Source organism: Mytilus edulis, chromosome 7 (assembly GCF_963676685.1).
Source record: "Mytilus edulis chromosome 7, xbMytEdul2.2, whole genome shotgun sequence".
NCBI lineage: Eukaryota > Metazoa > Mollusca > Bivalvia > Mytilida > Mytilidae > Mytilus > Mytilus edulis.
In genome coordinates this window covers 59,796,557-59,866,225 of record NC_092350.1, presented here as the reverse complement: position 1 = coordinate 59,866,225, position 69,669 = coordinate 59,796,557, and the positions used below count along the sequence as shown (strand labels likewise).

Below are 69,669 nucleotides of genomic sequence, written 5' to 3'. Positions count from 1 at the left end.
AAACGAGAAAACTAACGGCCTTATTTATGTAAAAAAATGAACGAAATACAAATATGTAACACATAAACAAACGACAACCACTGAATTACAGGCTCCTGACTTGGGACAGGCACATACATAAATAATGTGGCGGGGTTCAACATGTTAGCGGAATCCCAACCCTCCCCTAACCTGGGACAGTGGTATAACAGTACAACATAAGAACGAACTATAAAAATCAGTTGAAAAAGGCTTAACTCGTCAGATGGACAAAAATACAAGTGGACAAATCCATTTGATTTACTGAACTTTTATATTTTTCTAAATGAAAAGGTTATAAACTAATACCGGTTAATATAGATAAGAAGATGTGGTATGTGTTTCAATGAAACAACTCTCCATCAAGTCACATGGTATAACACATTTAATTATAGGTCAAAAGTACGGCCTCAACACGGAGCTTTGGCCCTTATCGAACAGCAAGTTATAACAGTCCCTAAAATGACTAGTGTAAAGCAATTAAAAATGGAAAACAAAAGTCTAAACTATAAGTACGGTCATTTCGCTACGTTGTTTTATAGCTTTTTGGTCAATTCCGAAATAGCAAGTAAGCGTCTCACTGTTTTTAAAAATGAGTAGTAACACTGGTGCTTAAAAACATCTGATACGAAAATGAAATATAAACGGTACATTAGTTTTTATCAATCGTGTCTTAACTAACCTTGTTTGATATTTTTCTATGATATGATTTACTCCTGTATTTAGTGCGTGCTAAAATAATGACGATAAAAAAAAAAAAAAAAATTCAAGAGAGTTACCGACAACAGTCTTTATATGTATATAATGGTCAATATAAACTGTCAATTAAATTTTTAAAATATGCTTATATTGTTGTTGCATTTATTTAAAAAAAATAATGTTTTATTTGTAAATGTTATAATTTAATCCGGTTTAACCTTATATATTTTATATAAAAGATAAAACATGGAACTTCATTCATTTTACGTCCACGAATGGATAGTTAGTTAGTTAGTTTATGACCATTCATTTCGATTGAATGCTTACTAGATGATTGTAAATAGTTTTTACCAATCATCTGTCATTTGTATGATAAAATTTTAGAATACAAAGAAAATGATATACTTACAAATACGTTTCTTGACCAAATATAGATAAGAACTATTATTTAACATTAGAAACAAAAAATGTTTAAGAACATCTTTTAGATATATTACTGATCATTATATCTTTAGAGGCGGAATGCATACATACAGGACTACCTCATGTCAGAATGCACGACTGCAAATTGTTTAGGACACATTTTCCGGTTACAACAATTAATCTTTTCTTATACATGTTATATAACCAATTACATGTTAAAAATTCTATCGGAAAAAAAATGAAATGTTTATAAAGTTAACAACCTTTTATCGAATGAAAAAGATATACAGTCATATCACCAGACCACAAAAGAATACCAACCAAGCTATAGAGATTTTATTCAGAAAGGAGGAGTGGCCCCTGATAAAAAAAATAGATAAAGTGTTGCCCAAAATTCTAAAATATCTAAAATCTAAACACGACTGAACACGATCTTACAGCAACTAAACAGTTTTTTTTTTACCTTTGGTCTTATTTGATTTGAACATGATCTAATCAAGTCTTATTTGAATGCTAAAAGAATATGTTTTGTTTATCATGACACGACTGATCTGACTAAACACGATGTATCTAAACAGAGTCTAAGTGTCTAAACAGGTCTTAACGTTTTTTTCCTAGCCGTAAATTAAGTGAATTAGAACTTGATCAGACCAAAATAACCGTTTCAGACATAAATCTGGCTACTAGTGTGTTTATGTAATTGTGAAAACTTATACTTTAAGCACAGCAGAACAAAACATGTCAAAATAATAATTACCTACAATGGCCATGTAATTTCCAGATAACCTGAGTGTTGCACTGAGTATGATATGTCCTCAATCTTGTAATACAAATGATATACAATACGCATTTATAATATGACTTGCCATGTTAGTTTTATATTACCACGCTAAGGCATATAATCAGTAAAACTCAGGTAAATTAAACTAGAGGCTCTTAAGAGCCTGTGTCGCTCGTCTTAGTCTGTGTGCATATTAACAATGGACACAGATAAATTCATGACAAAATAGTGTTTTGGTGATGGTAATGTGTTTGTAGATCTTTCTTTACTGAACATTCTTGTTGCTCAAATTATCTTTATCTATAATGAACTTGGCCCAGTAATTAAAGTGGAAAATATTTCCTGAAAATTTACAAAAATTAACAAATTGATGAAAATTGTTAACAATTGACTATAAAGGGCAATAACTCCTTAAGGGATCAATTGACAATTTTGGTCATGTTGACTTATTTGTAGATCTTATTTTGTTGAACATTATTGCTGTTTACAGTTAATCTCTATCTATAATAATATTCAAGATAATAAACAAAATCTGCAAAATTTCCTTCAAATTACCCATTCAGGAGCAGCAACCCAACAACACGTTGTCCAATTTATCTGCAAATTTTAGGGCAGATAGATCTTGACCTGATAACCAATTTAACCCCATGGCAGAAGTGCTCTTATTGCTTTAGTTTCAGAGATATAAGCCAAAATCTACATTTCACCCTTATGTTCTATGTTTAGCCATGGTGGCCTTCTTGGTTGGTTGGCCAGGTCACGCCACACATTTTATTAAACTGGATACCCCAATATTTATTGTGGGCAAGTTTTGTTAAATGTGGCCCAGTAGTTTCAGAGGAGAATATTTTTTTGTAATAGATTACTAAGATTTACGAAAAATGGCTAAAAATTGACTATAAAGGGCAATAACGCCTAAGGGGTAAACTGACCATTTCGGTCATGTTGACTTATTTGTAAATCTTACTTTGCTGTACATTATTGCTGTTTACAGTTTATCTCTATCTATAATAATATTCAAGATAATAGCCCAAAAACAGTATAATTTCCTTAAAATTGCCAATTACAGGGCAGCAACCCAACAACGGGTTGTCCGATTCATTTGAAAATTTCAGGGCAAATAGATCTTAACCTAATAAACAATTTTACCCAGAATTTTTGTCAGATTTTCTCTAAATGCTTTGGTTTGTTGGCCTGGTCGCGCCACACATTTTTTAATCTAGATACACCAATGATGATTGTGGCCAAGTTTGGTTGAATTTGGCGTTTCAGAGGAGAAGATTTTTGTAAAAGCTAATGACGACGGACGACGACGCCGGACGCCGGACGCAAAGTGATCAGAAAAGCTCACTTGGCCCTTCGGGCCAGGTGAGCTAAAAAGGAGATAACATCAAGTTTTATCAACGAAAGCAACTGTCTGATTTCTGAGTTGACACGTGCATTGTTCGAAGAAATTGGTAATTTGAACCTGGTTGTATGGCTAACCCTCACGTGTACACATGTTGCATACCATCAGATATTCCACTGGCCTTATACACATGACAATGATGCAGTAATTTACATTCTAAAACTATGTATCATTTCTATCAGCATAACACATCAGATCTATTGGTTCGTTGTCTCATTGTTACATTTCATATACACTTCGTATTCGTCCAACTGGTGAATGTAAAGCAACAATTAAAAAAAACAACTTTATTTAATAAAGCCGATTGTCAAGTTTCAATTTTAGTATTATAATAGTGATTTTTTTATATGACCTATAAGGACCATCTTTGTAGGCAACTTTAATACCCTGCATTGATATTGTATATGTAGCTTGCGTTGTAATATACATATGGTTTCATATGCATTCTACCAATTATAATAAATCACACAGACAAGAAGGGACTTTGAAAGATATGTGTATGTTGTCGTCTAAACATCTTTATGAAAGCAAATGTGTATCAATGACCGATTAGAAATCATCTGTACTAGAACACACTCGCGTAATCACGGGCATTCATAGCGTGGTTGAAAGTATGTAAAGTGTTGTAGTATGAATTTTGTAAAAGTTTAATGACTGGAGAATTTCAAGAAGAGTATCAAAAGTCCTTGACAGGAAAATGTTTTTTTTTTATTCCTCTTCCTTTATTTCCAAAATTCTCAATATTTTGTTTTCTTTCAATTTCAATATAAACATATATTCCGTATGCTATGAACATTCAAGTCAGGAGCCTGTAATTCAGTGGTTGTCGTTTGTTTATGTGTTACATGTTTGCTTTTCTTTCATTTTTTTGTACTTAAATTAGGCCGCTAGTATTCCCGTTTGAATTGTTTTACATTGTCATTTCTGTGCCTTTTATTGCCGACTATGCGGTATGGGCTTTGTTCGTTGTTGAATGCCATACTGTGACTTATAGTTGTTAATTTCTGTGTCATTTTGGTCTCTTGTGGAGAGTTGTGTCAATGGCAATCATACCACATCTTTTTTTGTAATCAATGAATGTTTTTAAAAGATTTAATAATGACTGGAGAATTTCAAAAACTTAAAGGTTTCAAATGTCATAGGTACATTGGGGGGAGGGGTCTCATTCGGGGGTTCCGATCCCAAAATTATTTAACTTTCACGTGTCATGCTTACAAAAATTCGGCAATCCCGCGTCACGCTTATACCCCAATGAGACCCACTTTGTGACTTTCTGATAGGACAATTGTTTTTCTAGCCCGGCTCCTCCTCCTTTTTATCCAAATTCCCATATTTACTATTATTTTTACACATGCATAATTTAGCGCTTATCTGTATATTGTAAACATTCATTACTTTAAAGAGGGTGATAGGAGGGGTCCTGATTCCGAAATCCCGTGCTGAAAAACACGAAATCCCGAGGTCTCATTTAAAAAAAAATTTAAATCCCGACTTCCCGATATTCGAAAAAAAAAAAAATTTCGGATCCCGAAATTCCGAGCTTACAAACACCCGATCCCGAAGTCCCGATAAAGGTCATATTCCCCTCTTTAAATAAATTGTTTTTGCTTTTTCTTTCAATTCTCACTTTATATTACTAATCGTTCTACAGCGGTCATTGATATATTATACCGATCCATTCTATTTAATAAACTCTGACCGCCGTGGAAAGTTAACTTGAAAATGATAGCAGATAGAAAATGCACTTTATTCGTAGTATATGCATGTTCAAAGTATACAGAAAAACGCACACCGGAAGTCTAATCTGACTTAAAATTTCGTCCAATGACGGAAACAGTATCCGGATGCCTTTTTTGTCGTTTTTCTCATTAAATAACTCAATCTGAATAATCATATATGAATGGATAACAAATGCGACTATGCACTGTACCTTTAGGACACAGAGGCATGATGATTAATTTATTGTGGAAATGCAGAGAAGCGACACACAGATTGAGGTCTTCTCGTTTAATAGTATAGAGAAATATATTTTAACTTATTTTTAACACTTTTAGAATTGGAATGTACTTCAATTATATTAATAATATAATGATCTTTTGGATAGTTGATGAAGTTAGTTTTATTAAGTTACGTTGACACTTAATGCTTCGCTTTATAAAACTCCAAAACAATATTTTAAAGTTGTGAGTTGTATCATACATATATGTAAAAAGTCTATGATTATTAAACATATTAAAAACAAAACAAACTCGATATTATTTTGCAGCTAATTGCTCAAAGATAGAGGAAAAAGCATTACTTTTACAACATTGCATGCATACTTTATAGTCCATATGAGTTTATCATGTGTATTCTAATTCAATGGATTTTATTCTTGGAACTCGCAAATATAAGACTTCAGCCAGTTACATGGCAAATCAATCCATTGATATTTGAACGGCCCGTAGGATCCAAGACACAGTTCAGTGGTAGGATTGTTTGGTTCACCTGCTGCCCAGTCTGTGAACGTCATTGCTTGACTTGGAGTAGTTATCCATCTGATACCGTCGTTAGCATTGAACATATATCCTCCAAGATAATATGTGGCATCTAAAAACATATAAGTATGTGTTTCAGTAGATTGCGGACATTTTATTATGATGTTTTGTCTTGAATAGCTCCGTTATCGTCTGTTTTATATATAGATTATATAGCAAGTAAGACAGTATGTCAGCAATAAATGTAACCAATATGTTAATTTCTACATGATATATCAGTTGCAAAAACGAGAACTTAAGCAACCACATTGGATAAGCACATATTTTCAAAAAAAAATTGCATTGCTATTACATTTTTTGATTATTGAATATGTATGTATATGTGTCCTACCTGTATTTTGTTTTTCTTAAAGTAAATATAATCAGAAATCCGAATATGGAACCCCTTGTTTCGACGCATTTCACACACTACGTTACCAGTTCTGACCAGGCCGTGAGTTGTCTATCTTTTATTGATTTGCATATTCTGATTTATGGGTCTTTTTGTCAGTTTACAAAACTTATAAGTGATATGTGCTTTATGTCAAATGGGGACCTGTATGTCTATGGTCGTCTGACTGTTCTGACTAGTTGTGTAGTTGATAGTCATATTTCATTTCATTTTAATATAAAATATGTTTATATAATACCTTTATTCTGCAATTGGGTGTCCTACTATACAGATACAGCGCTATAGATATCGCTATGCTTTTTCTGTATACTATACAGATATCGCTTTAAAGCTCCGCCCACTGCCGGACTGAGTATTGTTTGAACATGTGTGACCTAAGAATGTGTATTCCAGTTGCATTCCAATGACGATGACAATTGTGGATTTCAAACTTGAATGTGTATGATTGTGTTACAAAATCAACCATGTTAATTTCAGCATGCATGTTAAGTGAATGTCAAGTCTGAAGCGTAGGACAACTCGTACACTACTGTTTCAAATTTGACAATGTTTTGTTATTTGTTTTTACTATTGAAATTAGTTGTTATGTTAAAATAGATAATTATTCACCTTGCGCGATGTATTAATGTTGACCATTCGAGATTCTCTTTTGCGAACACGTCTTCAGCGAAATGTGGGATTTTGGTATCATTACGCGGGCCACAAGGGATTATAAAATGAATGCTAAATATGTTATTTTTTGTGTCTTTCAAAACACAAACAATATACAGAACTAATTGCAGGATAAAGACAATAACTATTTAGTGTCTTTAAATATCAGCTGTATTTGTACTCGGCTCGAAACAGGTGTAGTAGCTCGCTAAAAGCTCGCATACATCTTGAGTCCTAGCCTCGTACAAATACAGCTGATATTAAAAGACACTAAACAGTCATTGTCTATGTCTTCAGACATGTGAAAATGGACAAAAAGTACATTAAAAAATCTTTGTACCAAGTCAGAACCACGACAGTTGTTATCCATTCGTTTGGTTAGTTTTGGGCTATTGGTTTTGCCTTTTTATATTAGGGTCTTTCCGTTTCGAATTTTCATCGGCGTTCGTGTTTTATTGTTGTGATTTTACTTTTACTACCTACCAGCATTTCTATTAGTTAATGTATCCTTGATGAACTCATTCTCTTCTTTTGTTTCTAGTTCAACCAATTTCCCTCCAAAATTGTAACAACTATTCTGTGAATATAATCAGTGATTATAAATATTCATATTATGATAGATATTTTTCTTAATTGATATCAATCTCGATAATGAAAGTATCTCTCTGATGATTTTTGTTTCTTTGTGAAATGTAAATTTCAGAGATTCAAATGGAAAGGCAATAATATATTTTAAGATATAATGGAATATGTGGATTAACGTAGCAATTGTTCATGCGAATGTGGATAAAAAATTCTGAATGCATTTATTTATTAACAGAACTTTACTCAGTTGGGAACAAAACCAATCTAATATGCAGTAAAGGGAAGCACATCACTACAATATATAGTCGTGCTCGTAATGTTTTGAATGACACAATTGAAATGAAGTATCATTTTATCTGTATACACACAATTATATAAATACATTTACTCGTGGATCCAAATTATAAATTCTTATAAAAATGTTAATTAAATTGAGCGTGTTTGAGTAAATGTTTGTATTTAAATTCGGCTGTATGTTATATTATAATGAGTTTATATGAAGGAGCCAACAAATGCATGTACAATTTGTCATGTACCTCTGGTTTTGGTTTTGGTTTTTGTTCATAAATGTGATATTAGCCCAATATTATATTCGACTTAGAAGGTAAAGGCATCACTAAAACTAAAACTCACCATGAGTCTGCTCTGTATGTAGATGAAAGTTGCAAGTCAATATATTTGAATGTGGTTGGTTTGTCTTATATCATTGTGCTTCCTCTTCACTGACAAATTGTATGCAGATGGCGTATTTTTTTTTTTTTTTTTTTTATATAGCTTGCACTTTGTTAATACAATTGTTTATCAAATCACGCCTCTTTTTGGGAGATATAACGTTTAACAATTAACTTGTGGTTAAGATAGTTAACCAAAATGGTTAACCAAACATGAGATGCTAAAAACCCTATATCCGGATTTCGACAATTAATGTCTCCTCAGTGATGTTATGTATTAGAACAGTATTTTGAAGGCCATTCAATTTAATTCAATTCAGGATCGATAGACTCTTGAATTTTAAAGGGTCAAAATAGAATAAAAGGATTATATAAACTCATGATAGTCATAGATAATTTCAGTTGTTGACATACCTACACATACCTAAGGAATGTTACCAGTAAACAAAAACATACAATTGCGGTGACAATAAATTAAATTTGATCTAGGCAAAAAAATAGGGTAGGGACAGTTCCAACCTTCGAATCTATTATATAATTTTTCACGGATCCTCAAAAGTGTCATAGTTGTAGCCCTTAATGGAAAACCTATGGGAAATTACATCGACTCTATTTATAGAAATGCAACCTGTAATGTCATTCTCATCTATAAACCAATGACATATAACATTTATGATGTTTCACAAATGGCTGTTGTTAAGGACTCTATGTTTTTTTCCAAAGCCATGCCACTTTATTTTATTTTTTATATCTTCATGTTTTCTCTTTTTCGTGAGCACGTTATTTTTTTAATAAAACTCTTCCTAAAGCGTCTATCGATAAAATCCAACAACTATTAATAAAAACTTACCCGAGCCGTTTTCCAATCAACGGTGTCTTCAATAATTCTATACGTTGACGTTGCATAACTATAACAATCAGCACATGACGGAGGAACTGCAATACAAAACACAATACCACATAATGAGAAATGATGGCAGAACATTACAAATAATGCTAAAACATAACAATTGATGCTAAAACATCACAAATCTTCCTTACTATGTTCTTATTATTTTTCAAATCCTTACAAAATCATGATATTAAATTTACCGCGCTATACGAACAATCTGAAGTGGTTTTGTTTTCTATTAATAATCGATAAACTATTTACCAATAGTAAAAAAAAAAAGACTTAATAACCATAGGAGACATTCTAATATAAAGAAAGGACAAATAAGTCCAAATAGCACTACATAGAAACTCAAACCTCAGCAAAACAAACTGGACATCACACTTCTGGTCTTATTGTTTTTATTAGACGAGTCATATTAACCATGCAATTTCATGTTTAATGCACCCACCTAACATACGGCTAAATCATATCAACATATGTACTTTCTTTTTTGCCCGGTCGTCAAAAATTCGTATGGTGCAGTTTCCGTCAAATCACAACGAAAGGTAAAAGACAGACAACGTTTTTGCATAATCTGTCTTCTGAATAATGATGCATTGAAATATAGAAATCTGTAAGAACAGATGTTAATAGTAATAGTTCAAAAGCTCATTTAATAGGCCGTTTTCCAGAAATTTCTTTGAAAATGACAAAAATGCATGGACACCAAAATTTATTTCGGAGATTCAACTGTTATTCACCATAAAACCAAGAAAAACATACTTTATTTAATATTAAGGATGTTTTTAACATACTTAGAATACTGCAATTACACTTCTTTTTAATAAAACAGCCAATTATAACAACCATGCAGTTGCCCAAAATATATACATCTGAAAAAGTTAGCCTTATTTGTGGTCCTTTGTTAAAACAATGTGTATGTTGTGCGATATTAAGTTTGAAAAAAAAAAAAAACAAATCTTAAAATTTTTTAAGACAGAATACACAGGTCATTAAAGTTTTGGAACGGATCTTTGATAATTCAATATATCAGTATGTATATGTTTTCTTGGTTGCTTATACTGTATCTCTCATTGACTGTTTGGTATATGTTTTGCGTAGTACTGAATACTGTATGATGAACACGATTTGATCACATTCGCGTTATCAACTCATTTCTGGACGATAGGTGTTTCATTGAAAATGTTTATTTGCTGATAAAATGAGTGGATGAGTCTTATGTAGATTAAACGCTCACCCTGCGTATTAAATTATAATCCCGACACCTGTTTTGGTTTTGAAATCTGACATGTTTTCTAGGTTATTGATATTATAGATATTGGATTTCCGTTTTAATTTTCATTGAGTTTTTGTGACTGCTTTGATTTGCTTTATTGTACTTTTCTCCTTTGTTTAACGTATATTTAATGTCCAGTAGAAGTTTTGGAGAGATGTTTTATCAGATCAGCAAATTAAACAAAAAAACGCAGTTTGGTTTTAAAATAAAACATTATAGACTTATTTTCTTACTAAATAAAGGCAACAGTAGTATACCGCTAAACGGGGTAACAAACTAAAACTAAAGGAAACGCATTAACTATAAAAGGAGAACAACAACACAACATTAAAATGTAACACACACACACATACACACAGAAACGGACTAAGCATTAGACAAAATCCTATGAGAATAACAAATATAACATCAAAACCAAATACATGAATTTGGGATAGATAAGTACCGTGACACGTCTTATAGTAATGTGAATTCACACTAAAAAATAAGAGAAAACAAACGACACAACGGAAACACAACGTTAAGATGTAGCACATACAGAAACGAACTATAATATAACAATGGCCATATTCCTGGCTTGGAACAGGACATTCTTAAAGGAAAAAATAGTGGATTGAACCTGGTTTTGTGGCATGCCAAACCTCCCTCTTTTATGGCCATGTGAAATATAACATTAAAATGACAACACAACATTACAGGACTACAATATAAATAAATAGGAGAACACAATTGGCAAAGAAACACACGAATAATAGCTAACAAAAGGCAACAGGTTTAAATTTTTTAATACGCTAGAATTTCATTTTGTTCACACAACACTTACTAGTGACGCCCAGATACAAAAGTTTGAAAGCCGAAACAAGTACAAAGTTGAACAGCATCGAGGACGTTATGTTAAAAAAACACTTCCGTTATTTTGGCAAAATAACTGATACATTTCAAAAATGCATTCCTTTTTTTAAACAGACAAGAAGTCAGAAATTACTTGCTTTACAAGAATTTACTGAAAACTTCTCATATAAATTAATATTGTAACTCGTATAGTTATAATATAGTGACACTCCGTGATAATTATTAGTAAACGAACACCAACTATCATTTAATGTGGTTGACATGACATTGTAACCTTACACACACATAAATATACTGTTTAACCGAACAAACGCAACACTCGATAGATGTTTTCATTTTTCTAATTTCAAAATACTCATTGTACATGAAATACGTAATTGAATATATACAATTGATTTATTTTCATTATCGTCTACAGTAAGTCTGAAATTCAAAAGTTGAATTGCTTTCGCAACGCTTAACGCATGTTGTTTGCACTGAAATCTGGTGTTTTCCCTAATTATTGGTCATGTCATTTAACAAAACGATAAAAATTAAAAATTCAAATGACCAACAATAAATACAGATTGATCGGGTCCACATGTATGGATTTGTTTACCCAAAAAAGGAGAACAGGAAGCACGAAAAGCAATGAAATGACCATAAATTATGATTTCATTAAACCAAAACAGTGTTGCGTTTTTTTAAAGTACGTCAGGAAAAATACACTGACATACTTTAAAAACGCAACACTCATTTTGTAGATGTTTGATCCTCCTAAAACTACTTTGCATGCTATTCATACTTTTTTCTTTTTTAAAAAAGTCAAAATCTGATCTACCTGTCGTTAATGAACATACCGGATTTTTGAGATCGCACGAATTTCAAGCAGCGAAATTATGAACCAATAAATATTTTTTTTTTTATCTTTGTGAAACAGTTCTTTCAATCCTTAGCCACACTTAAATCAGTTAAAAAATGTTGCATCTCCATATTGCCAAGACTTGGAAATAAATAACTGAACCAACGCATTAGAATACTGAAAACAGGAAAACGTGAACGTGCTGCAACTACATAATTTGACGTCAGAAACTAGTCTCACTGTTCTTCCAAGAATGATACCGGAAGACGGGATTTGTTGGAGACCACCAATGACCAGATCAGCATGTAGTGACAATGCAATGTCAATATAATTAGAATACGCAACGTCATTTTGCGAGATAGGTCTACCGCCGCAACGTCAACTGCTAATAAAATTGCTGAATGTCAATTTGTACAGATTTATGTCATAAATGTTTCCTATTCGCTGAAATGCCTAAGAGTAGACTGCAGAAAAAAAAACCCCAGAAAAACAAAAAAACAAAAAACAAAAAATAAACATTTAAAGCCTTAAAGTTTCAACCGAATAATTGCCAAAACCTTTTGTTCTGGGTGGAACAACGACAAACTCAGAAGGTGCAAAACAGAACCCACAACGTGCCGAACAGAATTGATTGGCTATTCTAACAATCATTCTGGTGTTTGTTACATGTGACGGTGAAATGTTCGTTGGTAAGAGTAAAACCAGGGTTTCAGTGTATACAACATGTACAACACTATTTGAACAGTGAAAAGTAAAATCACAAAAATACTGAACTCCGAGGAAAATCAATTCGAAAAGTCTATAATCACATGGCAAAATCAAATAACAAAACGCATCAAAAACGAATGGACAAGAACTGTCATATTCCTGACTTGATTCCTGAAAGAGAATACGGGCTTTAAACAATTTGTTGTTAGTTACGCAAGTTATCTACCTTACTCAAAGAAGGAAAATGGACAAACGAAAGAGGAACTATTTCGTGGAGTCTATCATGAATCCAACAATCACACCTGTACTCTCTTAAATCCTTATAGAAATTATCTGAATTACTCCAGTTAGAAATCAAAGCATTCTATTGTTATAGGCATCCTGACTTTATAACACTGTTTTTGTTTTAGACGCGTAAGAGAAGGCATTTCGGGTTTAGGATACCAACAGAAAGTAAAAACGGCTCATTGAATTGAATTGAATTAAAAAGACGTTGGTTTGTCTGTTGTTTTTTTTTTTGTTTGTTTTTTTTTGTGCATTTGTAATACAAAGGAAGATAGGTAACACACACGCATGTATAATGGTGTTAAGGCGTATAAGTTGTTGAGACGTTACTGTCATCAATGACGTCGCCTGATATTTTTAGTGTTCCGACCAAATAACCAAACTTCGATAGAGAATAGTTTAAAAAGAAAAACAATTGTTTAGGACTTTTTTTGTACTGATTGATTCGAATTTCATTTTAAAAAAATATGTGGACCAACAAAATAGAAAATCTTGATTATGTTAAAATTTCAGCTAATTTTAATGATTTTTCCTACATATTTACATTTTGTATTCTTGGCGTATCTTGCTATTAATTTCAACGGCTGGTATCTCCAAAACGAAAACGGTTACCACCTTTTTTATCTTATTTTCGGGTGTAATTTTACAAACAGAATACATATGTAAAATGTAAAATTATGTTGAGTTGTTTAATTACGTACACTTCACCTTAAATAAGGTTAGTTAACAGAATTTAGTAATACGTTAATCAACTTACCATAAAGTTGTCTGTGCATGACATCCCAACCAGTGTCTGCATAAGTCGAAATAGAACAATTTTCAGAAGTTTCTATCCTACAACTTGAAATGAGTTTTTCAAAACTCGCTACACAACATGTATCTTGATTGGAGCATATCTTAGCACAAGACACTATACTTTCTGCATGAACGTCGATCGTGTTCGTGCTTTGATATATTTGCACGTTGTACTTTATAGTGAATAGCACGGCATTTATAGTCGCTAGTAATTGTATTAGGAAAACAATACAGCTTATTAATGTATCCTCGAAAACCATAATGTTCTGTTCTAATCTAATTTTGTTAACAAACAAACTAAAATCACTGAATTGGTTATCCCTGATAGTAATCACAGCAGAATTTCGAAATGCACATAAGAAGTATGATATTACGCGATATGCAACGTTTAATATATTTTCCTTTTGCATGAACTTATAATGTATCTGTTTACTATAGTTCTAACCCGACTGCCTCGATACCTATTATATTCACGTTGACTTTAACAGTTTGTCGATCTTTACGCACTTTTATCTATGTTAATTGACCACAATAAAACTTTATAAAAACAGAATTATGCTTATAAGTCTGTAATTGAAATCTTTGATCATTCGAGCTGCCGCAAAACTTAATTTCAATAATATCAACTGATGTTAAACAAATGTAAATCAATTAATTATTTACAAAATTTACAAAACCCCGAATTGAATAATGATTTTTGTAAGTGATTATTCATTGACAATGCTAACATTGGTATTGACATGTGTTTAACAAGATATTGCAAGATGATAAAAAAACAACTATTGGTTTTAAAACATAAATTGTCGTCAGAGTGTAGATTTGCTTGATGATAGCAATTGAAATATTCCTGCAGGTGTCGTATTTAAAGAATATATAAATGTCCTTATCAGTACTTAATTTGACAAACACTAAATTAAGTTAGAGCGTTATACTTCGCAGATGCTTGGACATGTGACATCTATGTAGTTTTAATTACGGTGGAAAGCTGTTGCATTGCGAAACATACTGTAAAATTTAGAATGGAACCAAATAAAAGAAAACAGCAGAATGATCTTAGACACAGTTAGAAAATCCTGACCCCGGAGGTGGTCTTCAGCTGGTTCTTAAACAAAAATGATTTATACTAGTTCAATGAAAATGGTCGTCATACTAAACTTAAAACATATAAATGAATTAAAAACAAACATACAAGACTAAAAATGGTCAGATCCTCCAAAATGCGGCAGGATCAAACATGTTAAGTGCGATCTCACTCCTCCTATACCTCTAGCTAATTTAGAAAAACAAACACAGTTATACGCACTGTAAAACTCAATGTAAAAATTCAAGTCAGATGTCAGAGTAAATAACAAAAGAAACTATGCAAAATGACAATGATACATAAAGTGAAAAGAGAACTACTAGCAATCACTTTTACTCGTTGAAACTAATTTATTGGTTTGATAAAAGTTATATATATTCTCGGGTTCTTATATTCTTGGATTTTAGTTTTATGAAGAAAAGAAAAATAATAAAGTGAGGAATTGAAGCAATCAGAGTCTAAAATTCTTGAAAAAAAAAAAAAAAGTTTGTCGTTTTATAATGACGTGTGTGACATTGCAAAATGGTGTTAGTTTTAAATCACTAGTTTGTACTTTATTTCTGACAACATTCTTTAAATCGTTTTTCGATATAATAGTTGCTGATTCATCTATGCTTAAAAAATGTCACTTGGTCCACATCAATTTAATTGTTTTGTTCTACGGATTTTCCACTCTTGAAATTTGGGCAAGCGAGAGATTACTACATTTTTATAACAACAATTTGATTTTCGATTTTTTTTTATGCAAAAGTAATATAACTCAAAGTGACCAATTATATTTCTGTTTGATAAAATGCAATTACAGGATCTCGCGATCATGATCAAAGCAAGTTGGTATTAAACTTGATTTATCTCTTGTACTTTAATTTCTTCAATTATCAACTGATGTAGTGATTTATGTGTGTTCATCAAGACATGTAGTGCCTTTTTTTAATTACAGCATAGGCATGACTTCGTGCATTACTGTTACTTACTCAGGACATAAGATCTTGAACTCCAAATAATAGAATAATTATGCCTACCATGATTTCCATTGTATTGTTATTTATGTAATTCCTCCTTCATCAGACATAACTTGAAACTAGAAACACGAGAGGCATCTTTCAGGAAACAGGAACTTCTTATCCCTCCAGAACACCTGAGTTCACTTCCGGTTTTATGGGTACGTGTTGTTTGCTTATGTGCGTAGTATTGTGTTATATGTTAGTTGTATGTGTCCTCGAAGTTTTGGTGACATGCATTCTCATTTGTGTTCCTATGTTTTTTAGATTGTTAATTTATACATAAGATGTTATTTGAGTGCAAAAGAGACAACTCTAAATCCGAGTCACAATGTATTCAAAGTTTACCAAACAAACGGCCTTTAACACAGAGAATTGCTCAAACCAAATATTAACCTATAAAGAGCGACACCATTACTAATATAAAACAGGAAAACCAACGGTCTCATATATATACAAAACAAGGGGCACATATAAACCACATAAAAATACACATCTACTGAACAAAATGCTTCTGAGTTCAGACAAGTGCATACAAATACAAGGATTATGGATATTTTATTCCGCGGGGAAACACTTTTGCAGTTGAAGGCAACACTTCTCTTTCTGCGTCAATCATTTTAACAACTTAAATCGGCATGGGTTTGTGGATAATCGATTTCGACTTAAGTGAGTCATTGTATTCATGTTCAAAACAGTGTAAAAGGTAGCAATTTGAGGTTGACTAAAAGCTCTGGTGATTGCTTTTTAACATTTTTTTCTAATGTCTACTTTACTTTGCTTATGCACCCTTTTTTCAACAACTTTTCGATTTCTTGCGTAACAAAAATCGTATTGTTGCACGCCGACTTATTATTTTCTAATACCACACTCTCTGGAATTGTTAAAAACGGAATCACAAACCCCTTCTTTATAACACTATTAACGTGTTCGTTATCGCCTATCTTTTTCCAGTTATTGACATTTTCAAATAGACTACCTACAGGTGATATATCTGAGTGAACAAGATTACTACTAATCGTAGTATGTGTATTGCTAAGGAATGTTGTGTTACGTAACGTTTGTTTTGTATACAAAGGTGTACTCGAACTTCTACTAACGTTACATAAAAACATATTAGTACTTATCTTGTTTGTATACTGCACTGTAGCATAATGACACCCTCTCTTCTAATGATCAGTTTTACTACAAATGAAACATCTCCCAGGGCGAAACATCTTGTGCTGACTGGAATCGGATTCACTGGAGCCATTGATTTAGTCTTATAAGGTACTGGCCTAGTATCGTTCTTGCGTTTTGCCTTCTACTTCGTTATCTTGGATTCGGCTCTACTTTGTGCCTTGTATATTCTTTTTTTCATCTTTGGAATCTTCTGCCAAAGGATTTGTGGTATATTCGTCGACAACTCGCCATCCCGCGTCTGAAGAATCTGCTAACTTTATGAGCTTTTGTCTTGACTTTATCATTTCCATACCTTCGTAAATCTTTCTTTTTGCGGTTTGAGTGTTGTCATTGTTCAAATTTTCTGATTATAACTGGCTGCTAGCTATCAGAACCTTCACGAAAACCTTCTTGTTGTGCTTATACTGTTCTTCATTTTCCCTTTTACTGAACTCGAAGGTCTCTGTCATGGTCTCGTCGATTTTGGCCAACTGTGACTCGGACAGTGACTTCTGACTATCCTGGATGTTTTGCTGGAAACCTTTAAAGCGTGCGTCGAGCAGTGACGTAAAACTGTTTAACAGTTTATTTTGAGTTCCTAGTATGGCACTTTGTACTTGGGATTGGATTATTTCTCTGATGTCAGCGTCCATTTTAAGTCATGCACGTACGAACGGCGGTTAGAAAGTGACAAACAAATCAAACATACCTACATACCAAGATCTAAATCAACCCCTCTGATTAGACCATACGTATATTACCCATAACATCAAACAATATTTTCCCGCTTTACTTCGAACCGCTAGAAAATATTATTATTCATTTTATGGGAACAATTCTCGACAACAAATTCGTTTTACACAGTGAAGATCTTTTTTTTTTATTAACGCAGGTAAAACTTTGGTTAGTTGTTTTTTTTTCTAATATTCACGTCAACTAGGAAATATGTTGAATTGTTTTTTTCAAGATATTTATCGGGGGTTTTGTTTGTTTTTGATTCATTGGATAATCCGATATATCACCAGTAACGTATTTGTAATGAGTTAAGTAATCAATACTACTGCTCCAGCTTCTGTACTTGTCCGTCTAAAACTTCACATTGATCTGCAGTTTTAAGTACTTGTAGTTAACGTCTTTGAAATAGTTTAACACACTTTGTTTGTGTTGTGCTGCATTGACTTATCTCTTTTTCACAAATGCATTCGTCTTTCGTCGACTTTTGTATTCGTCTGATTGTGTGTTTTTATGCCCCACCTACGATAGTAGAGGGGCATTATGTGTTCTGCTCTGTGGCTCCGTTTGTCCGTCCGTCTGTGATTCCGTTCGTCCGTCCGTCTGTGGTTCCGTTCGTCCGTGCAGGTTAAAGTTTTTGGTCAAGGTAGTTTTTGATGAAGCTGAAGTCCAATCAACTTGAAACTTAGTACACTTGTTGCTTATGAGATGATCTTTATAATTTTTAAGCCAAATTAGACTTTTGACCCCAATTTCACGGTCCACTGAACATAGTTTTTTAATGTATTAAAGTTATTATATTTGAAATACATTATTCATGTTCGATGTTAATATACTCGTGACCATATTTTGTCGTATATTTTTTTTCAACGTTTTTCAAATGACGATGTATTGTCAGTAATTGTTACTCTTTCATTGTTGTATTAACACGTGAACAAATATTAGTCATACACTGTCATTTTAATCTTCAAATTTTCTTAAAAGAGTGAACAATAAATTATTCTGTCATATTCAGTTTTTAGGTCAATATTCAGACTGATCTAGTGCAATTAGGTACTGGTCAAAGCATTTGCTTGCTTTAAACTTAGTACGGTTTAATAGCATATAGCGTAATTGTGTTCAATCTTTATGAATACAAGTAAAAAAATACTGAACATCGTTTGAACAGATCTCAATAGATTGTAAACAAATAGTCTGAACAGTTAACCGCAGTGTATAAGTCTGAAATTTGATTAAAAGACTGAACATGATTTAATGATTTATTGTTCAGTCAAGTATGATCTGCTCAGATCAAACCGACTATTAAGTGTGATTTTATAGTCGGGACTATGTGGTATGGGCTTTGCTCATTGTTGAAGGCTGTATGGTGAACTATATTTGTTAATGTCTGTGTCATTTTGGTCTCTTGTGGACAGTTATCTCATTGGCAATCATACCACATCTTCTTTTTTATATGTCAGTTAAAATTTAGTTGTTTAGTGTTATTTAATAATTTACATCCTTAAGAGTACTTTTCTACTTCGTCAAAGCGTTTATAAGCAGAGGGTTTTAAAGCGATATAGTTTCGCATAGCATTTCATATTTTTTTATCTACCTTTGTACTTGATTTTTTTCGAGATTAAGCTGTTTTGAAGATTCTAATTTTTGTGCTGGGTCATAAGATTGTAATTACAGTGTATTATATTTTTTGATTTATATAACTAGCTTGTAATCAAAGTCACACAAAGACAAACTGATTATTAGACCCATGACAGAAGAACACCCCTAATAAAGTAACACGTTGGTCGTTTTGGTCGTTCGTGAATTAATGTATTGTTTAATCATTTATTGAAAACTTGTCTATATATAAATAATTCGATTAGTTGATTTATCAATATCACACAATTAATTTTTACAGAATTGGTTATACTTTTTATGAACAAACAGGCTTAGTACATATAAAGGATACCATTATTCTAAGCAAAAACGATATAACAACCAAGAACAGAGGACACTATCAGGCGGTGTTATATAGGACAAACATGTATATGTATTATTCAAGAGCAATTGAACTCGTCTAAATGTAGACTTGTCCAGTAGTTTCAGTAAAGAAATGAGTCGATTTGATTGTGTTCTTGTTTTCGTCATGTTGTTGATAGGACACTGATTCGCAGTTTAACCAGTTCTTGATATAATGAATATCCGATGCATTCAAATATCAAAACTTGACCTTGTCAATCTAAAATGAATCTGAACCCTACTGTATACTAGACTTGAAACTCTGCACCGTGTAACATTATTTGTCTACGAATGTTTCTGAAAAGATTTCATGTCTTTAAGCTATTATATAATTAATAATATTCCATTAAAACTAATATATACGACCTTAAAATAATCTTGAAAAGACAGGTCTATATTTACACCTTTTTAATAAGTGAAGTGTTTCCATTTCACTTGTTTGTAGTGCGAGGAGATTGTTTTTGTTTTGATTTTAAAACAAATACAATCCCATTACAAGTTTGCTACAACAGGAAAAATTGATTATAGTGTAGTCGATGGTAAACTGATAACAATGCAAACGTAAACTAACGTATAAAAGAGTGTCCTGATATGTTATATATTTTTCAAATGTAATGATTGATCAACCGTTTCGTCATCGACTTTAGTAGTTCAGGATTTATTAAATATTGCGAGCTGTTGTAATTTTTTGTATCCTTGTGTTTCCATTTTGTGTATCTCATTTGTTTATTTACATTTTTACAACAAATGTGTTTGTTTTTTTTATCGTGATTGAGATGATTACACACGAAGTTAAGTGATCTACCACTATTTTTGATTTTTGTACCAATTATGTCAGTTTGTTTCGTTGACAAATTGCTGTCAATATATTGGAATGTTTATGCAACTGTTATATTATTGAGAGATTTAGCTTGTTTTGAAACCAGTTTTAATCCCACATTTCGTATACAGGAACATGCCTGTACCAAGTTTTTCCATTCGTTTGATGTGTTAGAGTTTTAAATAATCGTTGGAATTCTTTCTTTTCATTCTTTTATTTTCTATATTTTCAAGATCTCTATTAGCAGTTAACAAAAAAAGCAAAATAAACAAGTAATCCTGTGTTAGGATGCTAACACAAAAGTCACCAAAACGGACCCCAAATCATTTGTTATGCGGTATCCATGATGCCAGATAACATGTGTGTAGAGATTCATTAAATTTGAAGAATTTTGATTGTTTTTACATTTTTGCCGTTTCCCTGGTTACGGCGGCCATTTTGAAATTTTTAAAATCAAAAGTTATGTCTCCATATGCTAGGCAAAATTTGTTTTAAGTTTCATCAATTTTGAAGCTTTTGAAAATTTTCACATTTTTTCAGTTTCCATGGCAACGGCGGCCATTTTGGAAATTCCAAACTCAAAAGTCAAGTCTACATAAGCTAGGCAACATTTGTTATAAGTTTCATTAAATTTGAAGCATTTTGGAGTTTTTCATATTTTTGCTGTTTCCATGGTAACGGCGGCCATTTTGATAATTCCAAGGTTTAACTTCTGCTGCAAATTGTTCTCTCCATAATTATATACCATCATATACCATTTAATGCCTCTAGAATAAATTTATCATTGATGTTCTGGAATGTTCCATGAAAATTGACCCCCCCCCCCCTAAAATTATGCCAAGGAGACCACCTACTGAAATAAAATAAGTTCCATATTGGAGCAGACAGGTGTCTCTAAATATTCATAATAGTAATCATAATTCCATCTACTCTACATACAGAAAAATATTTAGGAAATGTAAAACAAAAATGACCCCACCCATCTTTGAGCCCCCCTAATTATGCCACGATGACACCCTGGTATCATGGACATTGGGTTCAAACAGTTCACCAAAACAAAAAACAGAAATTTTTCACATTTGTTTCGTTTCCATGGCAACGGAAGCCATCTTGATAATGCCATACCTCACTGCACTATTTAATGTGGTGGTCAACATTATGGTATAGTTCCATCAATATTGTTTAAGCCAATTCTGAGAAATAGTATGGACAAAAAAGTGTGGAAGAATAAATATAAAAATTAAAAACCAATTGTTCAGAGAACAATTGAAGGTCTTTCCATCAAAACAATGTATTTTGATATGAAAAGTTGTGAAACTAAGTTTAAAATGTCATTTCAATCGTCAAATGATAGCTCCTAGTAAGTTGATTCCAAAAATATATTGTTTCCATACATTTTTTTTTAAATAAGGGAGATAATTTGTTACTTCCGGTTTGAAAAATGTTACTTCCGATTATATTTGAATATTTACTTGACACTGATTCCAAAAATATCTGGTTCTATATACTTTTATATTAATAAAGTACAAAAAAATAGCTATTTCCGGTTTACAAAAGGTCACTTCCGGTTGTTTTTTACAAGGTTAAATGGTTTGATACCTTTTTCTAAAAGTTGTATATCTTTATCATGTATACATACAGAATAAAAGCAAAGGTCAAAATCTAGAACGTCAAATTAAGCTATGACCTTGAGATCAATTTCAAGGTCATAAACCAAGGACCTCAAATCAAAAGACCATAGGTCTTTATTATATTTAGTTAATGAGTTATATCACCAAACGCGTATTTTTAAATACAAGAGGGGAGAAAACTCCCTTTTACATTCAACGTACGCTTGCAATCAAAATTTACATCTTACGACATGTCGCAACTAACAATTTAGTAAAAATAATTTGTTGATATCTTATACAGTCTTTGGATATAAGTGAAAATAAGCCAAATTCAAATATTAGAATATGACCTTGACCTTTGACCTTGACCTAATTTTCATTTTTTGGGACCAAGGACCTCAAATCAAAAGATCCTAGGTCTCTATCACTTATGATTTATAAGATAGAAATTCATATCACTTATATCAGATGCATAAGGGGAAATAACTCTCATATGGAGCGGTCATATCGCTTCGGTCAAAATAGGACAAATCATGCGAAGGATATAACGAGCAATTTTGTAAAATAAATTTGTCATAATCTTTTACGGTTGCGAAGGAGATGCGCTAACAAGGAAAACAGTGTTTGGGGAGATAACTCCTACAAAGAAAAGTATTCGTTTACGCAGGGTAAATTTCAAAAGCGCATAAACTGTTCGATATCATATACCAAATATCTAAGCGACATATTGCGAAACAAATGTTTATCGCAAGAACAAAATTAGGCGGAAGAAAAAAAAAATCAGAAGAAAAACAATAGGTCTTTCCACAGAAAAGTGGAAAGACCTAATAATATGACAAAAAGAAACGAACAATAACAATATGTCACCCCAACTCCGTTGAGGGTGCCATAATAATAACTAGATTTGCCATTGCAAGCAATGGCGGATGGCACCCTTTCCCCATTGCCTGGCCAGCGGCAGCCATTTAGAAAATTTTTGCTGTTTCCATGGCAACGGCGGCCATTTTGAAAATTCGAAACTCAAAAGTTAAGTCTACATTAGCTAGGCAAAATTTGTTATAAGTTTCATTAAATTTAAAGCATTTTAAAGTTTTTCATAATGTTGCTGTTCCCATGGTAACGGCGGCCATTTTGAATATTCCAAAGTCAAACCTCCGCTGCAATTTTTGCCCTCCATAATCATATACCATTTAATGTCTCTAGAATAAATTTCACATTGATGTTCTGGAATGTTCTGTGAAAATTCAAAGTTTTGACCTTTTTGCATTGTTTCCATGGTAACAACAGATATTTTGGAAATTCCAACGCCAAATTCCACATCTTCCAATGTTGCTCATCGTTACTGTGAAGTTTCATGAAGTTTGGAGCATTTTGATATTTTTGAAATTTTTGGTGTAGTTTCCATGGCAACATAGTAGTTCCAATGAGTGCCAAAATCATCCAACACCTGTATATGGCCGGCACCTACATTGTATCAAAATATAATGTTTCTGAGTTTAAGATTTGCCATTGCAAGCAATAGCGGATGGCACCCTTTCCCTATTGCCAGGCCAGCGTCAGCCATTTAGAAAAATTTTGCTGTTTCCATGGCAACGGTGGCCATTTTGAAAATTCGAAACTCAAAAGTTAAGTCTACATAAGCTAGGCAACATTTGTTATAACTTTCATTAAATTTAAAGCATTTTGAAGTTTTTCATAATGTTGTTGTTCCCATGGTAACGGCGGCCATTTTGAATATTCCAAGGTCAAACCCCCGCTGCAATTTTTTCCCTCCATAATCATATATACCATCATATACCATTTAATGTCTCTAGAATAAATTTAACATTGATGTTCTGGAATGTTCTGTGAAAATTAAAAGTTTTGACCTGTTTGCATTGTTTCCATGGTAACAACAGATATTTTTGGAAATTCCAACGCCAAATTCCACATCTTCCAATGTTGCTCATCGTTACTGTGAAGTTTCATTAAGTTTTGAGCATTTTGATATTTTTGAAATTTTTGGTGTAGTTTCCATGGCAACATAGTAGTTCCAATGAGTGTCAAAATCATCCAATACCTGTATATAGTGGGCATCTACATTGTATTAAAATATAATGTTTCTGAGTTCAAGTCTATCCAAACAGTTCGAGAAAACAAAAAACTAGATTTTTTCACATTTCTTTCGTTTCTATGGCAACGGCAGCCATCTTGATGTTGCCATACCCCACTGCACTATTTAATGTACATTATGGTATAGTTCCATCAATATTGTTCAAGCCATTTCTGAGAAATAGTATGGACAAAAAAGTGTGGAAGAATAAATATAACAATAAGACAAAAAGAAACGAACAATAACAATATGTCACCCCAACTCCGTTGAGGGTGCCATAAAAAAAGAATTGAACAATAACAATATGTCACCCCAACTCCGTTGAGGGTGCCATAAAAAAAGAATTGAACAATAACAATATGTCACCCCAACTCCGTTGAGGGTGCCATAATAAGACAAAAAGAAACGAACAATAACAATATGTCACCCCAACTCCGTTGAGGGTGCCATAATAATAGGGAAAAAGAAACAGAGGAAAAGCAATATGTCACCTGACTTTGTCGATCGGGTGACATAATAAGAAACGGGACAAAAACAATAAGTCGCCAAAAACTCCGTTTTGGTGACTTAAAAAGAAACGTAGAATAACAATACGTCACCCCAACTCCGTTGAGGGTGCCATAATAAGAAACGGGACAAAAACAATAAGTCGCCAAAAACTCCGTTTTGGTGACTTAATTAAAACGACATAACGATTGTATTTGTATTTTTATTTCATTCGATACTAACAAAAGTGAAACAACGAATATGATAAATATATACAACGCTTCAATCTTAAAATTTATCAATTTGGTTGAGAATGCATGGTATTCAAAATTCTGCTGTTTGTCTAACTCTTCAAAATTATGCATATCAATCTGGCTAATAAATAAAATCCATTATAGTACTTTATTTAAGCAGCATGAGAAAATGTATCCCAGTGCAGGGATGATTTACACAGGTAAGTTGAAATATCCTTATCGTGTGATGTTGTTATACCTGATTATTTCAAGTAAATGTTTACATCGACATTAATTTTGATAATTTTACTGGAGTCGCGATGAAGATTGTAAACATGTGTATGATATTCAAGTCTGAATACCAAATGGTTATTGACAAACACAATTAATATGGATAAATGTTCGACGACATGTTATGTTACTCACTTTCCAATCAATTGTGAACTTATCAAAACATGCATGTGCATGACACGAACATAGTTCATTATCGCAATATATTATCACCGATAAATATACTTAAAGTACTTTGTTTATTTTGTTCAATTGTAGTAAGAAGCATGGAAACACATATTCAGAATCGAAAATATGTTTTTGTATGTTTTTGTCTCTTTAGAATTCACATATATATGAGATTGTAGTTCCACAGCCATAATCACCCCATTTATAATCATAAACCTTCCATGTACCCATGCATAAACTGGCTGAAGGATTATTTGGCTCTCCTGGATACATGTCATCAAATGGCATAACTTGACTAGGATTACTTATCCATTCCATTTCACTATCTTGGTTAAAATTGTATCCTCCTAGCCAGTAACCAAACACTGAAAAAGGGAAACTGTTTGTAAATATTTTGTTACTGCTGATAACCATCTAAATATTGAAGTGTCATTGTATGAAATACTGACATGAACCTTGTATTGCAAACAATTGTTATTATTTTAAACAAACAAATGAAATTCAATCTAAACTGCACTATCTCTTTTAAACATACTAATGACACTTATCTTGTGCTCCTAAGCTAATGCCAACTTATCAATCAGTTTATGTGACATAATATTTGTTTTTGAATTTCAATTCATTTAAATAAAGATCATTCAAACATGTTCAAGGACAACATTTAAAATAGTTAAATGTACCTCCGGTGTCTCTTGTTTTTACTTCATTCTTGATGAACTCATTCTCTTCGTGCGTTTCTATTTCAGCAAGTTTTCCACCAAGACCTTCACAGTTTTGCTAAAATGGAGAAACAAATAATCAGGGTTTTGCGTTGTTTTTCATTTTTATGTCTGCCTAATTTGTTAAATTATGACACACAGAGGGTTATGTGTACCAACTTGCACTGTATTTGAAGCAATTGTCTGAATCGTTTTTTTTTTTTTTTTTTTTTTTCTTAAACATATTAATTAAATTTCGGTTAGATAACATTATTATTAAACATAACAATTCAACACAATGTTTTTTATTCATAATAACTGTAGAATCAAGCTAGTAAAATTGATACACATGAGGTAATATAAGTTGTATCTATGGTATATATTTTTTTAAACTTTTAGATATCACAATTCTGATCTGTTATGACCCTTGCCAAAGCTTTATGATCAACACTTAGTTTGGTGTGAAACGTCTCGGTTGCCGCTAAAATGTTCATGTTAAGCTACAATAAATTCAAATATGAACTTTTTTTACCTTCGCTGTGGTCCAACTAACATGCTCATCAAAGATCCTATACATTGATGGACCAGCAGTTGTACATCCGTTGAAGATTATTTGAACTGAAATACATTTGTAAGTATTAAGATAAAAAGCAAAATTTTACAAATAATCAACTTTATTCTAATAGATGGTACACATTTTGGGTTGTTTTTTTGTCTTTTAATGTAAACAAATAAGAACTGACTGTTTGATGACAATATTGAAACTCAATGTGTGATAAATATAATAAAAAAATGCATTACCTAAATTTGATCCAGTCAAAAATATATAGTTTATGAAAACAAAAGGCAATAGTCTTACCTTTTCACAGATCACATTAAAATGTAAGTTTTGCCGATGATATGTGTAGGAAACCACCACCAGAAACAATTATAAAGGGAAAGAAACACATAAGATATATTCATCAATTACATATTATACAATTTTGAAATCAAATTTGAAATTCATTTAAAATATTACTGTAATTTCAGTAAGCCAGGCGTAGGGAGCAGAAAACGAATGAATTGTGTAAACAGGATAAAATCAGAATGTACATGTAACGTACATAAACAACAAGGCAGCACTTGCATTCGCAAAGTGGAAACGGATTAAATAAGTTGCAATTACTTGTTTTCCAAAACACTATAAATAAATTTGTGTAAACTTGTAAAGAACATCCATCGATCTTATTTCAATTTCCAATAATTAGATAAAAAAAGATGTGGTATAAGTTTCAATAAAGCAACTGTCTTCGGAATGGAAATGGCGAATTTATCTAAGAGACAACAATAGAAACAAAAACAAAAAATGGAATTCAGCCGAAGTCCAACAATGGTTCTTCAGTACAACGAGAAAAGTTATGTTTGAATCCAGAATGTTTACTTCTATCTTTGAATGATTTTGAACGTAAATGGGATTCATTTCTGCTTGTTTCTTAAGTTTATGAAATAGTTTTTATTTATTTATTTAATTGACTATCATATACATATGATTTGTGATTGAGATTACAGGCGCACAGTAAATAGTAACCAATTAAGGATCCTGAAATGACTTTTAACATGAACACTAACGGTCTACACGAAAGAAAAAAAAACGTGAGGAAAGAAACACTTTTGGGAACAACATCAACAAATGACAACCACTGAACAAACAGGCTCCTGACTAGTGTGTATGGTGGTTTTGCTCAAACATTGTGTTATATATAATGGATTTTAATTCGACTTTCATACAAGTATGGATTTAAAGTAGCTATAAACACCAGGTTGAATCCACATGTTTTAAGGTAGATTCATGGAATACCGCCATCTTGGATTGTACAATCACAGTATAAAATCGGACTAGTTATTTGCCAAAATCAGCAAATTAGGAAAAAGAATTGCAATTTAATGGTTAGACTGTTTATTTATATAAAGAAAATTTGTTAATTTATTGTATTATTCAAAATATTTTGACAAATATCAACCTTTTTAGCTTTTTTCAAATGTGCCATTTAAGGGGAGATAACTCTTTTAGAACAAAATTTATACTAGGCTGATAGGGATTTTTTTTATTTTTAGATGTGGCAAGAAAACAAGTTCGGTAACACCATGTTTTCTTTTTATTTTCTTAAAACATATTATGAAATCTATCTTCTCACAATTTATTTCAAAATTCTATCTCATAGAATTTGTTTATGCACTCTTATGTGTTTTAACATGAACAAACTAACCCAATGTAAGCAATTTTCAACGACTCATAGCGTGAAAAATAGCACGGTGACCCATACTAATTATTATATTTTAAAAAAAAACATAGTAAAATCTTCATTTTGGAAAATTATAAGAAAATTCTGTCTCAAAAAACATTTACTTATTATCTACCTTAAAAAGGGAAATACCTGTACAAACTCAAGTACCAAACTTTTGTAATCTACTCGTGTATCAACTTCACAAATAATACAAGATGGTCTTGAAGTATAGATTTTGCGCACTGACGTTGGTTATCATCTTAATAACGTGTTATAGTATTCTTTTATTTGTCTTTATTAATATTACTTTTACTGTTAAGTCAGTTTTTTAGAAATTCATTTGACGTGACTCTGTGCTTATGTATATCATCATACTTTGAACGACACAAATATTTATTTATTAATATAATTTTACTTATGTGTCTTGTCATACTTTGAAAGACAAAACTATTTTATTTATTAATACTACTTTTTCTGTTAAGTCTGTTTTTTGTGATATTCATTTGACGTGACTCTGTACTTATGTATCCCGTCATACTTTAAACCACACAATTATTTTATTTATTATTATTACTTTTACTGTTAAGTCTGTTGTTTTGTGATATCTACTTTACGTGACTCTGCATTTATGTATGCCGTCATACTTTGAACGACAAAATTATTTTATGTGTACCTGTGCAAATTTTAAACACGTACTTTTACACCAGTACTAAAAACCTTCCATCCTTTATCGGTAGATTTTACATAGATAAATAAAATAGTATAATATAAGCAAAATGAGGATGTTAAATTTGATGTAAGCCTTTTTGTGCTTCTTCGTTACATTTGTTGTTTTTTTTATTGTGATTACGACGATAACACAATGTTGACTGTTGTTGACCTATTTTTGACATTTATACTTATTGTGTCTGTTTGTTTTGTTCACACATCGTTGACAATGTAATGGAATTTGATGCGACTGTCATACAAAATAGTGGTTTAGCTAGCTATAAAACCAGGTTCCATCCACTATTTTCTACATAAAAAAATGCCTGTACGAAGTCAGGATTATGACAGTTGTTATCCATTCGTTTGATGTGTTTGAACTATTGATTTTGCCATTTGATTTGGGACTTTCCTTTTTGAATTTTCCTCGGAGTTCAGTATCTTTGTGTTTTTACTTTTTAATGTGTGTGAGTTGTTTTGTTTTGTTATTCGTTCAGAGTTTTCCAGATTTAGAATTTTCATTGTAGTTCTGTATTGTTTGTGATTTCCTATAAGGCCTAAACAAACATTAACTTAAACTTTGTTGATACTTTTTGACCAAATTTATATACCATTCTTTGACAATTGTGACATTTAGCAACCTTGTGGTTACTTATCTTAAAATTTGAAAAAAAAAGGAAATCTTTGCATTAACGTCATGATCACATGTGAACTTCTAAAGTGAAGGTATTACTTTGGGTAAATATTTATACAGCGTTATCACAATTAAGATTGTCATACTGGTCTTTTGTTTTTGCCGGGCACTCAGGTTTCTTCCGTGATATAAGTCACCTAACTTATTTTCGAGGATTCTTAATATCGCATTTTATCCTTTCTAATCCACTCCACGGCTATTAACTATCGACATTTTCTAATTTACTTGATGTAATATAATAAGGAAACATCCTAGGTTTTTGCATTCGCGACGATTTCTATTTGCGTTATTTTTCTACTCGCAATAGTCTCGAAAATAAGTTGGTTTTAAGTAGGTTATAATCGTCACGGATTAGCAAATAATGCAGTAAGAGGATGAATCAACTTACACAATAGAAAAGGTGAATGCATAATGGTATAGCAAGTGCAAAATATCTCTATTAACAGGATACTAATGTGTTCGTTTCTTAAAGACAAGACCCTGATGGAATACGATTGTGTATTATACGGTAGAAAATGAGTCCAATGTACATGTATACTCACGTGGTCCTTTTCGTTTTACAACCGCCCATTCATTTACAGGTTCAATCAGGAAGAAACATTTCCCGGAATGGTCTATCCGACATGTACGTGCTACCTCAGAGTAACTTGAAATTGCACATTGTTCGTTTAAGACACAAAATAAAGCACATAGTTTGGCTGATTTGGAATACAAATCAGTTGTAAATGAATTTTGTGGAATCCAATGAAGTGATTTTATTTCGAATTGAGCTAATGTTGTTTCTAGATTGTCAGCAACTGGAAAGCTAACTAGTATCAACACGATACAGTAGAAATTGCTGTGCATGGTCAGTATAATAGAAAATGTCGGAGCTTGCGAGGAATTTAATTTAATTATATTTCAACACTTAAATTTGTATATAAATTGATTTATCTCCAGCCAATACAACAATATGGTTTTAAACTGTTTTTAAAAGCATTCACCTTGAACATAAGTAGAATTGTTTTATGGAACACTAAAGTTCATACTTTGGATTTCTAAATTTATTTCGTAATATAAGTGATATAATTGTATTATTGATTTAAAGAATAGTGATGAATGTTTTGTAAAATTGCAATACAAATAGTAATACTTTAGAAAATGGACTTGTATTATGATAGTTTACGTTCCTTTCTTTCGGTAATATAATCAAAGCTGGTGGTTAATAAATAGATAATATGACATTTTCAATAAATAATAGCAATAAATAGAACTCTTTGTCCATATGACAATGTAATGGGTATATAATATACATTTTAATTGGGATCGAAACAATTTAAATGCAATATCCTGAGTTAGGCCAAACAAGTGTCTGTCAAAGTACGGCATTATCCTGAAGCATAGGCTCACAACTTACACATCTGATTATGTAATATTTAAATTTGTTTGTAGGTTCTTACAATGTATTGTTACATCATTGTTCCAGGTTAGGGGAAGGATTTGAGCATTCAAAAATATGTTTAACACCGCCACTTTCTTTTAGTGCACGTCCGAAGTCAGAAGCCGTTAGTTCAGTAGTTTTTATATTTGTTTTTGGTTATAGAATAGGCCATAAGCCATTTCAATTCAGTTGTCTCATATTCTTAATTTCTGGGCCTATTATACGGTATGTTGTTTTTTTCCCATTGTTATAGGATTTATGCCTGCCTGTCATTCTGTAGATCCACTTTATTTGAAAGTATCTGGGTAGTTGTCTGATTAGCTATCTCATACCACATCTCCTTTTTTATGAAGTTGAAAAAAATAATGATTAGACTAACGAAAAACTCATCATTGCTACCATGTTTGAAACTGTGCATGTGCACAAGACTCGCTTTTGTTTACACAAATTTCATCAGTGACACTTAAATCAAAAATAGCTAAAAAGGCCGAATAAATTACGAAGCTGAAGAGCATCGATAATAGTAATCAAAGGTACCAGGATTGTAATTCAGTATGCTTGACGCGCGTTTTGTCTACATAAGACTCATCAGTGACGCTCAGATCAAAATAGTTATAACATCAAACAAGTACAAAGTTAAAGAGCATTGAGGACCCAAAATTCCTAAAAGTTGTGCCACATACGGCTAAGATACCATGGATAAGAAACCGATATAAAACGATTCTCTTTCTTTTGATGCAGGTTAAGAAATGTTGAGAAAAAACCGTTATATGATTGTCAATGTTATTAGCCTGGTGAACTATTTGACTCAATGTAAAAATTACGAACCGGAATGAAGAAGAATTACATCCGTGTATCATGCTACTTTGTTGTGTAATGTACTTAGGTTTCAAATTGTCAAATTTTTTTTTTTTTTTTTTTTTTTTTTTAACGATAACAAATATTTTTATTCAATTATTTCCTGCTATATAAATACCTAAGTAGCCCAGGTCGCATACTTAGGGACCCCTGCTTTTTAACAGCCTCACTTGACCAGGGAAAATATCAAATGAGTTTAAACTTCCCATAGTTTACATAAGTATACATTTAAAAATAACCAATACAATTGATTTTACCTGCTACGCATCACTGGCACTGTAATTCATAATAATTAACGTATATCCGGTTTACTGACTTACATTATACATGTGTTGATTTAAACGTGAAAACTATATATTTGATTGAAAAAATAATAATAGTTATAGTTAGAATTAGAAATTATTGAATTAATGTGAATGAACAAAAGTTGAAATGATTCTGTGACTGACGTATGGATTATAAAAGTATAAAGCACATGTGGTGAGTACTGATGTATAAGAAACGTGATATGTGTAATTTACAAATAAACATATTAATATGCACAGACATAGATTCAAATATCAATTACAGTACAAAAAAACCAATACCAAACAAACATAGTGTTCCCTACGTTCTTCCTAAGATATAGTATTATTATTACATATGGAATCAAACACACCTTTAGTTTAGAGCAGTTGAACTAAAAATATTTACCTACATATTTCCGATAAAGAGTTCAATTTTTAATCTACATATATATTTTATATCTGACCGTAGTAAAAGTAATTTTAATTCGTTTTTCATATGCAATTTTAACAAAGCCTGTATAGACTGCATACTCAGTTTATTTTTTTCGAATTTGCATTTATTACGTATTTTCCAAATAGCCCATTTAAAATAAAGTATTATTGCGTTAACAATTATATTATTCGAATTATCTAAACAGATTCCTGATAGAATATCTTTTTCAACGAGTGCATCGTTATTTATTAAGTTACACAGTTGTAAATTTCTGATAACTGTTTCTATCAATGGTTTAACATTGTTACATTGGTAAAATAAATGCTCAAGAGTTTCAATGTTATTGTCTTCATCACATAAGTGACATTTTCCATTTGACATACGCATTATTTGCAGTCTGTTTTCTGTATATATAATCCTGTGTATACATTTCCATTGAAACTCTTTAACTTTTCTATTAATATCCAGTTTACTGAGATTTAGCCAAATTTTTTCCCAATTTATGTACTCGCTATACAAATTTTCCCATTTTGTTTGACATTTAGGGGTCTCAGTTATGTTTAAGTTTAACTGAAGATATTTTAATGTCAAATCTTTGATTTTAATGATTTTGTTATCTGGATTTATAAATTCAAAGTTTTCAGAAATTTTGATTTTGTAGTTTTTTAAAGTGCGTTGTACATCGTTATTTCTTAAAACCTGTATAAAAGTTTGCGGTACGGCACTTTTAATTCGTGAATATTCCGAAATACAATTGCGTCTATCTATAAGTTGTTGATATATTTCATTGCACGATTTAAACTCATTGGTATTATCATCCCATATATCACCAATGGTTTTTATTAGACTTTTTGAAAAAGAAGAATAAAATATAGATTTTCTTTGAAATAAAATATTTGAGTTTCCAAATAAAGGCTGTTTTTTTACTTCCATTTTATTAGTTATTATACCCTGTGTGATCCTTGTCAATTTTGACCACGATTGTAAAGCGTTTTTGTAATAATGTGGTAGTTTTTTTATCTCAAGACCTGAAAGGTCTGAACATCTACACAGAAAAAGTTTATCTGCAAATTTTTTATCATATTTTTTTAACCAAAATTTACCTATCGCATTCCAACTTGATAATGGCTTGTGTAATATTGAATATATCGATTTGATATATTTACTTTCTATCCAACTATCCAAATTTACCATCCCCATGCCCCCCTTTTTGCCGTCTAAACAACAAACCTTCCGGTCTACTTGATTCACTTTACCATCCCAAATAAAATCCCATATTATCTTATTTAAGTCTTTTTTATGTTTTTCAGGTATACCTCTTATTTCTAATTCATAACCACACACTGAAATAATTAAATTTTTAACAATAAGGACTTTTCCAGAGTATGTCAATTTTCTACTTTTCCAGATGTGTACACAATTTTGTACTTTTTCCAATATTGATTTCCATATTTTATCGTTATCAATGTTATAACCATGGTGAATACCTAGTGTTTTTATGTTATCTGTTGTCCAGCTTATCTTTTTAAAAGTAGGCCGTTTGCGTTTATTTGCGCCAATATTTATTCCCTTAGTCTTTTCGTAATTAATTTTTGAACCCGAGGCCTTTTCGTATTTGTCTAATATTTCGAAAGATTTTCTAACGGAACTTTCATTTTTATTAAATAATTGCGTGTCATCAGCAAACATATTCAATTTGGTTTCTATTAGCTCCCCATTTTCTTCCCCGGGCAGCATAATACCTGCAATGTCTTTGTCTGCCCTTATTGCACAGGCCAGGGGCTCTGCTTGTAATATATATAAAAAAGGGGCTATAGGACACCCCTGCCTGGCTGATCTAGAAATTGAAAAATATTTAGAGACGTAACCATTTGTTTTTATACATGTCTTAGCACTTTTTAATAGCATTTGAACCCAACCAACTGTCAAATTTATTAAACGAATATACTTTACACGTAAAGGAAACATGTGTGTGGGTACATGAATTTGTGAGGGACACAAACAATAGATAATTATCAATGAACAATGAAACAGTCTTTTACTATTTATATTTTCATATTCCTAAGGCATCACAAATAAGGTACTAGTAATGTGTTGTTCCTGCTTTAAAAAATTAAGAAACAGTTAAGTTTATGCGTATGACTCATCGTTTAGCCATTTATTTCTTAGGTGTATATGTAAGCCAAAAAATTGTCCCATGAAATTGTGTTTTCTTGAACTATATATCACAGTTGATCTGTGAAATTTAGTTTACGGGACATAATATCAACAATAAAATAGTGTATCCCATAGTACTTGGACATTATGTCATTGATATTTTATAAAAATATGTCACAAAGCACAATTATTCACAGTGAAGCTATTTTTTCTGTCCCTAAAGAAGGGCAATAATTTAGCAATCATTGAAATGGTTTAATCAATTAGTTAAATCATGATTAAAATCTAAATCAAGACAACACAGATGTAAACAACAATGGAAAGTGGTGAATATACACAGCTAAATGACTTTTTGTGTGATGGTCAATACCCTCCAGAGTTTAATTATAATGAAATATTAAGCAATTTAAATATGACAATCCAAAGATGTTATAACAAATCATTGATTCCTACTGTAAATTTAAAAACAAATGTCGATTGAGTCTTATCATTTTTTGTTAATTAAATTATTTGGTCATGTTGGTATTAAACAAAACTTCTATGCTATTTTGACATTATTTCACTATGAAAAAATATCAAACAAAGGTCAAAATAGATTATCTTTTCAAGGGACACTCCTACACAGAAATGGACAATATTTTATGATTAAATTCTATTCTGAACGAAATTTCACAGGTCATATCCGTGAAGTAATGTCCATTGGACATCATTTCATGGGGAACACTATTTAAACCTACATATATATGTATTCACAAAATATAGAACACATTAAACGTTGCCATTTTGTAAATATAGACATACAATTTCCCTTAGGACATTCTTTTAACAGCTAAAACTGTACCTCTTTAACTATTCATCTTCGTAACAACTATATCCTAGAGAGGAGAACTTACAAAAGAGGGGCGACAGATACCAGAGGAACATTCAAACTCGTAGATCGAACACAAAATGATAACGCCATGCCAAAAAAGAAAAGAAAACAGACAATAATAGTATACAAACCACAACGTAGTCAACTAAACAAGCAACACAAACCGAACCAAAATACGGAGGGGATGGCCAGTGCTCCTGAAGGGTAAACAGATCCCGTATCCGATATGTTGCTCGTGTTATGACAAACCTTATAATTAGCTCTATATTGTTAGTGAATTCATAAATCAAACAGGTTAATGCATACGTACTCTTTTTGCAAACATGTCTTTCTTTAGACATTATAATCATAAATTGGCTAATATATGTTAAGTGTATAGTAAGAGATAATATTATGGATTGTGGCAATATTTTTTAAATGACTATTTGAGGCACACCTGGTGCACTTTTATAGAAATATAGACCTACAGTAAGAAAGAGACAGAGGCAGAATTAAATAATTTATATAATTTTGAATTTTTGTAATGATCAACTACTAAACTTTACCTTCATAGTATTCGTTAACGTTTTAACTTGTTTTTAGAAAAGTTTAACTGGTTAAAGACATTTCATGTCAGAAACGTGAACAACTTTTTTTGTGAGAAAAATCGTTTTTAAAGATTTTTTTCCTTAAATAATTGTTAGAAATTGTTGCATTTTGTAAACTGAGCTGTTTCACAGCGAATGACTCTTTTTGGATAGATATATACTATTCACTTCAGATATAATCTCAATGTTTCATCTCATAAAGAGATATCTTGGGAATGTTACCAGCAGTATCAACATTCATGAACTGCAGCCAAATTAGAATAAAGTGAAGGGAGTGGCAGTATCAACATTCATGAACTGCAGCCAAATTAGAATAAAGTGAAAGGAGTGGCAGTACATAGTTTTTAGTTTAAGTTCAAACTCTGAAAAATCCGTGGCATATCTAAGTTGAAAATATGCCGAATAGCCCTATAATTTGACCTTTAACAATACAGTGTACCATAACGTTTGGAATAAGAGGAAAACATCTAGTTGCCTTTTAAAAAAGTAAAATCACAAAAATACTGTACTAAACTGGATTAAACCTGATTTTATAGCGCTAATACTCCGTTTGTTAAGTTGAGGTTCGGCATCTTCTTGGTGTTTTCCTATTATAAGTTAGTAGGAAAGTATAAATATGTCGTTGTTATAATACGAATATACAGTCCGTTTGTTTTGTTTTTATATTCTAGGAATTTAATTGACATGTTTTTCCAATAAGTTAAATTAATTCATCTAGAATCACAATTACGTCATTGTTCAGAAAGTTGTTTTTTGTTCAATTGAAGCTTCTGGTCAAAACAATTTATTTAATTTTGCTTAAGAAAAACGTAGCAACGGTTTATTGGTAAAAGAAGACGACGAGTTTTGGCAAGAATGCATAATGTTGGTGAATAAAAATTATCAACCAATATATATTGATCTTAAAAGTTTAATGAATTTAACAATATAAGTGAAGTGCTTTATAATTGTTTTAGTTAGCCAAATTATATACGATAAATTACCTATAGCCAGAGATGCCTAAATATGCTGCAACTTAACAAGCTATGTGAATTACGCAAACATAAAATAATGGCAAAATGTTTTAAAATATAAGAAGATGTGGTATGAGTGCCATTGAGATAACTCTTAAATTAACTCACATCCTGTAAAAGTTAACAATTTGAGGTTAAAACGTCTTCCTCGTGGGTCATTGGCTCACACCAAACCACAAACCATAAAAGACTGCAACATGACTAGTATTAACCATTTCGAAAGGAACACTAACGGTTAAATCTTTATGAAAAAGAAAACTTATCGTGAAAGTGTTAAAACATTGATACTTTCTTCATTCATGCACCAGGTATTTAATATATAAGTACCTGTTGTTAACTATTTCAATACTGAAGCACTGACTTATTATAAACATATTAACTAAAGTTAACCTAAATTGTTCCTATTTTGAAAGTTTCAGTTGAATAAATAGCACAGCAAAGATGTTCCAAATAACTGTTTTTACAGATGAATTATATGTAATGTGTTCCATTTCTTCAACAAACAAGTTCAACACTTAACCAGGTGGAGTAGGTTCCGGGTTTGTGAAATGTGTTCCCTACTTGGTGAAATAAGGTCCTTGACAATGCAATATATTCGACTGGTTATACAACATGTACAACATGTACAAATTATTTGTATTTGTGTATGCTTTATGTAGTTTTCCTCATCGTTCCCTGTTGACTTTAACGGGTGTTCCCGACATAAAAAAGTTATGGCACATTTTCAACATACTTATTTGAAATTATTTTTCTGTTGATTTTACTTGTCTTTGTTATGTAATTGATCAGTCATGTTGCCCTATTCAACTAAGTACACATGTTAATCATTATTTTCTGATTTTTTTTCTCAATCTTATCTTTTAACCACGAAACATTTATTGTAAAACTTAAATTATAATGCAAGCTAGATGCTGTATTATGCCTTCGAGGAGTAAGTTTGCAATTAAATGCATGACTGTAACACTAGGAACAAATGTCCGACCTAAACAATTTTCTGTTAAACTAACAGGCCAGCAGTGTAATATCGAGTAATTGTTAGTTAATGACATACGCATTGTTAACATACAAATGTAAGTTTAGTGTGTTCAATATGCCTTTCATGGTTTGCTTACGTTATGAAGGGGAAACAAGTATTACATAAAACAGACGAATCAAATAAAGCAAGAATATTGTTATAATGTTCCTCCACATATACAAACATATCAATGTATATATTTAATGCGTTTCCCTCAGTTTTAGTTTGTTACCCCGATTTAGTTTCTTGTCCATGGATTTATGAGTTTGAACAGAGGTATACTACTGTTGCCTTTATATATCAAATTATTTCTGTTAGTTCCGACTTCAGTTTAAAGCCTACGCTAAAAAAATGTTTTCCTCCTCTGATGTGCTTATGATTTGTTTTTTCGCGACTGTCTTATTTAGTTTTTTTGTTACATGTGTTTATCGACTGCTGTTTAATAAAGGTTTGGTGGCAAATAGTTCAGGACAAACACAAATGAACACTACATTACATAGATTAAGTCTGTAAAGGTCAGTTAGGATTTCCAATTATTACTAAATAATTATAAGTTCTGATTGGATGTTGTACTTGTATAAGGTGGATTACATTCAAATGACAAGAATTGAACATATAATTTGGAATATCATGAATATGTGGTAAGAACATGAACCGGTCATAGTTGCACAACATAACATGCACATTTTTGTCAGTGTGCAAAGCTATGTGTTTCCTTGATATTAGTGCCATCTTGAAAATACGCCTCAACATATTGGTTCTGATTGGTTTCCTTATGATCTTTGTGATGATATTAACATATATTTGGAATATGTCATGGCAGGAGAATATTAAAATACAGATCCAAATCTACAATTAGTGCCTGATGTTGAAATAATTATTGATACCGGAAGCACACATTGCCATTTTTGATTTATGTTTCGTAAAAGTCATAAAGAAACCGTTCAAGGCTGCAATGACCGCATATGGCTAAAACAGTGCTAATAAATCCGAACGAAGAGTCACAGTTGTAACTGACTTAAATTTAAAAAAGAAATAGTATTACAGAAAATACCGGTAAAACAATATCCGTATGGCAATGACATTTAGGAGAATTCAGCTACTTAGCTGGCAACACCTTAGATAATGCAGATGGTATTGACTTAGTGGTTGTTATAACACTAACGGTACAGCTTTTACTGTATCAAATGCGCAAATAATGTCTCTTCAGTGATGTTCGAGGCAAATATGTTGATCAATCAAATCGAAATATAAACTATAAGGGTTTTTTCACTTACAGTGCGCTTTTTTTTTGGGGTGGGGGGGGGGGGGGTGGGGAATGAGGGGTTTGTGTTAACGTTGAATGCTTCACTATACAGTGTTACTTTCTTTTTATGATGCATTTTGATATTATCTATGTAAAAACAGTGGTATTTTGTACAGTAATCAAATAGACACTGTCCTTAGTTATAATAATTTATAAACAAGTTGTTTAGATGAATTTTTCGTTTAAGCCAACTGAAATAATCATTTTTTATAAATTGTTTTGTGGGAAAATATTATTTATTTGATTTGTGTATATAACATTCTAATGACGATCACAAAAGGCTTGATAATTGCCAATACGATGTTTCCGCTTATCAGATTTAATATTCAAGATTCGTTCAATCCTGAACTAATGGACGAGAGTGTATGTAAACAAAAATTTTACAATAAAATCAAATTAATTTTGTAAGCATACATTTGAACGCATTATAACTTTATTTTTCAAAAAGTGCTTACTTAATAGAACAAAGTTTTTATGATCGATGCTCGATTTAAATAACTAAAAGCAACTAAAGTGTATTTGTTTTTGCGATCTAGATTTTTAAACTTTGTCTTTTATATATGATATTGTTCGCGATCAAATAACCATGAAAAAATAACGACTTTGATGAATTTTAGTAGTCATACTGTTCACTCTAATTGTCATCATTTTAACACTTTATCAAGGACTAATTGTCCGTACATCACTACTCAATTTGCATTTTCTGTGTATTGCATGTACTTACTGAACCTGTTTGCGATTTATAAAAATCCACTAGAAATGAAATAAAACACCTTGCCTGTTTTCAAGAAAATTGAAGCTGAAAGTCGGAGTGTTGCATTTGTAAACAAGATTGTGTATATATAGATATGAATAATAAATTAAGTGTACCACCTTTAGACACCACAACTTTACGACGTTGAGGTCTTTAAAAATGATAATAACTTAGAATTTAAATGTTGTTTTCGAATACAAAAACATGGTTATCAGACATACATCTCTCATTTTTATTGTTCAAACTCCAAGTAAAAAAAAAGACATTTAATTTTGGTCCGGCTTAATTGGAAAGCTCTCGGCAATTTAAAACTAAACGTGCATATGGTGTGTAAACACACGTGTATTGTTTAAGACCATGTTTTAATTTTTGGATGCTGTTTCATTGATATAACCATAAAAACAGTATGTTGTTTTTATTTTTCATGTATATGCATAAAATCAAACTGTTTTATGGTGAGCGATAACAGTTCAATATAATTTCATTAAGTTTGAAACTTTTCAAAATTGTCGATCTACTAAAAGTTATGATCAGTTATGATATGTTTATCTGAAATTATTATTACCTCTACTACACTTATAACTGTCTTATCGGTTTTAGATTCTTTTTTAATGACAACTCAAATTCCAAAAATATAGAAAAGAAAAAACAATTGTAAAGCAAGTCAAATACACATGTTGTAGCGTTTATAATTTAGTAAGTAGATGATAACACATTATTTTTTAAAGGAGTAAACCTGTTATATGTCTACATATTTGTGCGCCATATATTTATGAAGAACATGACCAATATACTGATGTTTGGGGCATGCATGAAGATCGCAGATGCTTTCATCATTTGTTTATGAAACAAAATGTTTTCATCTTTCATCTTTTCAATAAATCTGATAAAAAATATTAATTAGAATTAGAATTCATAAAATTATCGTAAATTCCACGTTATAAAATTGAACAGAAGAATGGAACCTGTTTATTGTATACATGTCTACAGCCTTCAACACCCAAAAAAAAAAAATAAAAAAAAATAAAAATAAAAGTATCTTATTAATGTTAGTCATGTGGATTTTACTTTTTAATTGAACGTGCTCGAAGCTATAGACGTATGATTTGAGTTTTATAATTTTCCACCCAATAACTCTCATCACAATCCCGATGTCATTGCTTTACTTTAGAACTTTTTTTTTTTTTTTTTTTTGAAATATAAACATTTTTTAACTTCAGAAAAACTTAGTAATAAGGTGCGGTTAACACACTAGACGAATGTTGTTTGTAATAACAAGTATTTAGCCTATTTAAATCTAATCATTAACTATCAATAACTGAATATGTAAATACTTATTATAACACATGGAGTTGATATTTTTTAACTATCAATTGAAGTTGTATGACTGTCAAACAAATGAGAGATTAACGTAGCTATAACACAAGGTTTAATTCGCCCCTTTTTTCACAAGCAAATGTCTGTACAAAGTCAGAAATATAAGAGTTGATATTAGTTCAATCAGAAATTTGAAATACAACAGAAAATGAATAAAATTCTTTGATTTGGAAATAAAAGTAATTTGATGAAAATATCCTTTTAAATGTTATTCTACAAAACAATGATGTACATCAAACCGACAAATACCTAATCGAATTATAGATATGTGTGCATTGTGAACAGTACTTTACGACACTAATATTACACTACCGGATATTGCAATGGCATACAAAATGTGTGGTATAATAAACGAGTATATCAATTATATGCACATGTCATAACTGATTTCTGCTATTATATGTTTGCGTCATTTTTTAAACAGAATTCTCTTTAATTGATTGACAATTAGCTTTATTTTATTGAGGGATTCTATATATTTCTTTTATATGATTTTGATAATGAGACAAAACATGGTCGCTTCGAAATAATGTTAACATGTGTTTTACTTATTCACAAGCCTGCAAAATATTCCTTGTGGTTTGTTATTGTCTGTCGACTTTGTTCTGACATATTGTTTATTCAACTAACCAACTAATTCACAATATGAAAATGTTTAATAATTTATACATAAAGCATTAAAATTTTCGAAATCGAAAACTCCAAAAGGAATTGAATTAATACTTATTATTGTGCTCGTTTTCTATGGCCTCTACACTGAACTTTGATGTAAGATTAAAGGTCAGGTTGTACATGTTGACATTATGAAAAAATGAAGTTCTAATTCTTAAACGCAAAATTTCTTTCAACATTTATTTTTTTTCTTTATTTTCCTCCATATTACCTCTTGGTCATACACACTGTAAATACCTTATACATCCTTTATTTTCTTGTTATTAGTTGTTTAGCATTCTTCATGAAAATAGATACAGAATAGTGCGAATACATATTTAGAAAAGTAAAACGTGAAATGGCACAATGTTCTAGGCGCTACAATAGGTTCTTTTCTTTACCAATGGTTCCATGATTTTTATTACTAAGAATCAGAAATATGACGACAATCTATTTAAAAAAAAATAAAAAAACCTCCTTAGTACAGAATAAATGTGCGCATTGGATTTTTCTTCGTAATCGCTGTATCACATTTTTCGCACTCTTTATTAGTGGGAAAGTACATATGCAATGCTCAAATAGCTGACATAAGTTTTTCTGTTGATTTGTTTTTATTTTAATAAAGAAATTCGCATATATATGGATTCAACCAGTCACATGGCAGATCTACCCATTGAAAATTATAATGATTCATGTTTCCAATACACAGTTCGCTCGTAGGATTATTTGGTTCCCCAATTCCAAAATCCATGAATGTCATGTCTTGACTTGGGGTACTGATCCATCTGATAGTTTCATTAGCATTGAACTTGTAACCTCCAAGAAAATATATTTTGCCTGTAAATAGTTTGAAAACATACATTTATAATGTTTATAACTTTCTAACAGTTAAGTAAAAACAACAAGGCTACATTGCACGAGTAAGACATGTCAGTTAAGCCTGTTTTTTACTGTAGTGTTTTTATTTTTCATGACAATTGCAAGTATATCAGCATCCAACATGGCTTTAACATTTTGTAAAATAAAATCATAATTTCAAAATATACTAACGTATTTGAATTTAAACTTCAAACAAGACTTTTTTTGTAATTAATGTTATCGTTTAAATAATACATGTCAATAGTAACTTATTATTACTAATCACTGCAAAACTTTGTTGCTACTGATTTTATCTGATTTCTTTTATTGTATTTTGATTACATCAGATTGAAGCTGGTGGAAACGGAGAATCAGAACACATGAGACAGAAAGTACATCATTATGTTAAAATGCAATCTTAATATACAGATAAGTGCATGTATCATACCTAAGATCAATAATTATTCGTCTCAATCTTTTAAAAGGTTTACCTGTGTCACGGTACTTTTCTATCCCAAATTCATGTATTTAGTTTTGATGTTATATTTGTGATTCGCATTGGATTTTGTCTAATGCTTAGTTCATTTCTGTGTGTGTTACATATTAATGGTGTGTCGTCATTTTCTTGTATTTAATGCGTTTCTCTCGGTTTTGGTTTATGACTCGAATTTGTTTTTGTCGATCGATTTATGAGTTTTGAACATCGGTATACTACTATTGCCTTTATTTACTCTACGAAAGCTATAGAAAATCAACAGAATAAAAAAAATCACTGTCCTGATTCGAAATTCAAAATTAACAGTTTGCAAATTATAACTGGTCTAAACACTTACATCAACTTTTTTTTCATGTTTATAGCGGTTTAAAAGTTAAGAAACAAAACACATAAACTGTACGAGGCTTCAATATGGAACGTAAAAACTCGATGTGTCAGTCAGAATGTAAACCTTTTTATACATTTGTGCTGTACGGGATCTAAAGAAAAACAGTATGCAAGCATTATGATAAAACAGTGTCATATCGAATAACTCTTTCTTAAAACTAGCCATGAGGTATCAAACATACAAAATCACTTTTTCTCAAACTGATATCGAGTGTAGCCTGAGTTTTTTTTGTTTAATGTCCTCTTTACAATTTTATTTTTATCAAATACGTAAACAGAAACCATAATTTTTTTTTCAATTAAAAAGGTTACAAACTTAGTAAATAATTTACAACTGTTGGATCGGGCTATTTTCCTTTATTTAGTAACGGGTCTCGGTGGGCGACTGGTTTCAATAGATAAACAACTGTACCACAAGATTAGTAACTCTGAGGTTGTGTGTTTGAATCTCTCGAGAGTCAGCTGCATTGGACTCTTAATTGAAATGGATTCGATGTTTTTAAGACACAAGGATAATGGTTAAATATGAGCAGTACGGGTTCATACATCGACAAACAACTTGCCTCCAGGAAATATACACGTTTGCTGAAAGTAGCGGTGCTAACACACAAAATAGTTCAAGAAACATGAAAAAAACGAGTGGAAAAACGAATCAAATTACATATCCTGAGTTTTTGTGTTGTTTTTTTTACTTTAGGGAGCCTTATATTCGTTATCATCTCGTTTGTCTTATCTGTTTTTATATATTTCCGGTTGCTTTTCTATTTTCCACATTTTTATTTTGGTTAGTTATCGTTGTTTTTTGTTTTGTTTTTATTTTAATTGTTTTTTATTACTTTTTATATACTTAACACTTCTACAAGTGTAAGTCGTTTAAAACACTCGATTAGCATCTAATTGACAATTGGTTATTGACAATGTCAAAATTTCAATAAATCAACCTACTTCCAGTTATGTTTTCATTTCTCACAGTTAATGTAGTTTTGATGAAATCCTTTTCCTCTTGTGTTTCCATTTCTCCTAGTTTTCCTCCCAAGTTATAACAATCATCCTATTATTGAAAAAAATACAATACAATGACAGGTTTCAAATTTATTATAATTGAATAGATCTACTTCAATTGAATAGAATCGACATCCTTTTTTTGACGTCATTGTCTAATATATTTTTTTTATTACTTCTGTAAAACAATATTGAAAGGCAAGTCATCACAAAAGAAGTCTCAATATATAATTCACCTTTGATAGATCGAAAGATAAAAGTGTTAATATATTTTTAATGATGAGATCAATAAAAAACCGGGTTTTCAATGAACCCGGCTTTGATAATTGTTTTCTAATTGAAGATTTCAAGGTAAAAAGCAATATGAAATCACATTTTCAATGAATAAAATTCTACAACAGTTACAATCAGATGGTTTATCATTATTCAGTCAGAGATTAGGTCCACTGCTTTTTGTAACCACAAACAATCATTGCTACTGTAAAAAACAGATGGGGTCTCCAATAACAAATTTCTGAAAGCAACGTCAGAGAAAAACTACAAATGTATATAAAAAAAGTCGTTAAGGTTAATACTTTTTTAAATTATGAGGGTTTTAATAATTTACATAAAAGAGAATAATAATGTTAATAGGGAAAATGTACAGACAAGGGGGGTTGAACAATACGGATACGAGTAAAAGGGAGCGATAAAAAAAATGAAATGAGATTAATGGGCACAATTAAAAATAGTATAGATACATGACTTGACTAAATTACTACTTCAGATAGTCCTCTTCAAGAACTATTTCAGAATCAAATGTAAATATGTATTATTCGTGCCATTTGCCAGTTCACAGCCTCTTCGATTACTGTATACGTTGACGAAGCGTAACGAAAGCATGCAGAACAAGATGAAGGAACTGTAATGTAAAACAAAATATTGTTTAAAATTTGACCGATATCATGCATATGTGTGAACTTGTTACTTATTTTGACATGAATATAGAGTTATCATTGTCACTCATTTTGACATTGATGGGGCGTTATCATTGGTGCTCATGTCATATTTTCTTATTTTCATTCCCTAATATACTAATTATAATAATGAAGTGCCATTAAAGTAAAGCAACATTTGTCGACATCAATCAATAATTGAATTATAACAGTAAGACAACAAAAAGAGGCCCCTCGATAATCAACCCAATAAATTGTCCATACACGAAAAAGTCATCTGCTATTGAAATCGATCAAAGCCTGCATAAAGAATCTCTCATATACTTTTCGAATTATGATGTTATATTCCGAGTCCAAATACAAGTAAAATATTTCTTTACACGAATTTAATGTGAGTCCATTGATGTGCATATACATGTAACACTGTAGCAGGATAGAGATTTGTTGCAACGAAAAATCGTTAAAATTATTTTATAAATAAGTTTTATAATAATGACGTACTATTCCGCAGTCAGAATCAGTTTCTGTAATCGGATTTAACGTAGAGTTTGTTCATGCGCATAGAGAACTGTTAGTTGTCTAAAAAAATGTATGTATTTAAGCAGAGGATGTGTTGCAACGACAAATCATAAAATGTCGAATTAATACTTGTTAAACTATATTGAAGAGAACACACTTCATCTCTATACGATGCTTTAAGAACAAAGATATGCTCAACATGCAAGGGGGAATTTAAATTAAGTTGATGTTATTAAAATCACAACATCTTGTTAGGTTAAATCGGTCAAACGACAAATAACACTGAACAAAGTTCAGTATTAGAAAAAAGACTTAGAATAAATAATACCAAAAACACACGAGTGTCAGCTCAGGTGTTCCGAATTGGTAAGACAATCATGCTCTTCATGTTACTTTCGTCGTGTAAATGTTTTGTTGGCCTTTAATTAGACGTTAGTGTATTTCTTTCTATATGGTTCAGAAATCAGCTGATAATTATACCAACAAAGGATGAATGGAATCTGCATAGTAATAGTAAACTGTTCTTTCTGATCGCCCGAAATACTGATATAGTTTTTATGTACGATTCTGATTAAAAAATGAAACTTGAATGTTTAAAATTTTTTGTAGTGTGTGGTCAATGTTTGTTAAATTATTTAACAGCAGTTGTAAATAGAGAAAAAACTATATTTTGCAATTTTTTTCTGCAGAGCTCATTATATGCAATATTTGTTATACATATTATTAAAAGTCATTGTAAGAATGGCTTTGTAATATTGCATATGAAGAGAAACATATAATTATCATATCATATTTTAAACACAAAAACGTTCAAATTTTAGGTGGGTTAAGAACAACAGCTAGTTATTTCAAGAACAGTTATTTTGCGTAAGATCTATCATGTTGATTATATATTATATATATTATGAGGAATATGTGGTACGAGAGAGTATAAGACAACTCTCAATCTAAGTCTCAATTTGTAAAATCAAACCACTATAGATCAACACATGGTCTATAACACAGAGCCCCGGCCCACAACGAACAGCAAACTATGAAGGACTCACACAATGACATAATATTGCAAAGCTATTCAAACAAGAAAACAAACAGTACAAACAAATGCAGCTGGCCCAGAGGCCCTGACCTTCATCCTGGTCAAAACATTAGTGCGACATCACAACACACACAAACACATTTTAAAACATCAACTGAAATGGCTCAACGAAACCAAAAGACACACCAACACAAACAAGCGAACCCACACTGAACGAATAAATTCAATCCACGACACAAGGTTTATACCAATTGAAACCTAGCATGTAAAATTCATTTGACATAAATTATCAAGCTTCTAACGAGGACTTATTATAATTAGATCATTTGGAATCCAGTTCGAGTTACTTACAAACTATATGCAAATTTTTCAGGTTTTTACTACATTTTTAACTGAATGCAATATTATTTTGAAATAAAGATGACACACGGCAGTTATAAGTTCTCATTTTATCATATTATCACATTTAACTAAACTTTGCCATATTTGTATAGCAGTTGATTCTTCACGTTGTGTGTATATTAGAGTACAAATTTGGTCAGACACGAATGTACCTTCTGACAAATGTAATAACAAATCAGTTGTATTTGTAATAGGTAGCAACACTTAACGTGACAATAATACAGTTAAATCAAACACAAGAATACTCAGCAGAGAGAAACGCATGCATTCATAATATACTACTACATTATAAACGTGTATCGATGGAAAACAACGATAGCACAGGACTCTGGATGGACAACTGTCCACCAAAGTTAAATTGGGTGTAAGCAATTATAGCCAACCGTACGGTCTTCAACAAGGATAAATGCCATAATGTATAGTCGGATAAAAAAAGGTATGACATGATATATATGAAGCACATTAATTGCGAAATTAAGCGGTCTAATTTATAACCAAACAATTTACGAAAAAAGGCATTTCCTGGTGACAGAAGGAAAATAGTCTTCATTATTTTATTCTTTCTTTTACTAGATGTTTAACTTCATAATGTAAGTACATTTTCATCCAAATCTTCCTGATGTAAATACTATGTTTGAAAATGTGTGTATATATCTGTTAAGCCAATGCTTAATTTGATACTTTTTAGCATGATTTTTAAAAACTTACCATATATTTGATTGCGCATGATGTTCCATTCAATGTCTGAATGTGTCGCAAGAGAACAATTTCCCGATGTATCTATCCGACACGTTGATAAAACTTCTGCATAACTTGCTGCACAACGTTAACACAGATCTTGTTTAGAACATAAGGAAGCACATTTGATTATGCTTTCTAAGTAAACGTCGTAGGTGTGTTTGTTTGGCGATATCTGTCGGAAGTTTTGTATCTTAAAAGTCACGGTTATTGTTGTCCCGTTAACTATATACATTTGCATTAGCAACATTATTGTTGTTATTTTCATATCCATTGTTCACCGAATTTATTCACAATTTAATGTAATGCTAGCTAACAAAATTCGTTTAATTTAATAACACGCTATGGAACACATTCATTTTTAATTAAGAATAAATACGGACATGTCACCCCTCTACACGCATCCTGACTTTTGAGATTCTAAAAACTATGTTTATCTTTAAAGAAAATTTCAGTATATATACATCTGACAAATTTTCAATCGGAAAAATCAATGTTCCGAATATTTTCTGTAATTCCAACAATTTTCAGTTATGGTTAACAGGTGTAGTTGTTGTATGCTTTTTAAGAAAATGTATATGACAGCCCTACGTCACGTTGATAAATAGATTATGCGTTGTGGTACTTCAGCTATTAATTAACTGTAATATGAATAAAATCTAATCAAGTTCAAACATTTAGTGATTGGAATCCGCAATTAAAGGTTTAAGAAAGATCATTAATCTTAAACACCAACTTCAATGAAAATATCTATATATGAAGCTATGAATCTTACTATTTATAATTTGAAGAAAGATAAAGATTATGACGATAACAAGTCTTTGATTAACTTCGGAATTGTAATTAAATTTAATAATAGGCCCAGGTAATTATACCGTTAAAAGAATTGAATTCTATAAAGTACATTTCCACTTTTCATCTGTGGTAATAACAATCCCCTCCTGCGTTTTCCAATTGTAATATCACATAATATGATAATCAACATGAAGGACGTCGCAGTTACAGAAATAACTCAAGGAGATGTTACAAAAGCAAACGTATAACAATCATTTCTTTTAATATCTGGTTATGGTGATTATCCGGTAGTATGTTGATCTTGAGTGCAGGAGGTCGTGTATTCAGAACTTTTAGAACAAACAAATGACTTGAAAATTGCCATGATCTGCTTCTCCACACGTGACATGAAGTACACGGGTTCACGTACCCATAGTTTTGGGAAAATAAGGCTGACTGTTTAAATGCTTATTATTAAAACTGGTCACTATCCTGCAAAGAGAGATTGACAAAGATGTTTGCAGTGTCAAATGTGTTGCTTTACTTAAACATTAAGTAAACTCGACCACAATTAGTGTAGAATGGATAACAGTTATTTTTATATTTATGTTTGGGAAAACGTTTAAAAATTGAAATGAAACATTTATATGTGGAAAAAAAAGTTTTTATTATTCGAAATTGTATCTTTAATTTCACATTTTTACAATAAAGGATTATTGTTCGCCTTTACAATCAGTACTCCCACTTATATAGGAATTATTTAAAGGTCCGATTTGGTTCTTTCTGCTTTTAGGTAAATCAATTGCATTTAATAACTATCAATTCAATAGTGATATACTTATTGGTAATTTCATCATTATTCAAATTAAACTCAATATGGTAAACCAATTGTGTAAACGACTGAGGTGTGTCTCGTGCATATGGTGAAACAACCTGTTGGATCAGATTTATATTTGTTTTTTCGTTCAGTTTCGTGTCATGTCTTTGTTAATTTTTCTTTTACTTGGTTTGTTCTCAAACAAGTACGTGTTTGACAAACGTTTTACACTTTTCTTTCAATTTTGTCAATACGCCTTTTGTTTTGCTTTGTTGTAATATTTTTTTTAGTGTCTAGTGATTAAGACAATAACACAATGCTGACTGATTTACCCCTGTATTTGACATTTTAATCTTTATCTTGTCGGTTTGTTTCGGTTACATATATCGCTTTTAATATAATGGAATTGTATGCGACTGTCATGATGGATTTCGCTAGCTTAAGATACTAACATTATAGTTATAAATTACGAAATAATAACAACAATAGAAACACAAATACAAATATATAAGGTACATTCCCATATCAAACTTGTAACTTTAAAGCCTTAAATCTTGAACTAAAATTGAGAGAAATTATTCCAGACATTACAATGACAGCAATAACACAAACTAATTAAAACATTGCTCTTTGCCAAAGTCGATTGCCCCGGATGTAATTAAACAAGGTCACCTTAATTTTATATCACTGATGTAATGGTATAACAAAAAAAGCGTGCACTTTTCCTTCATCAAAGACAAACGTTCCATACTACTTCGATAGCTAAATATATATCTAAGAAAAAAAGATGAATGGTACCAAGTCCTTGCACCAAATGCGCATTTTGGCAATATTTGTCTTTAATTTTAGTAAGGCTCTAGGCCAAAATATTTGAAAATCCAAAACTGATTAAAAAGATAAAGATCTATAAACAAAGAAGGACAAACAAATATAGCCATAGCGGTAAACAGTCAGAGTTTTACATGAGGGTGATACATTCTGTTGTTTTTGGTTTTGGTTAGCTACCTTGCTTACTTTGTTTGTATTTTAAGGTGTGTTCAAACATTGTACTTGAAATTATCATTTTTATAAAACAATATGAAAAGTTTGAGTAAAACTTTATATTCATTATATTTACATTTGCTTGACATTATCAAATACTTAACTTTACCTAAATACAGGTTTTAACCCCGCCTACAGTATTTAAAAAGAACATACATGGCAAGGAAGCAAATCAAACTGTTATCCTGTTAGCTTTAGGGTTACAGCTGTAACAAAATTGTGGTTTTAAATGTCATTTGCCAATAGTTACAAATGCAGAAATAATTTTAAACATCGGATGTACTTTGATGCACTGACAGTTTAAATCAGCAGTATTAACATAGCACTACTTTTTTTAATTCGTCAAAATTAATGCACGAGAACATCTGCAGACAGGCGTTATGACATAATACCAATACTGCTTGTTGGAACTATAGGATAACACACACGCTTCAATTATTGTCGAATTCGCAAATGAAAAATATGGCGTTTTGGCATTGGTAATCGATCCATAAATAATCAGCAGGTTGATATAATGCTAAACAAAACTCATATGTCAGTCCATATTTGGTTCACCGGGATACCAGTCGGAAAACGGCATTGGTCGGCTTGGGTTCCGTATCCATTCCATATTTGTATCATGATCATAGTTGTATTTACCAAGCCAATAATAATGATCTGTAAAATAAAGAGATAATTGTATTCCTTGTTAATGCAACTGTTTTTTCTTGTTTAAAACAGTCCTTCTTTACAGTTCAAGTTTGATATGATATTTTAAATGTTTTTAGCTTGATATTAGAAATGGCAGATATATATTTCTACACCAATCAAATGTTAAATCAAATAAACAGTGTTTTATTATCTTTGTCGAAGGATTTCTCAGAAGTTATTTTTATTAACTCGTCAATTAATGATGCCACACTTCTAGTTACATACGCCAAAAAACGCGCGTCTCATTTTATTATGAATCATCAGTGTGATGAAAGCGAAATCAATGATTGTTTTCTACATATTTTAAACAGTTGGTACATGTATCACCTGATGGAAATTTCTACAATAACTGAACAGTACAGAAAAGTATAAGTATAAGTAGTTATTGGTTAGATGAAACAATGTAGGACAAATGTTCAACATCTTCACGTGTACAAGTTAGAACATAAACATAGTTTAGCTTATATGATAAGACAATAATAAATCTTAAAACAAGTGTCGAAACTTAATTTGAGCAATGTATTTAAAGTCAATTGATATGATTGTGTTAACGAAAGCCGATGTATTTCTTAAATATCACTGTCTGTCTTCAATGTGTAATGTTTCTTCATAATTATATTATTTACATAGCAAGTGTATATTAACATTTCAAACACTATATTAAAAAGACAATGTATAAGGAAAGGTAACAGTAATATATCACTTCAAACTTTATCTGAGGAAAAACATCAACTTTAACAGAGACAAAAATACGGATAAAACAGAAACACTGAAGTTCAACATAAGCAAACGGCAACATTTATAAAAAATAATTTGATAAAAACTGCCCTATTTCCGACTCGGTAAATGACAAATGGTAGGTTGAACTTATATCATGGCTTGCAGATGTACGTTGTATAATTGAATGATTTAAATCATTTTCTTTCTGCATATGTATCTTTATTAGAGTGCAACACGGTTGCATGGCTAAATCAACTACGAAACTCCTATATTGTCACTGTGCAATATGAACTGATACAAATATCTTAAATTTAAAACGCTCACCGCCGCCAGTTAATAAAAATCTGCCTTTAGCTATGTTCTTAATAAACTCATTCTCCTCAATGCTCTCTACTTCTGTTAGAAATCCACCAAGCCATTTACATTCTTCCTGTGAAGATCATACGTTGTAATCTTAAAAATCGGAACTTCTACTTACTACTGACTGTACTATCTGAACAGTACTAAATGTATATTACAGAAATAACTTAACCTGTATTGAAGACAATGCTGACAATTCATATGCTATTAACATAAAGGATACTTTAAAGACTAAACTTCATGTACTATTGATATGTCATGTATATTCAATAAACAAGATAACAGTCATATATGACTTCATATTAAAAACAAACTATGCATATGATGTTTTCAACTAAATGGCTAGTTTCTGTTATAACACATATGTACATGTACTTTTGTTTACATGTTGTCTGTTTACCGTTACCCAAGCACGACATATTTCTCGTGAACAAGCCCGATAATTGCAAGTGCGAAGTGGAAAACCAAACGTAAATATCGCACTGCATCAAAATAAACTATATCTAATTGTTCACGTTATTACATAATTATCCAGGCTTTTTTAGTTGATTGAAAGGTGACAATCGCTTAATTTCGGCTTCAAATCACGATCATATTTCACAACAACACAAACCGAGTGAAACATTTGTGTTGACGATTAAACAAAACAGATACGTTAAAATTACAAAATTGTGCACAAAGACTAAGTTTGTGATGTATGCATCTATGGGTTCCGGAATTTGATTAACATTATTTTCACCACTAAATTAGTTTCAAACGACTTTCAGGATCCTATACGCACTGGTTCAACTGTTTGTCAGACAGCATTCTGTTTTTTTTGTAGCGGAATTAGCTCGACGATTAGTATCAAATTAAATGTATGTTTACACCTACCACTGAATTTGTCCAGTTTTTAGGGTCATCAATAACTTTATAAAGCGATTCTCCATAGCTTAAACAGCCGTCACAAGTTATTTGATCTGAAAAATAAACTGAAACGACGTCCAATTGTATTTAAGGGGGTTAGAACAATACACTGACGTCAGAGAAATGGGTTAATGATGTTTAAAATCACAACATTTTATCGTATTTGATCGTTTTAAATTGATTTTCTCTACAAGTTGGCTTCCAAGACACACGACAACATTTATTCTCCTCTTACAAAACCTCCTTAAGACTGTCTTTGTATTCTTTTTGTGTGTAATAATCAAAGGAGTAATATCCCGATAATAACTGTTATTAAAAATTAATGTTATAAGGAAAAAACAATTATTCAGTATTGGACGAGTATCCTTGGGCGTGTTGACATCATTTTTTATCACAACTATTGATTATCTTCTCTCCCCAGACTTCACAATGCCCCTGTCGTCAATATCAGACGCTATCAGAATTCATTGTTTTGACAGACTGTCACTATCTAAGTACGATCTGTGTGGTAATGTAGATTATTTGTTAGCATAAGCTTGTTCAAAGATTGATGTTCATATCATATCTTCTAGAATAGTGCCTTTTATGTGGGAAAAACAAACACAAACAGTAAGTACAAACTCTGTATCAAATACTTAGCATAAAACCATATTACTTCATTATTTGAGTCATTTGTTCTAATCAAATTTCCAAATACTTCCAATTATTTTTCTAAATGACGCAACAAGGTTCTTTAGTCAGTATAATTGCTCCAGAAATCATAAGACTCAGTTTATTGGTGTGTTTTAAGCATTTCATGTATGAATGGTAATTTCTACCTATGCTTCCCCATCAACAGATGTTCTTTAGTTTAATGTTTTGTGGTTTCAACCTGTACATCTTACTGATTCTGCCTGTATCATTCTCACAGGCAAATGTAAACAAATTAAATGCTTGATCACTGTTTAATTTACGGCTATGTTAAAACGCACTAATGACTTTTAATATATGTGTAAGAGTAGTCTCTCATATACCTGGTCTACCCCCTTAAGATATGTTCCACAAATAAACCGATTAATTGAGTTTGACTTTGCGTATGATATGTGTATTATTATGTATAGTATGCACAAACACCAACTTATTTATATACATCAGAGCAAAGTTGTCGATGGTTTTAACATACTGGTTTGTTGGTGAGGAATTCGCTACGGTATTGCGGCAGAGTTATGCTCGAAAAATTACTGATTGTTGAAAAAAAACATCTGTAGTATTTGTCTGTATACAAATTGTAAACATTGTAAACATTGTCTTGAAATGTAACCGTATATTGTGTTTGCCGATGCTGAAAATTTCAGTTAATGTTTGTTTGTTAAATTATTGTATCATTCATTTTGTTATTACGATATACTAATCAACACTCGTTACGACATTAGTAATACAAATGTTTGCTCGAACTTCAACAGAGTACTCATGAAAAGATCTGTTTTTATATTAATGAATGATTTGATAAAAAAACAAACACGACGTATTTAGAAACTGCAAGTAATTTGCAATTCATGGCACAAATGTCCGACAGTACATACATTGTAGAATTCTAATGTCACTGCCTTCACATTATCCCTTACATGTTCTTATTGGTTGTAAGAATGTAATTGATATATGAGCTTATGTACTTATATCTTATAAACGAAACACACTCGAAATATTACTATGTAATCAAATACTCTCAAATAGTCTATTTCGTTTTGTGATACAAAGCTATATCATCATATTACAAAGTTGATTAAAACAAATATATTTTAGTGCTACTACGAAACCTATACATAAGCACCAGGGACCACAGTACGAACCATAAATAAAGTCCATACATTAAAAAGTAGTCTACGAAAGTCTCGTCCTAAATTTATGAAGAACAATACAATACAAAAAATATCCACAACCCGAGATAAATTTTATAATTTACTCCAATCAGATGTAAGTTTTCAAAATGTGTAAAAGGTGCAATGTCAATACAATATGTAAAAGCCACTTTGTTTCAAAGAAAATAACTGAACTAAAAAGACTTTCAGAATACCTCTATTTCGAACATCTTATATCAAGACTAGTGTGTCCTTAGTCATGATACTTGAAACGTACAATCATGACAAGGTATATTAGTTATTTTAGTAAAAAGATATTACAAACACTAAAATCTTTTGTTCTAAACATGTTAAATATAACCTTACAATGCTTGATTCCAAAAATAGACTAAAACCATGTTTATACAAATACAATTGCAAAAAGTAAAATCACAAACATACTGAGTTTCAAGGAAAATTCAAAATAAAAGTCCCGAATCCAAGTGGCTAAATCAAAAGCTCAAACACATCTTGCAAATGGATAAACACTGTCATATTTCAGACTTGGTACTCAATGTTCTTATGTAGAAAATGATGGATTGAACTTTGTTTTGTTTATAGTGCTAAACCTAAGTTCTATTCAAATGGTAAAATTAAAACCTCAAACAAATCATATATACAACGCATATTTGCAAATGAAATCTATGTTTACTTGGATGTACAGACACCTTACACACTACTTGGTTTTTGCATGGGAAAGAACATTTTGAAGAGTGAACCTTATATATATCATTTTAATTTTTGGTGAAAAAAAAAAAAAAAAACTCCTTTGACATGATTGGCTTAACAGTAAATATGTCAATGCATTTACTTTGAGAAAAAATACCAGTGAATATATTCAATTACACTTTTTTTCAATTAACATTGCTGTATTGACACGAATATTTCATAAAAAGTAATTTTTCATTTTCATTCAAAATCATTTTTAGGAAAGTGTACCGATAGGTTTCATACAGTTAGATATACAAAGAGATAAACAATCGGTATGTGCGCTCAGACATGTTGGAGGAAGACGTATCTTGTACGTGCACATAGTGTGTAAATCGGGTAAATTGGTGTTTCGCTCGATTTTCGTTTTCTATTTGTCTTTATAGAAACATTAGGGTTTTGGTGTAATCAAAAGAAATAGTGTATAAAATGTGCACACCTGTTTTAAATATATACATTATGAGGCGTAGCCAAAATAAGAATGCAATTTCAACACCGGTGTGAAATTCTATACACCCCTACAAAACGAGTGTGAGATACCAGAGAGACATTGAACCTCATAGATCTAAAAAGATAACTGAAAACCCCATGGCTAAAAGAAGAAAAAGACAATAGACAAACAATAGTACACAAGACACAACATAAACAAACTACAGACTAAGCAACAAAACCCCCACAAAAACCGGTGGCGATTTCATATGCTCTGGAACAGTATGCAGATCCTGCACTACATTTTGCATCCGTCATGTTGTTAATGTTATTACAAACCCTGTAAGTATTCTAATTTGTGAAAAGTGAACAGGATGTTTCGACATAAGGAAAATATACGATATCATCTGTGAAAGGATATTCCGTAAAGGTCAACCTACTCGTGAGGGTCAACAACTTCATTTGTTTTAAGTCAGGAATTACAGGTTTTTTTAGTGTTGTCAACGGTTAACCGGTTAACCGGTTAATCGGTCGAACGACCGAATACCGAATACCAAAAACGCTAACCGGTTAACCGGACTTTTTTTCAATTTCGATAGATTTGATATAAATTTGTGTTGAAAATCAAATCATTAAATAGTTATGTTTTATTTAAAAATTGTCGTCGTGGTAATTAGTTTGACAGATCAATTGTCCAGTATATTGATTGCTATTGTTAATCCTAAAAACATAAAATTAATTAGAGTTCGGGGCAGGATCTTAAAGAAACATAATAAGTGTACAGGTTTTTTTAACAGTAACTTTAAATCAGTAATGAGATTTAATTTTCTAATTATTTCATTATTTCGTTTTCGATCTAATATTGTGAAAACCTACATTTAAATGTGCAACCTCCGTAGTGCAAGGGTTAGTCTTACTTTAAATTCAAAAATCGTGAAATGCAAACCAATGGGAATGTACTCAATGTATTCGTGATAGTACGAGTAACATGCTTAAAGAAAAAAGCAAACACAGTGAAGAAACAGGTCGTATGGCATGTACAGTGACCTATAGTTGTTAATTTCTGTGTCATTTTGGTCTCTTGTGAAGAATTGTCTCATTGGCCATCATAGCTCATCATCTTTTTTATAATTAATCATTTCAAGTTGAAATACACCCTATATTTTTTGGAGACAACAAGAGAAAAGGAAAGAATAATCGGTTTCAGTCATATGACATATTTAATTCTACGAGATTAAGATTATTTTTTTTTATTTTTTAATCTGAAGTTGGTACAAACGCAATAGTTGATACGGTGTATTTGATTATTAAAAGTCAAACTTCGCCAGGAACCCTCACAGACAAGCCTTATAATGCTAAAGTAAAAACTTCAATTCTAAAAGCGTATTTATGACTTGGATGAAAGGTTGTCAAATTGACACTCATACCAGATCTTATATCTATGTGTAGGGTTCTATTGATAAGGCTTTCACGTACCCATAGTTTTGGGGAATTAAGGCTGACTGTTTCAATGCTTATTTGGGCTGATATGTGAATTTATTGACCATCGTTGATGTACAGGGGAAACAATAACTCGACCACAATTTGTGTAGAGTGGATAACAATTATTTTATATTTATGTTCGGAAATTGGAATGAAACATTATATGTGGAAAAAAAAGCTTTTAGTATTCGAAATTGTCTCTTTAATTTCACATTTTTACAATAAAGGATTATTGTTAGCCTTAAAAATCAGTACTCACACTTATATAGGAATCCTTTAAAGGTCCGAGTTGGTTCTTTCTGCTTTTAGGTAAATCAATTACATTTAATAATTATCAATTCAATAGTGATATACTAATTGGTAAATTCATCATTATTCAAATTAAACTCAATATGGTAAACCAATTGTGTAAACGACTGAGGTGTGTCTCGTGCATATGGTGAAACAATGTGTTGGATAAGATTTATATCTGTCTTTTCGTTCAGTTTCGTGTCATGGCTCTTTTAATTTTTCTTTCACTTTTTTTTTCTCAAACAATCATAAAAACAAATAGATTGATACTCTCTTGACTCTCGTTGAGCGGAAAAACGGATGTACTCTTAAAAAAATATGACACAATGGACAATTTCACATGTTACAAGTAGGTGTTTGACAAACTTTTATACACTTTTCTTTCAATTTTGTCAATACGCCTTTTGTTTTTCTTTGTTGCAATATTTTTTTTAGTGTCTAGTGATTAAGACAATAACACAATGCTGACTGATGTACCCCTGTATTTGACATTTTAATCTTTATCTTGTCGGTTTGTTTCGGTCACATATATCGCTTTTAATATAATGGAATTGTATGCGACTGTCATGATGGATTTCGCTAGCTTAAGATACTAACATTATAGTTATAAATTTCGAAATAATAACAACAATAGAAACACAAATACAAATAGATAAGGTACATTCCCATATCAAACTTATAATTTTAAAGCCTTGAATCTTGAACTAAAATTGAGAGAAATTATTCCAGACATTACAATGACAGCAAAAACACAAACTAATTAAAACATTGATCTTTGCCAAAGTCGATTGCCCCGGATGAAATTAAACAAGGTCACCTTGATTTTATATCACTGATGTAATGGTATAACAAAAATAGCTTAAACTTTTCCTTCATCAAAGACAAACGTTTCATACTACTTCGATAGCTAAATATATAATTAAGAAAAAAGATGAACGGTACGAAGTCCTTGCACCAGATGCGCATTTTGGCAATATTTGTCTTTTTTTTTAGTAAGGCTCTAGGCCAAAATATTTGAAAATCAAAAACTGTTTAAAAAGATAAAGATCTATAAACAAAGAAGGACAAACAAATATAGCCACAGCGGTAAACAGTCAGAGTTTTGCATGAGGGAGATACATTCTGTTGTTTTTGGTTTTGATTAGCTACCTTGCTTACTTTGTTTGTATTTTAAGGTGTGTTCAAACATTGTACTTGAAATTACCATTTTGATAAACAATATGAAAAGTTTGAGTAAAACTTTATATTAATTATATTTACATTTGCTTGACATTATCAAATACTTAACTTTACCTAAATACAGGTTTTAACCGCGAATACTCCTATTGGTTCCAGGCGTCAATCCGTTTTACAATACTTATGAAAATTTAAAAAGAACATACATGGCAAGGAAGAAAATCAAACTGTTATCCTGTTAGCTTTAGGATAACAGCTGTAGCAAAATTGTGGTTTTAAATGTCATTTGCCAATAGTTACAAATGCAGAAATAGTTTTAAACATCGGATGTACTTTGATGCACCAACAGTTTAAATCAGCAGTATTAACATAGCACTACTTTTTTTTATTCATCAAAATTAATGCACGAGAACATCTGCAGACAGGCGTTATGACATAATGCCAATACTGCTTCACACGCTTCAATTATTGTAGAATTCGCAAATAAAAGATATGGCGTTTTTGCATTGGTAATCGATCCATAAATAATCAGCATGTTGATATAATGCTAAACAAAATTCGAGACTTAATTTGAGCAATGTATTTAAAGTCAATTGATATGATTGTGTTAACGAAAGCCGATGTATTTCTTAAATATCACTGTCTATCTTCAATGTGTAATGTTTCTTCATAATTACATAGCAAGTGTATATTAACATTTCAAACACTATATTAAAAAGACAATGTATAAGGAAAGGTAACAGTAATATATCACTACAAACTTTATCTGAGGAAAAACATCAACTATAACAGGGAAAAATATACGGATAAAACAGAAACACTGAAGTTCAGCATAAGCAAATGGCAACATTTATAAAACAAAATAATTTGATAACAACTGCCCTATTTCTGACTCGGTAAATGACAAATGGTGGGTTGAACTTATCTCATGGCTTGCAGATGAACGTTGTATAATTGAATGATTTAAATCATTTTCTGTCTGCATATGTATCTTTCTTAGAGTGCAACACGGTCGCATAGCTAATCAACTAAGAAATTCCTATATTGTCACTGTGCAATATGAACTGATAAAAATATCTAAAATATAAAACGCTCACCGCCGCCAGGTAATAAAAATCTGCCTTTAGCTATGTTCTTAATAAACTCAATGCTCTCTACTTCTGTTAGAAATCCACCAAGACATTTATATTCTTCCTGTGAAGATCATACGTTGTAATCTTAAAAATCGGAACTTCTACTTTATACTGACTGTACTATCTGAACAGTACTAAATGTATATTACAGAAATTACTTAACCTGTATTGAAGACAATTCTGACAATTCATATGATATTAACATGAAGGATACTTTAAAGACTTAACTTCATGTACTATTGATATATCATGCATATTCAATAAACAAGATAACAGTCATATATGACTTCATATTAAAAACAAAATAAGCATATGATTTTTTCAACTAAATGGCTAGTTTCTGTTATAACACATATGTACATGTACTTTTGTTTCCATGTTGTCTGTTTGCCGTTACCCAAGCACGACATATTTCTCGTGAACAAGCCCAATATTTGCGATACGCAAGTGCGAAGTGGAAAACCAAACGTAAACATCGCACTGCATCAAGATAAACTATATCTAATTGTTCACGTGATTACCTAATTATCCAGGCTTTTTTAGTTGATTGAAAGGTGACAATCGCTTAATTTCGGTTTCAAAACACGATCATATTTCATAACAACACAGACCGAGTGAAACACTTTTGTTGACGATTAAACAAAAAAGATACGTTACAATTACAAAATTGTGCACAAAGACTAAGTTTGTAATATATGCATCTATGGGTTCCGGAATTGTATTAACATTATTGTCACAACTAACTCGTTTCAAACGACTTTCAGAATCCCGTACTCACTGGTCCAACTGTTTGTCAGACAGCATTTTGATTTGTTTTGTAGTGGAATTAGCTCAACGATTAGTATTAAATTAAATGTAAGTTTACACATACCACTGCATTTGTCCAGTTTTTAGGGTCATCGATAACTTTATAAAGCGATTCTTCATAGCTAAAACAGCTTACGCAAGTTATTTGATCTGAAAAATAAACTGAAACGACGTCTAATTGTATTTAAGGGGGTTAGAACAATACACTGACGTCAGAGAAATGGGTTAATGATCTTTAAAATCACAAAATTTTATCGAATTTGACCGTTTTAAATTTATTTTCTCCACAAGTTGGCTTCCAAGACACACGACAAAATTCATTCTCCTCTTACAATACCTCCTTAAGACTGTCTTTGTATTCTTTTTGTGTGTAATAGTCAAAGGAGTACTATCCCGATAATAACTGTTATAAATGTTATAAGGATAGCAACACAACATTGATCGGTAAAATCAAGTCGACATGTTGATGTATCCATGTGAAAACTTGCTACGCGGCATTTCTTGTCGTAAAAACAGAGCCATGCACATCCAACCAAAGTGTGTTAATAAACATCTCTTGTATTTACATTTTCTTAAATTTTGCGATTGAGTTCTATTTCAAATGTTGCATCTATTACTCCTTGACAAATTGATGAAAGCAAATCTACGCGCAAGAAGTTATGCATTACGCATGAAACATATTACACCCACCTAAGTTTAAGTTTCCATGAAGATAAGATCGAAATGTAGCTCCAAATGATTATAAACAATTTAATGAAAAACTGATATGTTTAAAGATATCTATCCCACAAATGCTGTTAAATAGACAATAGGAAGTACAGTTTTGTGTGTGCTAATCACTTGGAATAGTATTTAGTTTGTAATTAATGTAATTGGTCGAAATGAACAGATACAAAAAGAAACTCTTCAACATCAACACGTATGATTATTTACAGAGTAGATGAAAATCAAATAGAGTATAGACTTGTTGTTAAGTTGTTTTGAATTGAATATATATCAAGACATTGCCCTATAATCAAAAGTCTGAATAAATAATCAGAATCGTTTTTTTATATCTGTCATTAAAAACAACCATTCTCTCCAAAGATACTTCAAATGGGTAAAAATGATGTTATATAGCGAGGATTTTTCTAGTATTTGCGATATAGCGTTGTTTCTAAAAACACTATATTTTAGGGATGATATCAATCATCGCTATCAATATTATGGAATTTGATGCTACTGTCATACAAATGAGAGGACTAGATAGCTATAAAACCAGTTTCAGTCTACCATTTTATACATAGTAATATGACTGTACCAAGTCAGGAATATGGCGGTTGTTATTCATTTGGTGCGTTTCAGCGTATGATTTTGCCTTGTTTTTGTGATTTTTTCTTGTATACAGCGAAGGAAGATGCTTCAATTATTGTATTACTATTTTAGTTTTTTTAGTTATTTAGTTTTCATATATATTTACAATAGCTAATTCATGTATTTAAAAGATAATGTCATCTGATTCAAACAAAAAACTCTATGTTGTTTGAGGTTGATCTGCTGGTACAGCGACACGTTTGTCATGGACGTAGAACATGTTTCTTTCATTATTTGAGTTTTGAAAGATTTATGAAGCATGGACATTTAAATACCTATACAGTTTGTGTCAATCACATCTGTATAAACGTCATCACACATTACTCACAGCCTTAGCTCCTTTAGGAAAACATATGCGTCTTCTTGTTTGCGGTTTCTTAATCTACTATATACAAAACTGTGCATGCAGTATGTTTTGAAGTATATTATAAACAAACACCAACATCTTTACATACATCAGAGCAAAATTGTCGATGGTGTGTTGGTGAGGAATTAGTTACTGTATTGCGGCAGATGTTGTCATACTTATAAAATGCCATATGTGAATTTAAGAACCGAAATATATAACAAGATTTAAAACTTTTGTTATCGATTAACTTAAAATATAAAACTTCAATTGTTGAAATAGTAATTAATGCATTATATATATTTTTACCGTTTACCATTTTATATAAAACGAATAAATAGGGCGACTGCTAAAACGTCATGTAGTTTTAGGTTGTATTGTCTTTCTGTTTAAAACGTTTGAAAGCCTTTTTATTACAAACAAATTGTAAACATTTAAAACATTCTCTTGTAATTTAACCGTATATTGTGTTTGCCGATGCTGAACATGTCAGTTAATGTTTGTTTGTTAAATCATTGTATCATTCATTTTATTATTACGATGTACTAATCAACATTCAAGTTATTAAGTTGATTAAAACAAATATATTTAGTGTTACTACGAAAACTATACATAAGCACCAGGGACCACAGTACGAACGATAAATGAAGTCCATACATTAACAAGTAGTCTACGAAAGTCGCGTCCTGAATTTATGAAGAGCAATACAATACGAAAGAAAAAAAATCCACAACCCGAGATAAATTTTATAATTCTATCTAATCTGATGTAAGTGTTCAAGATGACTAAAAGATGCAATGTTAATACAATATGTAAAAGCCACTTAGATATTTCAATTCAAAAAATTGAACTGACAAGACTTTCAGACTACCTTTATTTCGACCATCTGATATCCAGAGTAGTTTGTCCTTAGTCATGATGCTTGCAACATACAATTATGACAAGGTAAATAAGTTATTTGAGTAAAGAGATATTACAAATACTAAAATATTTTGGTCTAAACATGTTAAATATACCCTTACAATGCTTGATTCCAAGCTAGAGATTAAAACCATGTTTATAAACTTACAATTGCAAAAAGTAAAATCACAAACATACTGAACTTCAAGGAATATTCAAAATATAAAGTCCCGAATCGAGTAGCAAAATCAAAAGCTCAAACATCTCAAGCAAACGGATCAACACTGTCATATTGCTGACTTGGTACTGCAGTTTTCTTATGTAGAAAATGGTGGATTGAACCTTGTTTTATAGTGCCAAACCTAAGTTCTGATCAAATAGTAAAACCAAAATCTCAAAAACTTCATATATACAACATGCAATGAGAAATTCAACCAGCAATAGTACTCATACAATAGTTGTATTGTATTCCGAAATTTGCAGTGCACACCACAAGAATTCAGGGACCATATACCGTCGATCACTAATAAAGCATTACTTATAACAATTATGTACTGTTCGTTGTAATTAAGATTGAACATATATGTGTATCTGTCGATAGCTGGCACATTAAAAACTTTAATGTACAACGCATATTTGTAAATGAAATTTGTGCTTACTTGGATATACAGACACCTTACACAATTGTTGGTTTTCGCATGGGAAAGAAAATTTTGAAGAGTGTACTCAATTATATATCATGTATATCTCCTTGATTTTTTCGATAGCAGCCTTTATTTTTTTTAGTGTGTCCTTGTTGGGTTTTTTGTTTGTGAAAAAACAAAACAAAACTCCTTTGGCATGTTTGTCTTATCATTTTTAATATTTCAGTGCATGTTATTGAGAGAAAAAGAAAAAAAACAATGAATATATTCAATCAAACTATTTTTCAATTTACAGTGCTGTATTATTACGAATATTTCATAAAAACTCATTTTTCATTTTCATTCAAAAACAATTTTAGGTATAATCAATGTTATTTCAACTGATCGGGCGGAGCTTACGTTTTAATTTACATAAGGACAGTCTATTGAAGATGTATGTGATAAGGATAATTGCCATTATAATTATTACTAATTTCTAATCACCTATCAGTGTCATCAAAGGAGTTTACAAAACAATGATTGGACACTACTTTGATGAGTTTATCCTAAAACACCTATCTATAGATGGACTAGTTTATTATGAGCGAACCAGTCAAAGTGAAATAAATCGAATATTAAGTGTACCGATATGTTTCATACAGTGAGTTTTCAGAGAGATAAACCATCGGTATGCATTGTGAGCTCAGACGAAGACGTACCGTGTACGTACACATAGTGTGTAAATCGGGTAAATGGGTGTTTCGCTTCATGTGCGTTTTCTATGTGTGTTGATAGAAATATTTGGTTTTTGGTGTAATCTAGAGAAATAGTGTATAAAATGTGCAGACCTATTAAAAATACACACATAATGAGGCGTAGCCAAAATTCAACACCGGTGTAAAATTCTGTACACCTCTACAAGACGAGTGAAATATACCAGAGAGACACTCAAGATCATATATCTAAACTTAACTGACAACCCCACTCTAAAAGAAGAAAAAACAATAGACAAATAATAGTAAACAAGACATAACATAACACAACCTGTAGACTAAGCATTAAGACCCCCTACAAAACTGGGGTGATTTCATATGCTCTTGAAAAGTATGCAGATCCTGCACTATGTTTTGCACCCGTCATGATGCTAGTGTTATTTCAAACCTTGTAAGTAGTCTATTTCTTAAAAAGTGAACAGGATGTTTCGACATAAGGAACATATGCGATATCATCTGTGAAATGAATATTCTGTAACGGTCAACCTATTCGTGATGGTGTCAATACAAATTACGAAGGGAGGATTTCAACTTCATCGTTTGGAACTCTTAGTTTAATAACTTCCTTGTAAGCAGCAACCTAATATCAAGGAAATCCCTTATATGATAGAAAATGCAGGACTGGGAATAATATCGTATCCATTGTGAGATGCATAATCAGTATGCAACCGCTGCTGGAATGTCGCTTCATAGAAATTGAAAGATCACCAATGGGCAGTGAAATCATCTCTTCTAGTATACAGTTTTGTTTTCAACCGACCCTATTTGTGCTTTCCTAGATGTAAGTCAAGATATGAGACAGACTTAAATCTATCTATAGTGGTCTTTTTGACTAGCTTACTGCCACTAAATGTATTTCTAATTTCTAATTCCCGGGAAAAGAATACTACAAGAAAAATGTAAAACAAAACAACTTCAACTTTCTTATTTAATTTCATTTTATTTGTGAAACATTTAGAATATGACTATTTGGGGAATATTGGTGTATGTATTTGTTTCCTCTCTCTTTTTGTAGGCAATCTTTTTTTTATTTTAATCATTTTCCCAAAATTTCATGAATAAAACTATTATAGTTTTAAAATAGTTTTATTTGTCAATGACCAGACTGCATGTTTAATCAATTAATGTTTAAGAAACGATCTACACTAGAAAAGAGATGACCAATTCACCAATGATCTTTATCATACACTATACATGTACCAACTGTGTATTTGAGTACTCAAATTGTATTAGCCGTTTAACGCTTTGTTTATGAAGTTGCCGATACGTTCTCGTAGAGTTTTATTTATGACGTTATGACAAGTACATATTTCGTATTGTTTACGTCGGTTTATTTAGATAAGGGTGAATTGTGGTATTACCATTATAATTGTATTTTCATTTTTAACAATTGTAGAAATTGTAGCATATAAAAAAAAAACATGTCTCGAAAAATAATTTGTTTTTGAATTCGGCATTACACTAATAGAAATGTTTGCAAAATTCGCTTTGTATCTGTTCATAAGCCTCGTACAAGTATAATGGATACACTAATAATTATTCTACATATTAGGCAACTATATCAAAAAAATGTGTTTACACCTATGTGTTTTATTGCAAACTCTTTTTATCTTTAAACAAAACAATAACACTGGTACTTATTCGATAAAACTTTTGAAGCATACACACATTGTCTTTGAACATTTTACAACATTGTGTTTTGTTGTAATATCTTTGACGCTTCATATACGTGTAAAGATTTCCACAACGACAAAGCTGATACAATGGTAGAAAAAGCATAGTTCATTTTCAAATATACTTTGATATCAAGTGAACCCATCAATTATTTCGTGAAAGGGCATCGTATAACTTACTATACTGTATTCTTTTTGATCAATGATATTTGCCTAGATTTTACTTTAATAGTTGGTATGATCCTCCTCTTCCAACATCCTATGATTTCTGTTTTCATTTTCAATCATAACTTGTTTTCTTATTTTTGTATTTGTTATAAGGTAACAATAATATAGGACAAGTGATGTTTAAGGATTACAAAATGCTGTAAGCAAACAGGATCAATCTTTAGAATAGTAAATTGATAATCATCCAAATGAATTAATAAAACAGAAGAAATCGTAGGAACTCCACAGTCTGCACTACCCGGTATGCCTCTTCCTTTGATAAGGGTAACTTTCCCGTCGAACAAATATAAGCTTCGTCAAATTTTCTGTATCACTTTTGCATAATGTTTAAATATTACAGAACTTCTATATCGTCGAATCCAAATCCCGCCATTTAAAAAAAAGAGGGGGGTTCGTTCATATGTGCCAATTCAAATGCATTGATCGTTTTAAAAAGGGAGTCCAAACACTAGACCCCTCGCCTTCCGCCAACCTTCTCCAGATCCGCCACTGATCATTATCTTGCTCGTTTGAAAGAATCCAGTAGACTGAATGCCTCAATTCAATATTTCGTTCTTCGAATATGTGTATTATCAATTAATAATACAGATCTACATAATAATTGTATGATTTATCCATACGATGTATCCATTATTGTCAGTTTTATTAAGTAATTTAACAATATGGAAAACGAAAATACTTTTTTCACAAAGAGATCAACAAAAAGATATACACTGTACGATAATCGTAAGACAAATATCATATTACAAATGTATTAAGAATCACTTCAGTCATTGTAAATAATTACATGTATTATACAAAGGTTTTAACAAATAGAAAAAGATAAAGCCCCAGTCCAACTAGACTACAATCGCACCACGCTCCCCGCAGTCTAAAATAAATTCAGATCGTGGTGAGGTCGCGGTATGAGCGGCATGAAAATTGCAATTCTCGTTGCTTTCACGTTGCTACTACGTCCTCATTACGCTTCTACAACGATCCCGCTACGATTATACCACGTTCTCACCGCGTTTATTCTGCGACCTCACTACGCTTATCCAGAGCTTTTAACGCTCATCACGTTCTCACTACGATCATTCCACGAGTAATCCGTTCATACTGCGATCTTACTACGTTCTCAGCAATAACGTCAACATCGTGTTCCATATCAATACAGTTGCATTTCTTCTATATTTGATTAATACGTAGATTTCTCGGAAACAATACAGTGATGCCACCAAAATCTATTAGAACACGTGGGCGTGGTGGTAGTGAGTGATATGGAGCTCTGATAGTAACAAATCCTGATCAAACAGAGATGTCGGTCCGAGCAATCCAACCAAAATTACAACCTATTGCTGGTCCATAAAGCTGAAATGAAGATATTTGAGTAAACGATAGCAGAGATGACACAGGTGTGTCAATATATATAGGAAGATGTGATATGAGTGCCAATGAGACAACTCCCCATCCAAGTTACAATTTATAAAAGTAAACCATTATTGGCCAAGGTACGTTCTTCAACACGGAGCCTTGGCTAACACCGAACAGCAATCTATAAAGGGCCCAACAAAAACTAGTGTAAAACCATCCAAACGGAGAAAAAAACAACGGTCTAATCTTTATAAGAA

The 69,669-nt window shown here is 31.4% G+C and overlaps 1 protein-coding gene across 1 annotated transcript; it reads right to left on the bottom strand.

Moving 5' to 3' along the window:
* Nucleotides 1-25,469: 25,469 nt before the first annotated feature.
* Nucleotides 25,470-26,802, bottom strand: LOC139483543 (perlucin-like protein). Its single transcript, XM_071267558.1, has 3 exons — nt 26,720-26,802; nt 26,170-26,266; nt 25,470-25,854 (listed from the first exon to the last, which is right to left on the bottom strand). The coding sequence occupies exons 1-3, from the start codon at nt 26,762-26,764 to the stop codon at nt 25,640-25,642; spliced, it is 357 nt and encodes a 118-aa protein (XP_071123659.1). The 5' UTR covers nt 26,765-26,802; the 3' UTR covers nt 25,470-25,639.
* Between the last annotated feature and the right edge of the window lie 42,867 nt (nt 26,803-69,669).

Coding starts and splice junctions, on each gene's coding strand:
- LOC139483543 (XM_071267558.1), bottom strand. CDS start 26,764: ATGTATAGGATCTTTGATGAGCATGTTAGTTGGACCACAGCGAAG. Junction 26,267..26,719: donor TTAGTTGGACCACAGCGAAG/GTAAAAAAAGTT, acceptor TCTCCATTTTAG/CAAAACTGTGAAGGTCTTGG. Junction 25,855..26,169: donor AAAAACAAGAGACACCGGAG/GTACATTTAACT, acceptor TCCCTTTTTCAG/TGTTTGGTTACTGGCTAGGA.